General features: G+C 31.9%; 7 protein-coding genes across 14 annotated transcripts; 2 read left to right on the top strand and 5 right to left on the bottom strand.

The window, feature by feature from the left end:
* Positions 1–4,499: 4,499 nt before the first annotated feature.
* Positions 4,500–7,000, bottom strand: LOC113853585 (superoxide dismutase [Cu-Zn], chloroplastic-like). Of its 3 annotated transcripts, XR_003502663.1 has the most exons (9): positions 6,682–7,000; positions 6,387–6,448; positions 6,164–6,203; positions 5,981–6,076; positions 5,856–5,887; positions 5,638–5,713; positions 5,497–5,555; positions 5,329–5,382; positions 4,503–4,701 (listed from the first exon to the last, which is right to left on the bottom strand). XR_003502663.1 is itself a non-coding variant. In XM_027484031.1 (8 exons), exons 1-8 carry the CDS (start codon positions 6,974–6,976, stop codon positions 4,676–4,678), a joined length of 681 nt encoding a protein of 226 aa, XP_027339832.1. In that variant the 5' UTR covers positions 6,977–7,000; the 3' UTR covers positions 4,500–4,675. The 3 variants fall into 3 exon arrangements, 1 of the variants encoding a protein (XP_027339832.1); XM_027484031.1 differs by lacking the exon at positions 5,497–5,555 and having other exon boundaries at positions 4,500–4,701; XR_003502664.1 differs by having other exon boundaries at positions 4,502–4,701; positions 5,329–5,713; positions 5,856–5,891.
* A 1,195-nt stretch (positions 7,001–8,195) lies between these two features.
* On the top strand, positions 8,196–15,611 carry LOC113854752. Of its 5 annotated transcripts, XM_027485950.1 has the most exons (8): positions 8,196–8,702; positions 8,965–9,160; positions 9,245–11,838; positions 11,938–11,991; positions 12,809–13,139; positions 13,979–14,074; positions 14,286–14,517; positions 15,125–15,591. In XM_027485950.1, the coding sequence occupies exons 1-5, from the start codon at positions 8,253–8,255 to the stop codon at positions 13,064–13,066; spliced, it is 3,552 nt and encodes a 1,183-aa protein (XP_027341751.1). In that variant the 5' UTR covers positions 8,196–8,252; the 3' UTR covers positions 13,067–13,139; positions 13,979–14,074; positions 14,286–14,517; positions 15,125–15,591. The 5 variants fall into 5 exon arrangements, with proteins under 5 accessions (XP_027341751.1, XP_027341749.1, XP_027341747.1 ...); XM_027485948.1 differs by having other exon boundaries at positions 8,965–11,838; positions 15,136–15,611; XM_027485946.1 differs by having other exon boundaries at positions 8,965–11,838.
* Positions 15,612–16,086: 475 nt separating this feature from the next.
* On the bottom strand, positions 16,087–18,037 carry LOC113856357 (transcription factor FER-LIKE IRON DEFICIENCY-INDUCED TRANSCRIPTION FACTOR). The gene is made up of 4 exons (XM_027488142.1): positions 17,582–18,037; positions 16,548–16,745; positions 16,289–16,462; positions 16,087–16,191 (listed from the first exon to the last, which is right to left on the bottom strand). Exons 1-4 carry the CDS (start codon positions 18,035–18,037, stop codon positions 16,087–16,089), a joined length of 933 nt encoding a protein of 310 aa, XP_027343943.1.
* A 5,185-nt stretch (positions 18,038–23,222) lies between these two features.
* Positions 23,223–27,432, bottom strand: LOC113855091 (protein UPSTREAM OF FLC-like). 2 transcript variants are annotated; one of them, XM_027486562.1, is made up of 7 exons: positions 26,976–27,432; positions 26,825–26,894; positions 26,378–26,493; positions 25,421–26,279; positions 23,754–23,972; positions 23,562–23,651; positions 23,223–23,440 (listed from the first exon to the last, which is right to left on the bottom strand). In XM_027486562.1, the coding sequence occupies exons 1-6, from the start codon at positions 27,163–27,165 to the stop codon at positions 23,582–23,584; spliced, it is 1,524 nt and encodes a 507-aa protein (XP_027342363.1). In that variant the 5' UTR covers positions 27,166–27,432; the 3' UTR covers positions 23,223–23,440; positions 23,562–23,581. The 2 variants fall into 2 exon arrangements, with proteins under 2 accessions (XP_027342363.1, XP_027342362.1); XM_027486561.1 differs by having other exon boundaries at positions 23,223–23,651.
* Positions 27,433–34,550: 7,118 nt separating this feature from the next.
* On the bottom strand, positions 34,551–37,074 carry LOC113855275 (formin-like protein 6). The gene is made up of 2 exons (XM_027486844.1): positions 36,749–37,074; positions 34,551–36,594 (listed from the first exon to the last, which is right to left on the bottom strand). The coding sequence occupies exons 1-2, from the start codon at positions 36,800–36,802 to the stop codon at positions 35,848–35,850; spliced, it is 801 nt and encodes a 266-aa protein (XP_027342645.1). The 5' UTR covers positions 36,803–37,074; the 3' UTR covers positions 34,551–35,847.
* A 14,135-nt stretch (positions 37,075–51,209) lies between these two features.
* On the top strand, positions 51,210–52,867 carry LOC113855944 (probable glucuronoxylan glucuronosyltransferase IRX7). Its single transcript, XM_027487572.1, has 4 exons — positions 51,210–51,495; positions 51,567–51,928; positions 52,006–52,256; positions 52,387–52,867. Exons 1-4 carry the CDS (start codon positions 51,210–51,212, stop codon positions 52,865–52,867), a joined length of 1,380 nt encoding a protein of 459 aa, XP_027343373.1.
* Positions 52,868–57,962: 5,095 nt separating this feature from the next.
* On the bottom strand, positions 57,963–59,627 carry LOC113856346 (xyloglucan endotransglucosylase/hydrolase protein 31-like). Its single transcript, XM_027488131.1, has 4 exons — positions 59,399–59,627; positions 59,132–59,232; positions 58,806–59,023; positions 57,963–58,323 (listed from the first exon to the last, which is right to left on the bottom strand). Exons 1-4 carry the CDS (start codon positions 59,625–59,627, stop codon positions 57,963–57,965), a joined length of 909 nt encoding a protein of 302 aa, XP_027343932.1.
* Between the last annotated feature and the right edge of the window lie 11,716 nt (positions 59,628–71,343).

Genomic DNA, 71,343 nt, shown 5'->3' on the forward strand with positions numbered 1-71,343 from the left:
TGCGAGCGAAGACAGTGACAGGCCCCAAAACACGCCACTTATTTATGTATTTATTTGTTAGAAAAATTCGCAGTTCACTAGCATAGTTTTCAACTTTTCGTAGTTTTCCTTTTCCTCTGGGATAACAAAAAAGATGCTTTTATTGCTACTTGCAGAATGGTGTCTACGTAAGTCTGAGCCCTTGTGGAAGATGCTCCAATCATTATTATTATTATGAAAAAAGGAATAATTAAAGGTAGCAAAAAAGGGAAATTTAAATAGTCACTTGTTAGGCACTAGTAGTAGATGTGGAAGTGCAATTAGTATGGTATTGCTTGTCTGAAAAGTCATGAAGAATGCCGCAAAGAAAACTAGTAAACCTAATACTCACTCCACTTCATGACGGTGAAGACAAGGTGGTTTGTTGCAACTAAGCATGAAACCCAAACAAAGACTTTCCTGCATTCATCTTCATCGATCCCTTTCTTTTTTTATTCAATATTTCGGTTGTTACTGAAACAACCGCCTTTGACAATCAATTTTCAATTTAAGTGATTCTGTATTCACATATCTGTAAAAGAAATGACAATCTCTATACTCTAACAATTAAGAAAGGGCTTTCTGAGATTCCATATCCACTTTTAAATGACTAAATATAAGTAATGGAAGATCTTTTTTTTTATTTTATGAAATTATAAATTTTTTATTTATATTTTTTAAATGCATTTTTTGTTGGGTTGCTTTTCTGAAAAATAATTGCTTTCGCAATTTTCTTTCTAAATTGTCTGTGTAAAATTAAATATTTTCAAAATTATATCATTTCCCCCTTTTATATATTTTAATTATATTTATTAATAATTGAGGGTGATTGAAAAAGTAATAAAGTTAATCAACATGGCTGAAAAAATGAAAAAAAAACTCAATTATTAATAAAAAACACTAAAATTACATGTACTTTTTTTTAATAAATAATGAATTTATTTTAATATCTTTCTGGATTTTTTCATTACTGATACACATTCCTCAATTTATTTTTAAGGCAAATTTTCGCATTAAAAAGTACTACGGTTTGAAGAGAACAATATATGTTGTAGGATAGTATGGCAAGTGGCGACAAGAAGAATTAATTAATCAGTATTTATCAACTTTGGTTTATCATTAGTTGTCATGTTGGCGAACTACGAAATTTCCAAACAACGGAATGATTACTTGATTTTCTTCCGTTTCTATGTTGAATTTTTAATGAAAATCTTCGATTATAAAAATAAAAAAACAAAATGATCAACTTTGTCTTATTCATATCAAGTATTACATATTTAATTATTTTTATCTAACATCTTAGAGTTCAAGTATTGTATATAAAAAAACAAGTTGAGGACATGATACCCTCTCTCTCTCTCTCTCTCTCTCTCTCTCTCTCTATATATATATATATATATATATATATATTTCTAATTAAAAAAATATTTTTATAAAATATAGCAAGAATATTTACGGCATAATATTACTGGGCCACCAAAAGAGTAGTTGGTAACTTGATAGAACCCTGGTGTTTGTTTTAAAATAAATTTTCTGCTATCATAATTGACTTCACTTAATTGAGAAATGCAAACATATATATAAAAGTTGCATATAACAAAATGCAGATATAAATAACTCTGTCTTTTAAAAATCTTTATAACATTATTCCATTAAGTCATGAGCCATCACAATTAAAGTTTCTTAAAATTAGCATCGTTTTCTTTTCTCTAACTCAAGACAAAACTGAGTGAGTGACAAAAGATTGTAGCTATCTAGAAGATTTGATGAGAGTTTATGCCTTCTTCACGCACAGCAGAAAAAAGAGACTGTCTCATGCAAGGCGAAGCTTGAAAGAAAAGAAAAAGGGTTTGAATCTCTAGTAATATATAATTGAATGGTGGAGGTTATAAGATGAATAAACTCGATCATGGTAGCTATGTATCAGTGATGTTACGTTAGAGAGGAAGTTAACTAGTAAACTTGGTTGAATGGAAGTAGCAAAATTGGAGAGTGGAGATAAGAGGGTCACGGGTCAGAAAATGAAACCTTTCTTTGAACGAAAATGACTCGGTGCCGACTCTACCTTATGTTAGGTTTACTGCTTCCATAGAAGACAACTATTTCACTCCCTTAGCTACTATATGCTTTAATTTCTCACGCCTACCTCGTGAGCAAACTTTTCCATCCATGTTTCACCACATATTCTAACTGCAAGCACAAACTTGTGTATAGCCACACTTATAAAAATAAATAAATACAACTTTTTAAATTAAAACTAACACTTAAAACATTACCCCTTATATAATATTAGTATCTTTTAGTATTAGACAATGTAAAACTTATTTATCTTGACTTACATTTGATATATTTTAATAAATTTTTCTTTAAAATTAACAAATTTATTAGATCTTTTCTTGTAAGTTAAGAATTAATTCAAACAAAGTTTTTTTTTAATATATATATAGATCTCAACTAAACAAGAAGCTATTTCAAACTAAGCTATGACATCCTTAATTTGTTGCACTCTAGCTGGTCATGTAGTCATACTACAAGCTTCATTTGAATTTTGAGGTTAGGTGGATTCACATGATCAATATCTTCTTTTTAAACATAATATAGTGAATATAGAGTTGTGAATGCAAAATTGCACCAGTACAAAAGTTTATGTTACTGCAAGGTGTATTCAGTGGTAGATACCTAATTGCAAGTTGCTTCCATTCTAAGTCCAACTGCTAACTGCAAAAAAGCTGTTACTTACAAAAGTTGTGGTGACTCATAATTAATAATGGAGAAAGGAGTTGAATGAACCTTTCAGAGCTAACAGAAGCGTTCTTAAGCCACAAAATCGACAATTCTTCAGAATAAGTACAACAATAACATAGAAAGAATACATTCCACGTATATATAATATCTACTGAGGGGCAAGAGAGTTAGGTGGGTGCCAAAAGCAGTGCTTACCTTGTGATATATGCGTCCTTCTTTTGTAAGATTAAGTATAAGAATATTTTTGGGAGTTATTTTTATTTTATAATTTATATATTTTTATATTTAAATTTAAAATTTGGCATATTATATCAAATTAAAATTATTTTTAAAATATTTAGAATTTTAAGATCATCGGTTAATCTAGGTTTAAGTGTGATTTTTAAATTTTAGTATTAGTATCTATAAAGATGATAGTGTCCTGATTTAAATATTTCATTTTCAAATATATTTTTTCAATTTTAAGTCTCATCTCTTTTATTTATTCCCACTTGTAATAACAAAATATTGACTGTTAATAATCACATTACTTGTAAATTATATTCAAATTTAAAAATACTTGTATAATGCACACAAACTTGCTCGTTTGAATATTTCTTTCTCTTTTTCTTATTTTATTGTTTACGTTTCTCTTCGGGTATATATCTCTTTTGACTTGACATGTTCATGCAGGCACAATCCCTAGTCAGAGGGGAAACTCATACGTATATATCAAATCAAAATTAACTCCGGATACGCAATTAAGCATTACAGAGACCAATATTTAATACTCTTTAATTAAGTTGGGATACTTTCTTTTTTATAAAAAAGGGGTTATTTCATAAAGGCCGAAATTTTTTTCATGATTTAGCTGTTATAAAGTTACAATTGATTATTAGTTAATCAAATTGCTTTCTAAGTCCAGAGTTGATGATTCGATTGTGCCCATTATCCAAGTTCGCTGGAAGTTGAAGACTCAAAACCAAACAAAACACTCATGGCTCTGCATCAATCAACCCGTATGTAATGCTATAGTTATATGACCAACAGTAATATTCGTAATAGTGGTAACAGGAACACCCAGCAAGAGTAAGAAATGGATTCTCAATTTCTCTAGACGGCTTGTGCATGCCACCATCATGATTAGAAGTTTATATATATATATATGTGTGTGTTGTGTGTGTGTGTGTGTGAGTAGAGCCCTATAAGAGCCTAGTTACAAGGTCTCTTTGTTTTCATGGGCTTAACTCCGAGGTTTTTGTGGTAGAGGCCTGTTTGTTCTATGAAAACCAGCCCACTGGACGATAACTGAGGTGAGTATCAACAATAGGTTTATTCACAAGAATTTTGGGTTTGCACGGTTTGAACTCACTTTTGCACCCTTAGCTAAGCTGTTTTTGCCCAAAAAAACAAAGCTAAGCTGTCAAACTAGCAAAATTCAACAAAACCATGGTCTTTATACATGTAATACAATGGTCCCAATTGGATAAGCTTCTAAATAAAATTCTTATAATAGAAAAAAATTAATATATAAACTTCTTTTATAAATTAAAAATGATAATATTCTTCAATTTTTATAAAAGTTAAATGAGAAAACTTTTAGAAAAAGATATACATAAGTTGATTTTAATTTATAAAAGGAGTTTGATTTATTTACTATTTAACTTTTTACTTTTCTGTAAATCTCTAGTTTATCCAAACTAGATCAATATTATTCTCAGTAAACATTAGTCTATAAAAGCAATAGGTTTATTTACAAGAACTTCCATGTGATTATAATTTTATTGAGATGAATCTCTGGTACCGCATATCTCATCACAATTTCATTTTGCATTCATCCTCACAAGGACATCATGCTTCAGAGTTTACATGGATAAATTTATGAAAGCAAACAACAGATAAAACACAACCACTACAAAAACATTAGTTGCATTTACACTGGAGTCAAACCAACCACGCCTGCAAACAATAAAGCATAACAGAGATGTTATTAGTCATTACCAAGGAGAAACGAAGTATAGGATGCAAGGATGTCGAATTTTCCAACAATTGCAGATTTATAAGCAACAACTTTTCTTAATTAGGCAATAAAATGTTTTTGTCCATGCCTTGAAGAAGATAATCAATGATATGTACCGGTAACGATTTTCACACTAAATCTTCGGTCTGAAGACTCGTTACAAATTTAATGAGTTTTTATAGTTTAATTTATAAAGAAGTCATTTTTTTTTAATATCCAAGTAGTAAGAAAAAGGGAATCCGAGATTTATTCATTTTGTTTTAACTGGACAATCCCATGGCTATGTCATTAGTGCAAGTTTCTTCATAGATTTTACTAAGACCTCCAGCCACTATCTATCTACATCCATTATGAGCACGCACCAACACTTGCAATGTATATATCATGTCAATAAAGGATGTGTGTCTGATAAACTTAGGTGTAATCATCAGTTATATATACAGAATTAATAAACAAACTTATAGAAAATAACACGAAAGCAAAATTTGAATCAAATAACATATAATCATATCAAAATGGATGAATTTGAAAAGAATAGAATTATTCTAATCCATATTTTGTCATACCACATGCCAATCTTCCACCAGCATTTCCAGTGCTCAAACTAAGTTCCTGGCCACCTACAAAGACAAATGAGACAAGTAAAAATGCTCCAGCAATGAACACAAATGAAACTTAACATACAAGGGTGACATACAAAACAATAACTTGAAGAGGGAAAGTCAATCTCATACTTATGTCATGATATTCTTCACCACACATTCATCTAATGTTTTACTTAGCGAACACAAAACTGCTGAAGCTTGTCACAATTATTTCCTCTACAATAGAGTTGTAAGGCAAATATAAATTAATGTTCAAAAGGTATTGCTAACCCTTTCCAAGGTCATCCTCAAGCTCATGAACCACTAAGGCTCTTCCAACTACTGAATTTGGGCCAAAGAGTGGTATCTGCACATTTTGGGCCACAACACTACAGTTAGATACAACACAATTATACAAATACAATAAATTAGAAATTAAAATCCACAGACATAAGGAGAAAGGGTTAAAAACATGGTATAAGACAATCATATGAAAACACAGGGAGCACCTGATTGTCCACAATTGTTGCTTCTGCAACCCCTGTCTTAACAAAATGATAAAATGAGTGCATAAATGGATCGAAATAGCATTCCAAAGCAAAGGGAAGTGAAAAAGAAGAAAAACACGCTTTACCATCGGCATTAGCAACTATGTTTCCCAGGTCACCCGCATGGCGTATTTTATCTTTAGGAGCACCATGTTTCAGCTGATCAGGATTGAAATGTGCCCCTAAATATGGCATTCAATTCAAGAAGCAAAACTTCACAGTAAGGAAAGAAAACCAAGGTAAAAAGAGAAACTATGGTTAGGCCTCACCAGTCGAAATACACCCTTTTGTTAAATCACCGAACTCATGCTGTTAAGACAAAATAGTACATGTTAGAAAATGATTTAAAAAAAAGGGAAACAATTCTTGTATAACTTAAATTTACTTGTACTTTTAACTTTGGGTGTATTTTTGGAATATATGTATATTAAAAAGATAAAAAGTGAGATACAAAAAAAATTATATATTTAATATTTAGTTGTCCAAACTGACCAGGTGAAAACCATGAGGCCCTGGAGTAAGACCAGAGACACGAACATTAACAGTTGTTGGACCTACACACCACAGATAGGTAGTTAATAAGTTGAGAAAGGCAACAAAGGAAGCATTATTAGGAAGTTTCAATCTTCTGTATTGTTTTCAATAGGGAATGGTTCAAAGTTCGAAACTTTGACCAAATTTTCACTATGGTGTATGGTGAGTTGGAAGAATGTGAAGGAATTGTTTCCCTCACTGGTGGGTGTAGTGAGAAAAAGCAGAGAGAAGGAGAAAATGGAAGAGAAAGAACCGTTGTCTTGTTGGGTTAGTGTGACAATGCCTTCCGCGGTGGAATTGCCCTTGAGGACAGCAACAGCTTTCTGGGTATTGGCAGGAAGGGTTATGGATTGAGGAGGTGGGAAGGAAGAAAAGAGAGGTTCTTGGAATGAGAGAATAGTGTGGGCAGCCATGGCTGCGAATGCTGCTTCCATTGAGCTAGCCAATGCACCAAGATGAGATTCACTTGTCAATTGTGATCTTACAGATAACAATGCAACACTCTGACCTTGGTGTCTAGTGGATAAGCCATGTACTGTACTTGTCATTGTGTGCCACTCTTTTGTGTAGGGTTACATGGTACTCATATTTTGTCATGTTTGATTTTTTTAAAATTAAATTATAAAATTTATATATATCACATACTATAATCAGTCGAGATTATATGATTTTGAATCGTACAAATTTTTTAAGAAATATTTTTAGATTAATTTTACCTTTTAGCTTGAATTAGTTTTCAGATCAAAAAATTATTTAATTTGATCATAAAAAAAATTATGATTCAGCTTTGATTAGTATATTTAAATTTTATTTTATAATTTAAAGAGATAATACTTTAGTTTTGTAGTTAAGAATTTTTTAAAAAAAATGTATGTTTAATGTGCCTTTGATTTGAATTCTATAAGTTTAAAATCATATTTTAAAATATGCAAATTTATTTTCTAAATAAATAAATAAATCAGCTTATTTATGTTATTGCGCTAGTATTTTATTCCCTTTTTTTTAAGCTTTTCCATGTAACGGATATTTCTAACTTGCAGAAAAACTATAAAATATTTAAAACTTATGTAATTTCCGTATTTAAAACTTTTGTATTTTTTTTCACTATAACATCTATATCCACATTTCTCATGATGCTTGTTATGGTCTATATTTTAGAAAAATTCACCAAAAATTTTATCCAACGGATTATTTCCACAATTAAAAGATAATACCAGTTAATTATTATCTTATCATAATATAATAAGAGATAAGATCTCTACACACTATATATAGAGGCGAAAACCATCAAAATAAACTCCTACTCTCCCTTTTCAGCAAATAATAATAATAGTAATTCTTACTTTCACTTTGAGCAGAGTGTTTCTCGTATTTATACCAAATTCATTTTGGATTTTGTGGAAATTCAAGTTCATAAAGGTAATAACAATGTTATCATATAAAATTTTGTTAGTTTTTTAATATTATAATTAAAAAATGTGTATTTAGTAGTTTAAAAAAGTGTATTAACATGACTTGAATAGAGTATTAATAAACAAAAAATATATGAAAAGTAGCATGAGGTTAAGTGCAATCCAAGTGTGACATTAGTGATTAAGTGATTGTATTTTCACTTGTGAGTTGGAATTTAAAGTTGAACTGTTTAGACCTAACTGGAACTTGAAAGAAAGTCCACCTAACAAATAGGGAAGAAAGTGCAGTGGAAGTGCAAACTGCGAAGTCCCAAAAGTGAAAAGAAAAACCAAAAAAGAAAAAAAAAAGAAAAAGAAAAAAGAAATGGGATGAAGCTTGAAATCGAAATCTTGCAGAGCAAAGAAGGCATTGATGGAGGCACGAAACCCTTCTCCTTCACCGTCACAGTCGCCGGTTAGAGTCCTCATTCGCCCTTCGTCGTCTCCTTCTTCCTCATCCTCCGACCATCCCTCAGCCTCTGCGCCGCTCCCTCGCTCCTCTGACGGCGTCGTTGTTGTTGGTTTCATCTCTCGGCGACGCGACGATTCCACTCAGCTTCTCAACCGAGTCATCGACTCCAACGCCTTCGCCTCCGGCAATCTCGACACGCCGTTGTTCGTTGACGATGAGGAAGCCAGGGAGTGGTTCAAGCGGAGGAGAATTAGCTACTTCCACGACCTCGATAGGGGGATTTTGTTTCTTCAGTTCTCGTCCACTCGCTGTCCCGCGATTCACGCCGACGTGGAACCCGCGCCGGGATTTGATTCCGTCGTCGAAGAGCACGAGTTCGGTGACCTACAGGGAATGCTTTTCATGTTCTCTGTAAGTCATTTTCTTCACTGTTATAACCATTTTATCTTATGCAAAATAATCTCACATTATCAATAGCTTAATCTCAGCCTCTGAATTGCAGTCAGAGAAGTTGTGATATATTTTCAATCGTTTTGTTTTTCGTTATGCGTAGTTTGTAGAATTAGCATAAGATTTAGATTATGAAAAAATGGATTAGGAATTCCAATTTTACTGTTGTAGTTGGTGTAAATTGTGCATAGTTGGTGGTGGAATTGACAACTTAGAAATGCAGGTTTGCCATGTTATCATATATATTCAGGAGGGGTCACAGTTTGGAACTAGGATTTTAAGGAATTTTCGTGTACTACAAGCGGCCAAGCATGCTATGGTTCCTTTTGTTAGATCCCAAGCTACACCACCTTTACTGTCTAGATCGCATCCTTCACCGTCCTCCCGACCTGCTTCGTTGGCGAACAATTCTTCTCCAGGTAGAGGTGGTGGTAACTTGAGTCGCAATGCCTCGGCCATATCTCTCATGTCAGGTTTAGGTTCTTATACTTCTTTGTTTCCAGGACAGTGCATACCTGTCACACTGTTTGTATTCGTCGATGACTTCTCCAATTTATCAAATTCCAGCACAAGCGGGGAGGACTCTTCGGAAGTCTCTTCACTTAATCAGTCTTCTAGTTTGAGTGGTGTATCCAAGGGAAATCTACCCGCTAAAGGTTCAGGTTCTGTAGTTGTACTGGCACGCCCTGCAAGTCGATCTGAAGGGGGGTTTAGGAAGAAACTGCAATCATCTCTTGAAGCACAAATTCGCTTCCTGGTTAAGAAATGTCGAACATTATCAGGTTCTGAAATAACTCATTCTGGTGTGAGAACTGGGGGTACCTCAACTTCTGCACCTTTGTTTTCTCTTGATGCATCAAGGACAGTTGTCTTGTTAGATCAGCTATCAAACAAAAAAGGTGAGTCACTTGAGTTTGCCACTGGACTTGTTGAAGATGTCTTAAATGGGAAGGCAACCTCAGATTCCCTTCTTGAAAGCCATGGCCAAAGTACAAGCAAAGAAGATTTAATATCTGTTAAGGATTTCATTTACAGGCAATCAGATATATTGAGAGGGAGAGGGGGAGTAGTTAACACCAACAGTGGTTCGGCTGCTGGTGTTGGTATGGTTGCTGTTGCTGCAGCTGCAGCTGCTGCCTCAGCTGCATCTGGGAAAACACTAGCTACTCCTGATCTTCCAAATTTTGAAGTTTGGTTATCTTCTAGTCATCATATCTTGAGTAGAGTTCTCTGTGCAAAAGGGGGTTGTTTGGATGAATATGAAATTATTAAAAGAAAACCTCGTCCAAAGAACACTGTTTCACCAGCAGTGGAAGGATCTTTGAAGAGTACTAATCCTTTAGATGTTGCTGTATCTTGGTTACAAAGTGGCAGAGGGTTGAACACTAAATTTTCAACTAAGTGGTGTCAAAGAGCCATTCCAGCTGCAAAGGAGATTTATTTGAAAGATTTGCCTGCCTGGTATCCTACTTCACAGCATGAAGCCCATTTAGCTATGGCCTTGCATGCATTTCGCTCAATGGTAAAAGGATCTGCAGTGGAACTTTTTTCTAAAAAGCTTGAAGAAGAATGCACTTCCATTTGGAAATCGGGAAGGCAACTGTGCGATGCTGTTAGTTTGACGGGAAAACCATGCATGCACCAAAGGCATGATGTTGAAACCAGTAATTCAGACTTAGGAACTTTGACCAAGCCACATTCTAGTGGCTACTTTTTCCTTCAAGCATGTGCTTGTGGTCGTTCCCGACAGCTACATGCCGATCCTTTTGATTTTGAATCAGCTGATGCTAGTTGCTACTCTGACTGTGATAAGTTACTTCCTGCAGTCAAACTACCGGAAATGGAAGTTGCAGGACTTGTTCAATCGCCCACTTGGAATTTGCTTCGTGTTGGAGGTGCAAGATATTATGAATCTTCTAAAGGCTTACTTCAAAGTGGATTTTCTGCCACTGAGAAGTTTCTTTTGAAATGGACAATATACCTAGAGAAACAGAAGAGATCAAATGGTTCGGCAGAGAGTATAGTGAAGCAAGATTCTGTAATTAAGGAACCCAAGGTTGAATATATTGCTGATGCTAAGAAAAATGGTGTTAGACAACCCCACCCTGCTGTGCAGAATGGAGTGGAAGACCAAGGAACATCTTTAGATATCATGAATGCTGATGATAAAAAGATAAGTTTTGGAAGAGGTTTTCCCACTTTCAAAATGAGAAAGCCTTTTTCTGAGGTTGTTGCTGGATCAGCAGCTAGTGACTCTGGATTCCCTCCTCTTCAACAAAGGAAATTGCCTACACCAGGTTCAGAAAAGAGTATGAAGCAAAGCAGGTCAATTAATCAGAACCTGGAACGGGTTAATGCATCCATTGACCATGGAATTTCTCAAAAATATCAAGATATATCATTTACTCAGGGACCTCTTGATGGTAATAGCAATAATATCTGCAGGGATAGTGACCCTTTTTTGAGGATAGGTAGCAATGTAGTCCCGGTATACTTGAATGGTGGTGAAAGGAACAAGTCACATTCTTCTTTAAAGCATGTAATAGTATATGTTGGATTTGAGCATGAATGCCCTCGTGGCCACCGTTTCCTGTTGAAGGCAGAACATCTTACTGACCTTGGATCTTCATACTCATTATCTGAAGAATCTCATATATCTTCTTCTGTGGAGCCTGCTGGCAGAAATCATGCACATCATACTAGAGTAAGCAAGAATGCTTCCTGGACCAAAGTTCATCAAAGCTCAAATAAAATTCTTTCTGCAACCTCATACGAGGAAAGAGATGTGAAAAAATCTAATGAAATGATTCCTAATGGTGATTTGAATTCAGACAGACTAATATATACTTCCATTCCACTAAAGGAACATAATTTGACATCAATGAATGCATTTGCTAGCCCCCTGAATCTTATAAAAGATTTTGGAGGGGATCTTCAAGCTGTTAGCATGAGTGGGGATGATCTTGCATTCTCCATGTTAAATCGAAACTTGCCTATCTACATGATCTGTCCTCACTGCCGGCATTCTAGGAATAAGAAGGATACACCAAAGGTTAAGTTTGCCAGTGGTATCTCGCAGCTTAAACGGATAATTTTGGTATGAGACTATGATTTTCTGCTCATATACATATTTCAATTACCATCATTGAATTTTTCTTTTCTGTTAATACAGACTAATCTATAGATACTACTGTAGGTGACACCTGCATTTCCTGTGGTACTTGCAACATGCCCTGTTGTACAATTTGAGGTATGTCTTTCTTCTTTGGTGTGGATTTCATGAAAATTTGAATTTAAATTATCATTAGTCCACAAATTTAAAATGCTAAGTCTTTATACAGATTAGAGTTAAACTTCTCAAGAAATAGATGTTTTATGATGGGAGGGAACAACCTTCTGTTGTGTACTATTGGCCAAGTTGTGTTGCATACTATTTGTCAAACACCATGTCACTATCCTTTCATCTTAATAATGGCTGAGATTACTTTAACCAAAATTTTGTACAATCTACAAGAACTGGAAAGCCTATAAGATTTACCTGTGATTTTCTAGCTGCTATCTGTGAATGAGTTTCATTATTGGAGTTAAATTTATATGGCTGTGGTGCACTGATGCTCAATAAATAGTGTGCTTGGTTTCAAAGAAAGATCATGTTTGTGGCACAGATATTTTCTTTGTGCAGTGTTCAAGATTGTTTGGTTAACTTCTGGGTTTTGAAAACCAATTTTATGGACAATATAATAAATTTTGAGAAAACTTGAATATAATTTGATTTCAGTTACAAGACCCACAAAACATTTCTAAAATTTATACTTCAGCAATGATTCTACTTTATTGTCTAAACAAAATCAGTTGTTCTATACTTGCTTTTAAGTATCATTCTCAAACACAGATTTTTTGACCCAACTCTTTCAAAATCTAAAACAAGCAAACTATCAATATAATTATTGCATGCTTATTTGCTCTATTATTGGCATTGTTGTTTGTGCTTGTAAATTTATATTAGGATTTTTGTACTCTGTGATTATGCTCAATTGTATAATTTTCTAGCTATTTTGACCTTGTAGACATCATGCCTGCCTCCCTCAGTTCCAGACCGTGAACAAAAATTGCAGTTTAGCATTGGATGTCAAGTGATCTTGCCACCAGAGAGCTTCCTTACCCTTAAATTACCATTTGTGTATGGTGTGCAGCTTGAAGATGGAAACAAACATCCTCTTAAGCCCTTTGAACAACAGCCTGAAATGACTGCTTGGATTACCAAGGGCACAGTACTTCAGATCTTGTCCAAAGGGATCAATGACGAGGGATGTCAAACACAGTAAAAGCTTACTAAATCACTGAGTGGCCTTGCTAGAATGAAAAGGAAAGGATGTGAATAGCTTCTCCAAAACTCAGGTGTGTTCATTACCCTCTTTTTTCCTTTTAGCTGACATTGAGTTTGAAAATTCAATTGACAAAAATATGCACCTTGCAACAATTATTGATTATTGAAGATCCTTTATGTTAAAGGAAAACAAAGTTATATTATGTGCAGAATGATTGCAACGCCTAGTTCCTGCTTATCTCACTCCAGATTATATGTTGTCTTCGTCCTTTGTAGAGAAGCGACAGTAGTACATGATCAAAACTTTTATAACCAAAGACAGCGATCAAGCATGAAAGAAATGCTGATTTATTTAATTTTTTGTATGAAAAATTATTGATTCTATATCTCTACAATGTATGAAGATGCGCAAATCTAACTAAAAAGGATTCTAAATGACAACTTTTTAATATGTCCCTTCAAGGTGCCCTTGGCCCTTTCATAAAAAGAATTGAAATCATAAGAAGCAATTGGAGAGACAATATTGTGGCAATTGTGAAAGAATGTCTAGATAATCAGGTTCCCACATATGTTGTATCTACCATGAAGGACTAGCAGAAACCTTGTCACAAGTGCATTGTTTCTTTTGGCTTTATTCATTCGTGACAGAACTTAAACTAGTTGAGATTAAACTTTAAGTTGTTACCCACCCTTGAAACAATGCGTAAAATTTTCTGCACACTTTTTTTAAGCTTAATTATGTGCTTTTAAAGCTCTTGTACAAATTTTGAAGGTTTAGAATTGAATTATAAATGTCTCAGATCAAACATTGAGCCATTAATACTGTTTAAATTCACGTGCTTAGTTGTTGTCTGTCTCACATGGAATAATTGTGTTTGTGACTTTGTTGGGATTGGAGATGTGCATGCAGGGCAAGTAATTTTGGGGATGATGAGGATGGTCCTGAATTGAATTACTAAGCTGTAATGGAAATGCATGGAGTTCATCATCATTCAGGCATGAACTGGTAACATGGATTTACCTGTTTAGTGAGTGTTTGTTCTACTTATTTCAGATAAATAATTGCGCTTATTTTTGTCCACTTCTGCAAACACTTTTGAAAAACAAAAAGGGCAATTATTTTTAGAAGATATTTTTTCCCAAACAAGAACTTATTTGTATTGAAGTCCGATGATGTAAATTGTCTGTAGTACTCAAACTGCCAGCCTTTGAATTAGGTGCAATTGTGGACCTCTTGGCTACTTATGGCCCCAAGGTTGGCTTTCTAGCTTGTTCATAACCTCTTTTATAAACTCGTGTGGATAACTGCAAATTCATGGTTCAAGTATTGCTGTCTGGACTGATATGGATGAGACTGCCCTTTACGATGGAAGTGTTCTAGAGTTGGGAGGAGTTTGATATGTGCATCAATAACCAGAGAATTAGAATGGTCCTAGACTCCTAGTAATGGTATGTGACAATGTTTGATAGTGCAGTGCTCATGTTTCATATTTACTTTCTCAATGGCCCACTCTTAAAGGACTTCTTTTGTTATGATAAGGTTTACTCTTTTGCCTTCCTGACAGTAATTTTTTGTGTGTTGCTTGAATCTTCACATGATCTTAGTAATTTGATTAGTTAATACGTTCTTTCAACATTGTGCAGTTTGTTGTAATAGAAATGAAATATAGAATAAGCAAATAACAAGCGCCTTTTGTTAGATTATGCAAGGTTAGCGTAGGGGGGATGTTGATTGATGCCTTATTATTTACTTCTGGGACGACTAATTCGATTAGTAAATCTTGAATTTAAATTGAAGCCACATTAATTGATTTGCCACTGGAATAAGATGTTAAGGGGTAACTCTTGATCATGATATTCTATAAAAGAATATCATTATTCGGTTTCACATAATTCTTGGACCTCCTTATAAATTATTGTCAATAATTAGGTTGCTTCAGCCTGAGTACAGGCCTTGTTAATATATTTTTTCGTATGCTGATTGTTTTTGTTCGTGTGACTGCGACAAAACTTCCTATTAATATTCAACTGCCACAGACTTACTATGAAAGTGAAGTTTGCTTGCAGGTGAAGCCCCCTCAAAGTTATAGTCGATGAAAGGGTGGATGGCAGCATCTACGTAGAAGATCGTGTAACCAAGACACCAATTATTATCTTTCATGTAGTGAGCATATATAAGCAATGGTATTGATCCTGTGCATTTCAATATTCTACCAAAACCACGAAGGACAAAAGGGACAAGCAGGGGCTAGCAAGGAAAAACTATGCGCAATGCTGTCTCTTGATTTCCAGGACTGGGGGGCCATAAAATGTTCTGAGTGATGTCAAATTTGTCTGTGTTCAGGGTTCTTGGTATTGTTAACTTGCTGATCATCAAAGTGCTTGATTGGAGCTGTGGATGGTCGTTGAGAAAGACTTAAAACACTGTAATTTTTACATAATGTTGAAACTTTGTTGTTTGACGCCCTACATCCTCAACTGATTAACATTAAGAGGGGAAAAAGCATACTGTGCCTTTTTATGAGTAAACCTTTATTTTAATTCCAATCCCTGAGATTATAAATATATTACTTCATTTTATAAAACTTAATTTTAATCCTTAATTTTATATAAAAAAATTATTTCATATTTTTTTTACTTTATATTTTTAAAATTATCGTTTTACATTAAAAACAATTAAAGTGAGTGATATTTTGAAAAGTACTAATGGAACGTCCTTTTGTGTCATTTTATACTGATTTTCTACTAAAGTGAATGATAATAAATTAAAATTGATAATTCTCATGTCTCTGGGATTTCGGGTTTTGATTAATCTTTGTAGTGTTATTATTTGTTCGGAAAATTGGAGAATTATACAGAACCGAAAGTAGCAAAGGTGGATTGGTTATAATTTGCGATACTGTTATTATATTGATGATAGGCTCAAACTAAGGGAAGATGCGGGCGTGCATATTATTTGTTTCATGCTTCATAATGGTCGCTCAAATGAAACTTTTTCGTCATACTTGGTACAGTGAGTCAAGCAGGAAAAGATGCTACAATTTCAAATCCTTGGTTCATTAGAGCACCTGTCACCCATAGCTTCAAATTTGGCAAGTTAATTTCTGGTTCATATCCTTTTACCTGTTTTCAACACATCAATCAATGACTATATTCGTGAGCAAAATCATAACTCATTTAAACCAAATAGAAAGATTGAATTGCAAGGGAGACGTCTTACATTCAATGTAAATGTAAGTATAAAACTGTCAGAAACTGTAGCAAGGTTTGAATTCTGAACATTAAAACCTGCAAGAGACTCGAGAGCCCTGTACAACGAGGCAGCCACCCCTTCTCCTTTATTGCACACTATTTTTGCATAATACCCTCTTTCCTCAACTTGAAACATGTTCACCTACAAAGCAGCATGCACACATGTTACGGTAATGTGCATAAAGAGGCTCACTTGACATGATTTTTCTTTTTATAATCAAACAAACCTGCATGATCTTCTTGCAGGTTGGATGACTATTATGGGTGCCCTTAACATTTTTGAGGTTATTTATAGATCCTTGGTATTTTTCGGACACTAATAAGGATGCTTCAAGTCCTGCAACCTCAGCCTTTAGCTTCTTGGCTTGTGCTTGAAGCTGATGCACGTATGCCACTGCATCTCCAATTATAGAGGCCTTATCCATCTGTGGATATAATTTAGTTATATTTCACTCTCAAATGTAAACCATGTAACTTTTAATTGAACTTTCTAGTGTGTCCTCATTAAGTTTGTTTTATGTGAAACTTAAAAGAGCTAACCGTCTTAGTATTTTAATACAGATAATCTATTTCATTTGAATTGTTTAAAATCATCAATTTTTTATTATAAACTTATTAAAAAAGACATGAAATTATTAGTAATGTTTAGTTTTGTTATTACCTTCTTCAATTACTTGGAATAAAACAGGAAAACAAAAATTTACTGAAAAATAATATCTTTCATTATAATTTCCAAATTTTAGTTTATTATAAATACTTATTTCTGTTTTTTAAGATTTTAATCATTACCGAACATATTTAAATAATAACACCAATAACATTTTTCTATCAATATAATCGTAAAAAATAATCTAGTTCAAACATACCTTAACCTTCAACAAGAAAAATTGGAAAACTAAGAATATCAGATTAAACAATTAACTCTGCAACGTGACCATAATGCTGAGAGATTTCTGAAACTAATGTGAGATCTTTGCAATTTCTAGCAACTAGTTGTTTAAAAGAAAAAGTTGGACTGAACATTTTAGCACCCGCACTCTTTGTACATTGGATTAATAAGACATTTAGTTAGTTATCGTAACCTTACAGATAAGTATACGATGCCTGATGTGGGACAGTATTAAACTATAAATACACCTACTTCTTGTCATTAAAAAATCAGTCAGTTTTTTTCCAATTCTATTCTATCTTCTATTGTTCTATTATGGATTTCAATACAGTTTTACTAGCTTAAATTAATTAATCGAAATGGGTCACGTACCTTAGTTATGTTGGGAACCAAGGAACGCAATTCATAAAGCTTCTCCTTCATTCGGCCTCTCCTTCTCCTCTCAGAAATGAGAGTCTTGGACCTATCAGTTTTTAGTCTCGGTTTGGCATCAGTAGTTGTTGTTGTTGCAGAAGAATGCTCTCCATCGTGTTCTTCTTCTCCTTCTCCCTTAACCACTTCATCAAAGCAAGAGAAGGAGCTAAGTGTAGAGCTTGGATCATACACATTCACAGCATTATTATCATTCTGTTCAAAAGGGTTTGCATGACATGAAAGGAGCTGATTATCCATGAAGGGATCATTGATAAGGTCAGAAACGAAGTCACAGACGGCTTCTTCATTCTCCCCTCGAATCAAATTGATGAACTGATCAAAGTTAGGATCTTCAATGTAGTCGTGCAGCTCAAAATCATTGATGTAAGCCAGTGTGTCTTGGTGAACATCCATTGCATCAGTAGACTTTAGTTTTGAACTTGTATAGTTAGAGTCTAACTGTAATATATATAAGGTTGACGTGATTATTTATATGTTGGTTTTGGTGTGAATGGAATAAGATGAGTTAGCTTTCATGGCACCGAAGTCTATTATTTTATTTTTTGATGTTAGTTACCTAGATGTTAGTCACAAAATCTAAGTTAGTTGTTAAAATAGAGAAAAAATATAATCAGTTATTTTTTACATAAAGTAACTATCAAGTTAAAAGTAAAATTTTTATAATATTATAATACAATTTGCTATTTTATATAATAGTGAATTTGAGCCTTAAAACAAAAATATGAAAAAAAAATGAAAGAAATAAAAATATTAAAGTGAATGAGTAAATAGATAAAAAAATATATATAATATAAAAAATGACTAAAAATCGTTTAAATTGATTTAGTCATGTGCCGATAAAATCTTTGAAGAATCAATAAGGAGAGTGATTTTATAACTCTTAGTTTAAAGAAAAAAGGGTATTCAAAAAATTATAGACAAAGTTACTAAAGAAAATATTTTAATTAATTAAATTTTTAAAATTTTAATTTTTGTCCGAACTTAATAACATTGTGTGATCGTGTAAGTAACATTATTTAGTGAGATAAAGTTTAGTTGTTGTTTATTAGTTAATTAGAGTAAAAATATGATATTTAATCTCTAATCTAGTGTATATTTAATTATAAGATAGCCATGATCGTTATGTTTAGTTAGCATGTGTCGAAGGTTTAGTAAAAGATGTGATCAATTTACTTATGAATAAATTCATACTAGATTTTTTCAAGCTAATTTCAAGGGTATATAATGGCCATTAAAAAATATGTATTTAAATTAATTTGGATATACACGAGTTGCATTCAACAGTTAAAATTAGTTTTTCATCAAAATCATTTTTCACTCAATTTTATATAAAATAGGCACAATATTTAGTTTGCCTTTTGCAAATTGAACTGATGAATTGAAGAAATTGCCATTTTGCACTCCAAATTATATATATATAGTTAGAAAACAATGGATGGTTGGGTAAATGTTATATATAAACGATGTTAAATAACCTTTCTCCAAAAGCAATCATTTTCATATCAAGCTGGTTAGCATTAATATCACTATATTATGCCGCTGTAGAAGTGGTTGAATCTGAGCAATTGATTCAGTCCAGGTCTTATCTATATAAGGAATAAAATTCTATTTAGTTTCTGTATAACCGAGCGTGTGCATGAGCATATTCCTCGACTTTGATATTAACTGTAGTTGAAGCCAGTTTTGTTGCCTAGCTCATTGGTATAAGAGTCACTTTCTGATGATCATGGCCACTGCAACTTCTCAATCGAGATTAAAAAAGATGACCTAAGTGGTCTATTTCTATACTACTATTATTGTGTGAACGGAATCAAATCAAAACATAATGACGTCCCTCGCATGTTTTAAATTCTATTAAACAATTGTGAAGTACTGTGAAGGGAAGTTTGTGATTTCATAATCATTAGATCCCTCAAACTTTGCATAATAATAGCACGTAATAATAGCTGACATTAAGATGCAAGCTGGACCCTAATTAACGTTTTACGCCCGTAGACAGAGAAAGAAATTCATGGTTTTGTCAATGATTAATAAATATACAAGAAATATTAGTAACTTATTTATTAAAATTTACTGGAAGTTATAAAAATTATTTGAATTTCATTTTCAATTAAATATTTTTTTATTCTTATTCTTATTTTTTTCTAAATAAATGAAAATATATTAAAAATTGTGTTCTTATCGCTTCTTTAGCTTAATTAGCCAGTGATCTTGCTTTGGTTTTTTTAATTATTGACTTACTGCTGTTGAAATATATACATGTAAGTATTCCAAAACTGTCAAAAAGTGTGTAAATAATCGAACCCGGGAGATCAAATGCAGGTATTCTATTGCCCTTATTGACCATAATCAAATGATTGAAGCTCTGATCCTCTGACCTTTTATTTATTTGTTTGTTTATTTTTAGAATCTAAACTGACAACAGCAACCACGGTTTTGAATTTTGATTCCATTTTCTTTGGCTTTAATCCTCTTTGGGTTTGGAAGGAAGGAAGAACCATGCAGAGTTGAATGCAATTTTTTAATAAACTCCATTGTTTTTGGACAATACTTAATAATATGGAAGGCATGTGAAGGGGCGTGTGAGGCAACAGCTTTAGCTCATGTTTACACGTGCCATGGTCCATTATCTATATCTTATTTCCCATAAATCATAGCCACTAGTTCCATCGATGTCATTCTACCACGTGTATACCATAAGCTTCACAATCCCAACCATTATATAATAATATAGAAGACTATAATTTATTTCTAGCTATAGTTCTAGAAGCAAAGCAGCAAGGGCATATTATTCTACATAAATAAATAATTATCATAAGGTCATAAATAACTTGTTTTATTTTATCATCGTTTCTTAATTTCAGGCGATGTAGGGTGCAGCATGATCCATTCTATTCATTTGCAAAACTAAACTGAGTCAACCCTTGCATTATTTTCAGTCCCAAATACTATTACTATAGGTCACTCGGTGAAGAAATAAGGAAGTGCAGTGTATATAAGGTGAAACGCTTCGTATTTACATATACCTGTCAAGTTAAATCTAATTCCTCTAATAAATGAACACAAATTGATATGTTGGGGTGTTTATATTGGATCAGTGAACGAGTTTGCGTAATTGCTTTTCACCTTAACCATTAAACAGCAGTTTTATTGGTAATCATTATTTAAATATGAATAATAGCTTTCTTGATTATCACAGTCATACAAACATCATATTATTTTAACTTAATCAATGACGTCGAGGCCAAATTCTGATACGTAGTTAAATATTTTGAGAAAATGCTTTTTCACTTGTAGCGATTCAATGCTAATTTTTTACCTGAGTCATAGTCAACATGTTGTATTTAAATAGAATTCTATCTTTCAGATTTCGTTGAACCAATACCACCACTGGGACGAATGTGGCATATGCAGATGAAGTTCTTCAATCAGCATTTGACAATTAAAATATTTGATATTCGAACTTCATAGCAAAATTTCATCAATTATCTCTATATAATTTGCTTTTAAACTGCTAATTATAATAATCTTAAATAACTTTGTTGGTGAATGGCAAGTTTATCCCTTATTGATAGTCAGGACTAATCGCTTCTAGATGTGAAAATCGTCTCTGTCTTGACAAAAATCTTTTTTCTATATGCATGGACAAGAGTCAAGAATCCAACTCTCTCAATATGCTTGATAAATTTTTACTAATTATGTTAAACTTTGTCAGTAGAATTTTGATTGTTTATGTCTTGTTATTAATAACAATCTAAGATTATAGAATCCAACTTATTACAGTCTTATTATCCAGTTAGAGCTTGTATGACATGACATCCTGCCACTGTATAAAGTTTTTTTAAGAAAATCCACTACTACCTCAAAAGGAGAAACAAAAAGGGTTAAAAAAAAATGAAAAAAAAGGAGATTGCAGAACAAAGACAATTCCTTCAAACTTTATTGAATGTGAAGCCCATTATTTGTTAACTAAGTTCTCTCGATCCTGAAGATAAGAGCATGAAGGCAGTAACCTATACACCTTTCAGACAAAAAGCATTATGACAAGGTTGCAGGGTGATCCATAGTAGCTAGGAAGGGCCACTTTGGGATGAGACAGTCTCTGTTGCTTGAAGCCTTAGCCCATATATTTTGTTGGGTTAGTGCCTTTATTCAAAAGAAGGACCTTTATCTTGTCAGTTGTCACATAGAAATCCCAAGTTTGAATGTAACTGTCATCAGTCTACAACCAACTATAATTTAAAAAATTAAATCCCACCTTTTTAAGCTTAAGGCTTTTACTTCTTTTGCAGGCTTCATAGAGTTTATAAGATTTAAAATAAACCTAGACATAACACATACACTTGCACTCATATTTTTCACTTTTTCTTTTGTCAAAGATTATTTTACATTCATACAACGCATAATTCTCTAGGGCTAATCAATCCATTTGGATTGACCTGTTGCGAGTAATGAGTTTTAGCATATCAGACAAAACACTCCAAATCCAATTTAGATTTGAAAAAATGGTGTTTAAGTCTTGCAAAGTTTGGTTTTTTAGACTTTTGTGAGATTTTGCAGGATTAACCTACAAATTTAAAGTCCATACCTTATATTTTGTGGAGTAAGTTTAAACTGACCCAATTAAACACACAAATTGTTTGGATCAAAGATTTTTGATAAAAACAACGGTTTAAAGCCCAAGATAGTACATATAAAAAGAGCACATGCCCAATCGAAGCTTCTGCAAGAAATATATTAAAGATTAGGCCACAACATCTAAAGGCAACTCCTTAAAGACGTAAAGCAAGGTTAAGAAGCAACTAAACCAAGCCCACCTAAACGAGCACTAACACTAATTATACCAACGATGATATTGGGAAGGGTCCTTAGGTAGAGAATTACAGGACCCCACCAAGTTATGTTCTTTCTTTGGAGAGGGGTGGCGGTGTTATATAATGAGGTCGAAGGGCGCGGACACAAAAATTGTCTTCAAGTCCTTAGCATCACAAAAAATAATGTGCTTATTAACTTAATTTTGGAACATGTTTTTCTTCCCAAAATTCCTTAGGATATATTTGAAAGGGTGTTTATAAATTATTTGTAATAATAATTACATGATTAACAAATTAAATTTATATTAATATATTGATTTATATATTTTATTTAAAAAATAAACTTATTTAAAATTAAAAAATTACCCTCCCCTCCAAACAACCCCTCAGAAAAGACAATTATTTCCAACCCAAAAATGCTGTACCACATAAGTGGAAAACTTCTTTCCTCACCAAAGGGAACCTCCATATATTATAATTAATAGCTTCATGGTCAAGAAGGCTGATATTTGCAAGCCTGTTACAGGCCAATTTCATTCTCTATACTTGTGACTTATCCTCAACTCCTACTCCCCTTTGATAATATTCTTCAACCAAGTTACCAGCTGCTTTCCCAGAGATTCAAATTAACTCAAGTTGTGCTCATTTGATGTAATACAAGGCCATGCGTGAAGTTCAATCTCACGTGTAAATGTTTGGCAACAACACCAGCACCACTGCCAAAATGGGTTTGAAAAAGAGACAGCATTTTATTTTTTGGTAGCAACTTTTAGCGCTGGCAATGCAAAAAAAAGTAGCATGCACTAACTTCAAGCAAACAAAAACTGGGTGGATATAGCATATGTAGCTACAAAAAAATTGAGCAATCACTTCATTTCAGATAGCAGTCCCTATAAGGTTATACCCAGCACGTGTTTTACAGGAAGAATAAGGGACCATTGGGACCACACCTTCACTATTAGCCCCCCATGCAATGTGTAATCTGTCGAAACATTTTCACTTCGTAGATTTACAAAAAATATCATGTGGACGTACACAGATATATGCCATCATGTTGCATTCAAACAAAAGCTGAAAACTAGCAGTTTTTCCTAGTTCCTAACCTCTTAGACATAAATACTTTTTAAGAGTGGCTACATGCTGTGTCACAAGATGGTGTAGATTGGATTATAACCCGAGCCCCTGAAGCAAGCCTGTAGAGTTAAAATCAAACTTGTCAATCAATGACTGAAAATTGTAAGAACATTAACAAGTTTTATGAACATGTTTAGAATTGAGATAAAGTCAACACTTAACTTTCTTCAATTTTGATCATCCTCTCCTCTTCTCTAAATGAGTCCATTCTCTTAGATTGCTTTTTCCCTGATGAAGGTTCAGTGATTCTTTTGCTGCTGTTATTAGATGGTGCAGGAGAGTTTCCTGATCCATCAGAAGCAGATCTGATGGATTCACTAAGTGGCTGCTTGGTCAATGATGATTCCTCCGTGTCTTGTGATTTCAAATCTTTACATGTCCTGTGCACATTTGTGTACAGGTTTTGTTACAGATGAAACATTGGCCAAGATGTGATGACTACTGTGTTCCTATCTCGTGCCAATCAAAATCAACTACAAAACTCTAATATGAATCCAAAAAGGTAGCCACTACCCACAATAATTTGTCCCGAGCCATCTCAGTAGCATGTGATATAAGATAAGCCTTCCAGTAAGGACCTCATTTTGTAAGAAAGCAAGATCATGTATATTAAAATAAAAGGCTTAGAAAGAGTTAATGTGTAATATTTATTTAGCAACAATATATGACAAAAGTTTCTAATTATTCCCATGGGGCTTCTATCAACCCTCTGTACTGGAGACTAAATCATTAATTGTGATATTATACTGAACAATGTTTTAAAAGGGGCACATAAAACATGAAATGTCATTCTTCATTGATGCACAGATCCTTTTTGTCTGATTCAAGGGTGTCACATGAAAGGACACACAAACAAACTCACTAGAGTATTCAAATCTCCATTTGTCCAGCCTTTTGCTTTCTTACTTTTATTTTGTTCTTTTTTTTCCCATGTGGAGGATGCCTAATATTGGAAGTTCTAATTATATCTTCTTTTTTTCCCTTAGAATGATAACTTCATTAAAAAGCAACAAAGCCCCCTTCTTTTGTGCCTTTGAAGCCTCCATTACCTTGAAATATCTTGCTATACTATCATAAATAAAGATCTAAACAAGACAGTATAAGCACTTTATTTCATTCAATATTGTTTTAACTTTTAAAAACAGTTTGTGAAAAGAAATATAAAAACGCATTCATCAGAAATATTTTAGAATCTTTCAACTAGAACAAATTCAGAACTGATGTGATTTGAATGGAAAGTACAAAAAAATAATTGAAGTGATCATGTTTAAATTTTGAAAAGGAATGAAAGCATAAGCAAAAAATGGAAGCAGAGCAACAAAGTCTGGTCATTGCATACTAGTATTGAATTGGTAATAACAAGCAAGACAATGGATTATTTGTGTTTCTAATAATGACATTATTTGTTTAATGAAAGAGAGTTAGAATTTGGCTCATTCAGGACAAAATTTCAGGTCCAGTAGAAACTCTAAGTAGCATAACACCATATTCAAGCATCTTCCACCTTCGTACTATTGCACAACCTATGTGGTCCCTTAGCCTAATATAGCATTATTCACTTCTTAAAGAATGACTATATGCCAAAAAATGAGTCCTACTGCTTCATCAGACCTCAAGCACTTCTTATGTAACTTCCACAGCTTTGAACAAGTGTTCTCTGAAGTTATGACAAGGGCAGTTCATGTGCGACCGACCAAACAGACGTATGTAACAAACCAGCCAGCTAGCAGATAGATTTTCTGGTGCCATAATTTTGGTAAAGGAAGAAGTAACTTTACCTAATGCTAATTTGTTATGTTGCAAGAAAAGAATTGAAAGCAAAACCTACCTCTCAGCATTGTAAGAAGAGGAGCGTTTCAGAACATTATGTCCATCTTTGTCTTTCATTATTTTAGACTCAACTAAACTTCCACTGTAACATTCTTTGTCTTCCAATTTGAGCCCCATCACCTTTGGTTTCTCTGCTAGGCAATCAAATTCCCCCAACATAACAGAAGTAGAGAACAATGGGGAGGGGAACTTTGAATGGGAAAACCCAGCCTTGTAGGAAGGAATAAGGCCAACACTATGATTTTTCACGGATATAGACCCACATGAGATCAGTTGCATAAGCAGATTTGAAGCCTTCAGTCTTGTGTTGGTTTGCATTCCAATACCCTCGTCATCCAGGAACCTAAAGCTGTTCATTTTACTCACATCAGCTCTTATCAGGGACTCTAGAGTTTCGGTTTTCCCTCCTGAAGATGATGGACTAGATGTTGAGGGAGGAGGAGAAACAGTATCCTCACAGATTTCTGGACTATCTTTCACTTGTGGCAATTGAATTTGACATATTTCACGGCATTCAGATTCTATCGACCCATCATCAGTTGATACACCCCTGGTACAAGTTTTCTGGGTTTCTTCTGTCTGAGTTGAAGCATCTGCAAATCCATCACTCTTGTTGATTTTGTACTCAGTCAATGGTAAACTTAAACCACCACCCTTTCCATTTCCAGTTCTAGAGTCTGGAGAAACATCAGAGGAACCAGTTTGTTGTCCTGGAGAAAGCTCATCTTCTTGGGAGTTTCTGATCTCTTTCTCATTCATGCTAGAAGAGGTGGAAGCTTCATCATGGCTTCTACAAGTTGGCTCTGGCAACTGCTTCAGGTTCTGTATTCTCACGTTGCTAACCGGGCTGAAACGTTCTGTAAGGCAAAATTCACAATCATTATAAGATTTCAACAGGACATAAGAAAACACAACATCATTAAGATAAACAAAACATAAACATAGTATTCTTGACCTGAATTCGATTCGTAAAATAGCTCTGAACCTTTGAGGACATACTCATTTCCATGTGCAGGTAGAATTAGGTCATCTTCAGAGAGATCATGCCACACAAACCCATTCTTGTAGCTTCTGAAATAAATAATTATTACATAATAAACAAATATACACAATGAAAATTGAATACAAAATTCAAACAATTCGACTACAGAGTGAAGCAACACAAAGCTTTGCTTAACAGGCTTGATTGCTTCATCCAACTAAAATTATAATCATTAAGACACGTTGACTTTCCTAAAATCCAAAAGAGAAAAAGAAGGATCAGCAAGGACACACTCTATCAAGTCTCAGTATTATTCTTCTTTTATTCTCTCTATTGTACTTCTCACCATACACAAATTGAACACCAAGAGGAAATAGTAATTAATAAATAATAAATAATAAAAGGAAAAAACTCCCTCACCTCTTACAAGACCATGAATACAAGGAAGCAATGCCTCTACCTCTCAAAGCATTGAGTTTATCAATCACATCTACACACAAATCAAAATTCACATCCCATTAACAAAAAACAATGGAAAAATCCCAAAAATGTAGACTTTTTTCATTTGTACCTCTCAAGTATAACCCATCAGGGGATGAAAGTGGAACCTCCATGAAATGAGGGTGTTCTAGCTGCCTGTTCCGGCAAAGATAGTAAATGACCGGCACCTTCCGGTTCTGATGGTACTTTGTGGACTTCTCAGTCCACACTTTGGCCCTCTCAGGACTCACTTGCCGGTACTTCTTCAACCGCGCTTCCATACCCACATTCACAGCTCCTCAAAAGGAAAGAACTTTATAAAAAATTAAAGTACCAAATAACATAAGAAAGCTAGCACAAGAATCTATGTAGCCATGTTGGTTTGTTAAGTTGCAAATTATGGGGAGGGTGAGCCTAGAACAACGTGATGGGATGAAAAACTCCAAAGGAAAGAGTTATGTTATGTTGTACAGTGGTGAGGATGATGAAGAGGGAAGTGAACGCCCGGATATAAAGCATTGGGAAAGAGACAGAGAGTGTTGTAGTGTGGAGAGAGAGAGAGACAAGACAGGAAGTGAAGTGTTTGCACCTTACTTCCTGGTAATCTTTTGGCTGATTTGATGGACAGAGATGCTTGTAATCTTCACTCGCTTTTGCTTTTGCCTTTTCACCCCTTTTCTCATACCATTTTTTAATTCAGTGTTTCTTTTCTCGGTCTTCTCATTAAGCGCGGTAAAGTTCAAAAGAGTGATGACTTGCATTCACAATCAATTAGAACCCATTTAGTTAAAATCCGTCCTTGGCATATTAAACTCTGTAATTTGTACACGCTCGGATCAATATGAATTAATATGTTTGTTTTGGTTAACTCCATTGATCATTGTTATTTACTTTGGTATATAAAATTTCAGAATATGCCTCTGAAAAGAAAAAAAAAAAAAAAAAAGGGGGGTGAAAATGATTCTCATGCCCTGCCTCATGATCTTTTAATGGTTTTTCAGATCTTCATTATGATAATTATTTTATTTAAGAGCACATTCTTTCTCTTTCATTTTCCAATTAATGAATACAAAATAACATGTTCACATTTCAAGTATCCTTGTAAAAATATGAATTTAAGTTTATGATCACTTTCAATAAAAAAAAAAACGATTGTCTTATTTTTCGCATAAGCACATGAATTAGACATGAAAAACATTTGAATATTGTAAAATCTAAACAAAATACAAATATTTATCATTTGAGTTTTATAATATATAAATTTTTAAAAAATTGATTTTCTATTTACTCAAATATGCATAGACTTGTTTTTGGTATTTAACTTTACAGGTATAGACATATTGGGTCTCACGAGTTAAGAAATCACAACAGTAGCTGACCAACATGAAACTTTGACAATGGCCCACGTGCTAGAGATCTGATGAAACGAATTTATTCCATTTCTTTCTTGTTAAGAAATTCGTATTATTATTAATGTTTTGTTTAGCTCAAAAGATGTATCTGCACTTGTGGAAATTCGCGCTCCCTTTGACGGTTAAGGTAACATGAAAATAATTGAGAATATTGCGTGACAAAGTGCAAAACTACAAACAGATAAATAGACGAGGAAACAAAAGAAAAGGAGCAAAGAAAAGGAACAGTTTTCATGACATAACGACATTTTTCAATGACGTAAATATCTTTCCTTTTCAAGTTAAGGAAATGAAATTGTTGGAATATTTTTCTTTCATATATTATTATTCTCTCAATTGCTTTATCTTCTTTACGAGTGTACGCTGTTAAGGAGACGAAACTTGAACTAATGAACTTTTATGCATCTTGTGGGCCATTTTATATTGGTATTACACTATATCAAGCTTTCACTTTTGTTTTGGAAATTGTTATTTCGCTGTTTCTCCATGGGGCAATTCATTTCACTTCCCTCGTCCACTGTGTTTCGCTTCTTAGCAGCACAATTACTTAATTATTACTGATTCTTTTAATAAAAAACATATTTTTATAATTTTAATATGTTTTAATGCGAAAATATATAAAAAAAACATTGATAATAATTTTAATCTTAAATAACTTATAAATGATCTAAGAAAACTTATTTAGTCTGTCATGAATTTTAACAGATCAAACTGAAAAGACTAAGATGTAATTCAAACTCATAAAATTAGTGTTAAAGATGCGATAAAGTCAAATTTTTTTATTATGTTTTTATGGGCTTAATTCTTATTGTGCTTAGTTAGATCAGGTTAAAAGGCTTATATTTAATTTGGACTCAAAATTTAAATTTAATCTCTGCATTTTATCGATTCGGGCTAAACCAATCTATTTGCTAGCTCTTAGTTTTACATATTTTTTAATCAAACAAAATTATATATTTTTAAGGATACCTGTGATGTAAATTAAAAAATATAAGTATCTTCCACTTCAGGGATAGGTCCACACTATTGTTAATACGCATCAAACAAATAAAATTTTAAAAGGAGGTAAATAGAAAGGGGAAGGAGTAAACAATAAGGATCCATACCTCAAACATGTACGATTTTTCGTAAGCTGTGGGATAAGAAAATGTTTGGCATTACAATGAATTTAAAAGCGTACGAGCAGAATGCGAGAGAATGTACAAATCACGCAGAGCCAGCAGTAATCATGAAAATATGTCAATTGTGTAAATGGTGCATGAAACTGGTTCCTTAATTTACTTGACTAAGAATAAGGTTAATTGGACATCAACAGATTAGAACAATGTCGTTCTCCACCGAAGGTTCCTTTTTGTTTAACACTGGCATGAATATGATACAGATTCAGCAGGTAATCATCTGTTACAAACAAGCGAGATGAAAAGGGAGAATTCGTTGTGCTGTGTTTAGATATTTAAAGCGGTGCATATCTAGAATTTATAACATTTTCATCACATTTTTGGAGTCTTCAAGAATCTTCTGGAATATATACACAAAAATTTCGATAAAGATAATAAGGTTAAGCAAACATAGTCATAAAATGTTCTAAACGACTCCCATAAAACTATTTTGTCCTTCACCAATTTAATGCTAACTAGTAAAAGATATTATTTTCAGTTATTCATTCAATAAAATTTTACAAGTTATGCAATTCCTTCATTACTTTTTATCTCTGTCACATCACTGAAGAAAGTACTATATAAGTTGATATATAACTTTATAATATAAATAGAATCTCACATCAATCGTAACTACAATAGTATTTTTCATATAATCAACAAAAATAATCTCATATAAACACATACTTAAGCCCATGAAAAATTAAATAGAATTGTTTTAGGCATGTAAAAGGTTGTTGAGATCTCAAGGCTTCAGATTTTATTTAAACAAAGCATGAGAAAGCCAGGTATAATCTTTGCTTTTCCTAGTCTCAGCTGAAGATACCTCATTGTAGGAAGGAATATTTATTGTGAGTGCGAAATTGTACGTACAACATGGAATTTGGGTATGCAGAGAAGCATTAGTAACACCACATGGATCATCAAACGGTACACTTTTCATCCACAAATGGACATTTATCACAAGGTGCTGCTTGTAGGTTTCAGCATTGATGGTGATCAAATGCAGCCATATACTTTTCTCATTAACTATACTCTTTAGTCATTTTTCACTTTTTTGCAGTAATATTATATTAACTTTGTTTTTACTTATCTATTAATATAAAAGTTAAAGATGATATTAATTATTGTTATTTTTATTATTCTGCTAATGTTCTTTTGTCCATATTTCATCTGAGCAGTATAAAAGTTCAAAAAAAATCTATTAATAAAAGATAAAATGTCTTGCTAACCAGCACATTTAGAACATTAATTAAGATGCTGAAAATAATAAATTTTTATTAAAAATTATACAAGACTATATTAAATACCATTAAAATGTGTATTTATTATATTTTCTAACAAAAAATGTTAATTTTTAATTCTTTAACCAGCGGCTTAGCATTTGCCACAGAAATAGAGGTATTACTAATGACAATGCAGATAACTACCAGTGCTACACTTTAACGTTGGTATCATTCAATTTTGACAAAATCAAACTCCGCTTGCATTCCCTTCAAGCATAGCATTAATTAAATTTGATATGTCTATGTGCCCAATTCATGAGGGGAAAAGGCTTGAAATGAAGTCTAGTTATAACAAAAATCTGCTTAACTGAGGCCCACAAATCAATTCAGGCAATTATTCCTTTTGAATAGCCTACTTCTAAGGAGTGATTCAATTGGAGATTATTCAAATAGGGCATAGACAAGTGCATCATTTATAAGCTTGGGAAACTTGATCGCGTACTTGTTGCATTCAGCGACCAACTTTGCTTAGGTGAGGGCCATTAAATTATGGGGTATATTTTTTCTAGGGTTACACATAACACTTACACTTGCAACTTGCAAGTCTCGTATCCATCATACCAGTTGCCCACGTTCAAGGCAACTAAACCAACAAGGACCATTGTGTAGTGTGTAAGAGACACAGATAGGAACCCAATGGTTCATAATAATAAAAGGTAGGGTTCTTCCCTTCTCCAAGGGTAAACCAGCTACGACTTTTTTGGTCATAAAATAAGAAAAAAACTATTTGTACATTTTTTTTATAATTTAAAGAAATGTGATGGAGAGAAACAAAGATAAAATCAATAAATTATAAAGTGTTGCAAAAAGTATATAGATATAATATAGCTCATGAAAGAGTATAGAGATTAATATATTTAATGTGCAACTGCATGCATTGACATTTACGATAGATTAATGAAGATGTATAACACTTATCTAAAGTTGCTTGGGCGGTTGCCTTTGAAATCAAGCAAAATTTTTCAAATTTTAAATTCAGCCTATGGAAAGTTTGTGCGTAATATAGGAGCTAAGTCCTTTTGATAGACACTGTCGTGGAGATATCTTTTAATTTTAATAAAGTTTAGTTATTGTTAGTTGAAAATGATAGGGGCTTAAAACAAAAGCTATGTAGTATTTGAAATTTTCATGATTTAAGTAAAAAAAATGTATGATTTAGAGCAGAAAAAACATAAAGGAAGGAAAATGTGATTTGCCACAAATTTTTAAGAAAAAAAAAAATCCCATGTTTTATCCCCTTTCCTATAGGTGATCGTCTTGTGGACTTTGCATTGGTTGAGACCTGCTTCAGTGACAAGTTTTCATTTCAAAAATAAATCTTATGAGACAATTGTTTATTTTAATTTTTTAAGTATAACTCTTAAAAAGTAGGGATATTGAACTAATGATAGGAACTTATATAATTTACACAAATAAGTTTAAACCATTTCCATTACTGTTTAAAAAATAAAGAGAAAAAATTAAATCATTTTTTTTTCTAAGAGCGTTGTTCAAAGATATCAGTTTTAAGGATCAAATTAATTGATGGTTATCAACTAAGTTCACTCAAGTGATATATTTGATTTGTCTTACGTAAAACATATTTACACATATTTGCTTAAAGAACTAATTTCATCATACTCTTTAAATGTTTTGATAATTATTAGACAAAGATTAATTTTTGTTGTAATGTTAGAAATCAAAATAATAAAAGGAGTGTTTATTTCCACTCTAATATCTCTGTTATCATTATTAGTCTCATTTAATTAAAATTCATAAAATTTTCTTTACATTGTTAGTTTGATAAACAAAAAATAAATATTTAAAATAAAAGTATTCAGATAGTAGTTACAGGATCAATAGCTAAAATTTATTTTAGCTTAACATGTGATTTATTAAAGTGACATATAGAGTATATATTTTTACTCTTATTTAATTATTTTATAAAACTTCTCTAATTTATCACGACCTTTATACTGTTGCCATTTATCTATTCTTTGAAAAGCTCAACGTAAATTTAACACTCTTATCTCTTTAATTATATCTTCTTTTTATTGTTTTAAAAATATTTGATACACTTCTAAAGATAATAAGTATCACATTAAAAAGTTAAATATAATTTAGATATAAATAAAGATATTAATTATATTTCGTAATCCATATATTATTTTAAAATAGACAAATGAGAAGAAGAAGAAAAGTGATAACAAGACTCCAGTTCTTACGTATTTGTTTAGAGCTTTGTTCTTATTCCAGATGTCAAAGACTGAATGTAACAATTATAAATTTGATGGTGCCATGGGCATGGACCTGAATCAAAAGACAAATTGAATATTATGTCGACCATGGTCAGAGTCTTTTCTCTCTTCTGGAAGCCACGGAAACTGAAGAGAGAAAGGAACTGAGTTCAATGATTGACTCAAAGGTGGAACCCTGCCTAATGTTTTGAACAATGCCCTTACTTATCTGATCTTTCTTTATGCCTCCGCGTTTCCAGGAATAACCCATTCTACACTTTTCCAAATGTGAAAATTCTGAATTCATCTATAGATTAAGATGAAACAATATCTGGCAGTTGATCAAGATTTGAAACCGGTTTTAATTCTACTAATTTAATTTAAATTTGCGTTGTTCCTTGAAGGTGAGCTGTTAACTTGGGCTTGTATAAAAAGTTTGAGTGGACCTGGGCCTCTGTATGGACCTGGGCATTATGGACCGAAACTTTCTTTACGATTTCAACCATGTCCACACACGAAGTTTTAAAAGTTAGTGGTGTCCTAAGTGAGTTGAATTTGTCTGGCTGCTTAGCCTCGTATTGATTGACAAAAGTTCGAACTTGTGTTGTCTTCTGATGCTTCAGTGGCGCCATTTGCGGCCTATTCACTGTCCAAAATGTGGCTTAGCGCGTTTTCTAGGACTTCTTGTTCCCATCACTTCCAAGGCTGCATTGACGTGTGTTTTAAGTGTTACTAAAATGTAAGTTAAAACTTTGTCAGCATGCAAAAATCGCACTTGAGTTCCCCTTCCCCAATGTCAAAATGCCATATGATATGAGCTTTAAGGCTCTTGAATATGAACAATAAATCACTCATGAGTAATACATATTCAAGAGTTTTATGTATTTGTGTATTCATGTCACTTTTTCTATCCTTTTACATGCCCTTGACTGTATCACCATGGCATTGCACAGTTGTATGTGGCTATAAGATTTTTATTTTTGAGTAGTGTTAGATGCACAAATAGTTTCTTACTGACACGGGAATAAAATTATGAGCCATTGATTAGATAAAATAAAAAGAAAGGAAATGACAACCGTTTAGTTCTTTATCTGCAATAAAGTCTGTCAAATACTTTTTTGTACCAACAGGGACAAAAAATAATGATAAATGGTTAGCCTGATTTATGTTTTTTTTTTATGTTTCTATGTCACTGATATACTACATTAGTTACCTAACTAACCTCAGTCTAGTAGGATAGGATTACTATGAGGGAGTAAATATTATATTGGACATCTAATTGATCCAAATCAATAAAGACTATTGTTAACTCTTTGTTTATTTTGATGTATTTAGAGTGAAATTAAGGAGTAATTTAAAAAGATTTTTTTTTCATTTAGATGTTCTAAAAAAAATTGATAAAAAATATTCGAGACGAATGGGATCCAGATATTATTCTTTCTTTTTCCACCATTATTCTACTCAACCAAATAAACAATTTTTTTTAATTTTTATTTCTTCCAATTCATACAGAAGATGTTTTTTTCTCTCTCCAATTCTACTCTGTTTCATTTCACATCTTTCTTTTTTTCTTTTTTTTTTTGTTTCATGTTGATCCATGGAAAGTCTAAGGTGATTCTTATTCCAATATCTCAACTCAATTGTATTTTTAAGGATTCAAAATTGAGGCCTTAGTTAGTTAGTTAGAATAACCTTATGATTGATTTGCATTATTTTTAAAAAATAAATCTTAAAAGTCTATGGGTGCTTGATTAATTTTCGTTTTTTCAAATTAAAATTTGTTTCCAAACAAAAATCAACAGTATAAATAAAAAGTCATACATGATTTGATGTGCAAGCTAGATGCCAATGATAAATTTTGGATTTTGAAGGAATCAATTACGCGAGTTTAACATACAGGCCTAAAGTAGTTGTCAAACAAGCGAAGGGTGCCAACAAGACAGCTCGGCAATAAACGGAGTTTTTCAGAAGAGGAAATGGCATAGAAATAGAGTGAGTGACAAGGGACTTACTGCAACAATAAGAAATATTTTGAGACTAGATGATTTAACTTTTTCTTTTTGGCATAAACCATAATATATAGCATGAGTCAAGGTTATCTGCCCTTCCACTGGAAGAAATATTTGCGCGCTCATATTGGAATTATAAAAACAACGTAAATTAAAACAGTTTGAGTGGGAGCAGATACCAAAAATGGACTTAGGTAAATTGGTAATATATAAAAGTAAGTAGAAATAATATTTGGAAAAAAGCACAAGATTAGACCCGAATAATCATAACATCCCTAACAAAGGCTTAACATAATCATACATCACACCAGTGAAAGATCCTGTGTTCCTAATTTTTGGGTCCACCCAACCCCGCAAGCAGAGCTCAAAGACCACCCCTTCGGTTGTTGGTCACACTCATCTCCCAATCTAACCACTCCACACCCATTCTCTTAATTGTTGATGTGATCTTATAGAGATCAATCTCACTCCATCAAAAACGCACACACACACACACACAGTACTCAAAAACCACATGCTTGCTAGACTACACTACCTTAGTCACATAATAAATTCAGAGAAATCAAGGCCCCTTTTACTTGAGGATGCAAAAGTAGAATGTGAAGAGAAATCGCCAAGGACAAATTCTTCACCCAAACATTGCCGGAAAGCCTAAATCAAGCACTTTTTTTCTTCTTCTTCATGGTCTTCTCTCAATGAGTTAAATCCGGATAACTTGTGTTGTGTCCTAGAACAAACCACTGTACAGATGATGCTGCTAGATCAGTTGCATACCAGCTTGCTACATATATATATATATCCTCTAACATTTAATCCTATGAAGTTGCAAATATATATAAATTAATAACTAGGAGGGTAAATGAAAATCTGACTTAAGTACAAGTCAGTGAAGTACAACCCTTTGGTACTTAGCCTCTGTGGGAGAATCAGAGCCATCACAAAAGACCCTTTTTCTACTGACCCTTCCACAGTTGGTTGTGGTGCTGCTACCGTTAGTGTTAAAAAAGGAATCTTGGTGGAGGAGTTGTGGTGGAGGTGGTGGTGGTGGTGGTGGTGAAGGTATAGTAACAGGTGGAATCTCAAAGGACTCAAGTGGGGGTGGTGGGTGTCTCCATTGAGGAAGTGGTCCTGCTAGGAGAAGTGTTTGGAGAAGAGGACCAGCTTTCATCACTGCTTGTAAAAGCTTACCTTTTTCTGGTAATGGTTTGTCAGGTGTTAGTTCAATCATGGACTGTGTAACTGATGCTAATGGTGGTGGTTGTGGTGGTGGTGCCAATTGGGGTTGAGGTAAGTGCTCAATGACAGGAGAAGAAACAATGCTTTCTTCACAATCTGATGATGAGAGGCCATTGTTGGAGTCGATTCCTCTCCTTGGTTCATCTTCAATGCTAGAAATTCCAGACATATTTGCTGTTTGTTGTTGCTGCTGCTGCTGAAAAACTAGCTTCTCCAAGAGAAGTCTCTTGTATTTCTCTTGTGTTTCATCTCTTTCTCTCATGGTTTTGTTAAGCAGGTCCTTCAGGTTAAGTAGTTGATCATCCCTCTTTCTGAGTTCTTCTTGCACTGCAGCCCTTGTTTGTTCAAGCTCCAGAGTTGTGTATATGAGGGATTGCCTCAGCTCCTCCATTGACTGTATCAAACAACAATAAGGAAGAATCAGTGCTCAAATTCAAACAATTATGAACCCTTTTTTTTAATATGCCTAAAACATGCAACTAAGTGCCCTCAAATTATCAATGTATGTATTCAATGGAAATTGTTAAAGGGTATAAGAAAGTAGCAACCTTTCCCTGGAAGTAGTAAGCCCATGTTAGAAGGGGGCTACGCTGATTGTCCATTTCTCAACTCTCAGAATCACAATTGATACTTTTTTGAAAGAAAGAAAGAGGAAAGGGAAATGGAGGGAAGGGAAGAGAGGGAGTATAGAGAAAGAGAGAGAAAGAGAGAGAGAGAGGGAAGAAAAAAAGAGAGAAAAGAGTTAGGGGGGTTTTGGGTGGAGGACCAAGCTCTTTTATAAGAACTAGTCCAAGTCACTGTTTGTTCTTGCAAAGAAATGCACATAAAATCCAAAAGCCTAACAGAGGGCAAATCCTAGTACCCTATGTTCTTTAATCTATATATGAACATTACTGTGTAACTTAAGACTAGGGGTCAGTACAGTGTATTTTGATTTTCAATTTGGTGACATGTTTATGGTGGCACAATGGGAAAGAAATACTAGTAATGCCGGGAAGCATAAATAAGCAGTAAAAGCGGGAACCAAAAACCAGTATCTGTGACACGTCCTCCTCACGTCTATTACTTTGCTTTTCTAGCCACTTACATGCTATTGTGCCGTAAAAATATGTGAAAGTGACCGTAAAAACCAGTGATCCCCCTTTCAACAATACAATGAAACAATAATAAGAAGAATGAAGAGGTGAATGTGACATTTAACATAAAAAAGATCCATTATACACTAATGATAATACGATATCTGTTTTCTTTTGGAAAATGAAATTTTGTATAAATTTAGAAATTTGAAGGGGTACAAGTCTCACCAAATATTGTAGAGTTGTAATCAATTCAGGGGAAGTCTATTGGTAGGATCTATCCATATCTTTACGATAACTATATTTATATCGTATCTCCAATTTATTACTCATTACCAGTTTAGAATGAAGCCTCGCTGCCCAAACATTAAATGCTCAACATCAACATTTCAAAAAGAAAAAAACTTCCAAGTTAAAGTATTTTCTCGCAATATTTTTAAGTGTGAGTGGATGCAAACTTATCGAAGGAAAAATACTTACCATTTATTTTACAAGGAAGCTATTAATGCTTAATTTAGTGTGATAAGTATTTTTTTTATTTTTTTTTGTATTAGTGCATATTATGGATTTTTTATTATTTTTAAAAAATATAATTTTATTCATATTAAATTTAAAAATTAAAAGCAAGAAGTATTTTCAGTATAAAAAAATTATATTTAATCCATTTAACCATTTATCCTATTTGTATTTTGATTTGTAATTTATTTCTTGAAACATATGTGAATAAAACATTAATCTTTTTATAAAGCTATATATTTTTAATTCTTGTAAATATAATTAAATTTAATTTTAATCGTTTAAACTTTGTTAGTTGATTTTAGCTTCCAAATATTTAAAGGATTGAAATCGGTCCATGTTATTATTCAATATAGTAAAAGTGACGTGTGTATGTTTAAATATATGTCATGTCATTAATAAGTAATAATATATATTATTTAAAAATTAAATATAAATTTATATTATTTAAAAATAATAAAATTTGAAGATAAAATTAATTATGTTTTGAATAACTAAAAATATATTTAATTATTTAAAAAATATATTTATTTTCTTCTTATTATAATAAACTATATATTTTTCAGTTATTACATAAATTTGGTTGAAGATATTATGAAGTGTGGTTCAACTGATAATTAACTTAAGTTTTGTTTGACAAAAAAATTACCGCAAACATAAAATTCAAATCTTAACTCATCTTTTAAATGATATGTTTAGAACGGGAAAAAAATGGAGGGAAGTACATTTCTTATTATTTATATTAATAAATTTATAAAACAAAATGGAAAAGTGGAAACTATATTTAATAAATTATGTAGTATTAGTACAATATTTAATATTTGGTTTAACTTTTTTATTTTTTTATAATATTTGTAAACTTGATATTTTTTAAATTGAAAGTTATAATTCACTTATTGTTTTAAAAATTAAAAAAATATTTATATTTTTTAAAATAAATTATTAAATTTATTATTTATTTATATAAATTAACAGTAATAATTATTTTAAAGAGACATAATATATCCTCTTAATTTATAAAATACTGTAAAAATTATCTAACTTCTTATTATATTAGAACTTCTAAATTTCAATTGTGATTTTTACTTTCATTTTATATAGCAAATTAGACAAAAATTTGTTCCAGTACACCATCAAGAATAATTTTAATAAATTAGTTGTTGTGTGTTACGTATATATATATATTATCAATCTATCTAATATGAGATTCAATATTCAAATTTTATTGTATATAAATTTTTCCGATAGCAATAGTTAAAAATTACAGAAAGATATTAATTTTGAGTTTTTTTATTTTAAAAACACCTTGTAATTTTTTTTTTTACTATAAATAAAAGAAAGAAGCATGAAATCATTTTGTTGTGCACTAAGCACTTTGGCAGTATTTATTTTTCTCGTCATTGGGTGACCAAACGTGTTTTTCCTCACACGTGGGCTGCGTCGCACAGTAAATCTTTCAGTTATTTTGTTTATACTGCAAAATTCCAATTGGTTGAATTGACCAGACATTTAATTTTTTTAAAAATTATTTTAGTTTTTATAATTTTTAATTTTTAATTACACAACATCTTTTTATTTATATCACGTTACTTATCACTTTAAAACAAATACAATTAATGTATGATTCTAACTAACTATTAATAGAGATTATCTTTTTTAAATGTACAAGAACTAAAATTAAAGAAAAATATTTTCAATCACTGAAACTAAGCTCACTTTTGGGCTTACTTCTAATTTATATTCTACGTAGTTTATAACAAAGGTTTAAATGAAAGATTAACATATATAAAGTAAAAAAAAGTGCACATAATAGAACTTAGATCATGTTTATTACACAATAAAATGATTTTATAATAAACATGAAATTAAAATCTTACCATTCTTCAGACAAAAATTAACGAATTCGAATACTAATTTTACTTATAGTAAAAAGAAAACTAATTTTATAATTATAATATTACACATCTTTTTCTTGGTCGACAATTTCACCTGTTGAGTGGGGAATACTTGCCAAAAATATTGACAAAATTAAGAGGTTATGCCGAAACGATACCTGCAGCTGCCAGGTGGATGACTAGTCATTGGAGCTAAATTGAAGTTTATCAAAGATTTCAAATTAAATTATTAATCATATTAAACTATGATATAACTTCTCAATTTGAATATAGGATTCTTCTAACTTTCACTTGGGACTTGGAGAGAATTTTTGTCTGCTAGTTTAAATTAAATAATTATTTTCACGTTGAAAATAACCAACTAACCGGTTGTCTCTACATTCCCTTATATTTCTTCACCCTTGAAATCACTTTTTTTATTTTCTATTCAATAAAGTTTACCATCTTAAATTAGATTAAATCCACCTAATCAAAAAGGTATTCCAAATTTGATTCTTCATTTTATCAAAATTTCACGCGTCTATTTAACACACCTACCCTTTTAGTTTTAGGAAAATCTAATAAGGTTATGAGATTTTATCCTCCCCTTGAATTAATGTTGAGAAAACCAAGTAATTCATTAATATACAAATACGATAATCAATTTGTTATGTTTACATGAAAAGAAGCTTAAGAACTAGAAAAATACATACAAGATCGAGTTGACCAGGATAATAATGGGATGAGTTTCCCTTCGGTACTTCTCATCCTTCAAATATGAGATTTTCATTTGTTAAGCGTCTAAGATGGATGATTAAGGTAAGACCTTAAAGATAGAGTCCGAATTCCAAATTATTTGGAAACATTTTATTTTCACGTAAAAATATTAATAATATATATGATCAATATATATATATATATATTGTATTTTTTATTAAATTTTAAATGATAATAAAGTATATACTTAAAAGAATATGTTACTAATATTTTTTATATGATTAATTTTTATCGTTAAATAGAGTTGTTTGTTTCAATATGTTTAGCATAAAAACTGTCTTATAATTATTTCATGAAGAATGTTAACAATATAGTCTTTAACACATTTTTATTGTTGACTAAAATTTATTATAAATAAAAAAATGAAAAAAATATTAACTTAAGAGTAAAAAATAATGAAATTCATATAATTTTTTGTAATTTTTAATAAATTTTAATTAATAATAAAAATATATATTCTTTTAAATCAAGTTAACATTTTTTTTTGGCAATCTATTACTTTTTATTTTGGATTTTGTCATAGAAGTAAATAAAAAGTACAAAGAGAAATCATAGAATATACAGTGTGTGCAGAACTTCTCTTGGACCTTTCCATACTACTCTTTCCTGATCTTGAAAGGTAATCATACATAATCCAGATCGCTAAGCGTGCTTGTAATCAATAAGTAACCCTTTAATTTCTTGACTTGCATTTTGGTATGTAATATGAGAGTCCTTGATTTTTTTAAAAAATAATTAAGAAAAAGAAAAGCAGCATGGTTTTCTCAGCACGTCTTTTTTGACAAACCAAGTAAATGAAAGAAAATATGTAATATCAAACAATCTCTTTGCACTCATCTTTGACTTGATAAGTATCCCTACATGTGCTTAGTAGACTACCTCAGAATAATAGATATTACTAATTTCTATCTTTTTCTGTCTCACTCGGCATGGCAATATCAATATAGGGGTCAATGGATATTAGTTTTATTGGTCAGAAAAAGGAGCTGGTAACCAAACTTTCCCACCAATATTTGTCCAAAGAAAGGTAATGGACCCCTTTGAAACAATAAAGTCCTACTGGAAGGAAAGCAAAGGGCTTCCGTTTGACTTAATCAAGACCCTAACCCTCAAGTTTGTAGGAACATTAATGCCATTTTGATTAAGTTTGCAGGGTATCCTACATCTTATTATAATATAATAAATCCTATGTAGCACAAGACACGTGGACGGTTTCAGCCTTGAAGCTAGACAACCAAATGTTTAATATTAGTATTTTTGGTGACTTTAATGTTTAATAATTTACAATGACCGATGGCCGTTAAACAAATGATGATGAGGGTAAATTAGTTAATTCGTTTATGTGTTATCATATAGATCACCTACTAATTACATATTTATCATAATTTTTTCACTTTCAAGAAAAAGAAGAGTAAATCCAAATGGATAATACAAAGCCCAAACCCAAAGGGAATAAAATGGGGCGCCGCGTCTTTATGTCCCATCTTGATTTTGATTTATGTCTATGCAATTTTATTTTACCTTTCTCAAAATTACTTGCATGCTCAAGTGAGCCAATCAATGTTTAGGAAGCGGCATATTTAAGCATCAGCACAAAGGACACCTTAATTTGTGAATAAGCTTGCTGGGTGGGGAAGATGCCAGACAGAAAGGGCTTTGAAACCCTGCTAATGTTTTCCTAAACTTTGGTTAAGATATTCATTAGTGAATAGTGAGATCGATTTCCCCTCTTAATTTTCTCAATTGAATATAATATTCATAAAATGGTACAATCAGATGACTTTGATGTGTTGTCCACTTGTAGGATAAAAGAATTTGAGGACCTTTTGGCCTTTGTGCTGTCCACTACTGGCCGTATAATTTATGCCATTGATTAATTAAGGTGTGACATATGTTATCATACATCTTAACAAGCGTGCATGGAAGCCATTTTCTCACTTGTATACAGTATAATTTCTTATTTCATAACCTTCAATTAGTATATGCTATAAGAATTTATTGTCAGTTAGTAGTTAGCATCTCGTTGCTCGAAAAGTTGAGGAGGATGTATAAGAGCTAGAAGTGGCGTTGCACTATTATTGTGACCGTTTTCAAAGACATATAATTGTATGTCTTAGGCATGTTATGAAGCCATAATTTAAAATAGTGATAGACATGGCATGATACTAGCAATTATGATTATTAATCAATCAAATAACGAAAAGGCAACCTATAATCTATATGATCTTCGGAGTATGCAGAATAAATATTTATCAAAGACATCATACACCGTTACCTTATAAACTTTAATTACTAAAATAATTGCCCACTCTACAATAAGCTGTGAATATTTTAATACACCAATTACATAATTTCTGAAACATTGGCTCAACAAGACTAACTTGGTGGGAATGGGATCAATTCAACATGGCCCCACACTATCGTTAATTCATGGTGCCTTCTTCAGTGAGCATATACTATACACTGCAACAAAGGCTATGATCTGGTTGGCAATTTGGAGTACATAATTCTAATGTGACTGTTGAGAATCAATGAGTTTGAACCCTTTACAAGCCTACAAAGTATTCCAATATGCTATCAAATAAGGGAATCAAAAAAGAAAAATACGAATCAGAGTCCCCCCCATATAGGTTGCAATATGAGATATTCTTAGCAGTACTTTGTCCACCCAATATGGTAACGTCGATGTTATTCAAGCATGGATAAAAAATTCATTGCAAAGACACAAACACGTGAGAGCTATGTGATTTATTCATTGTTTTGGCATCAATGTCTTAGGAGTGACATTTACTCTATCTTCTTGTCAGTTATTTTGCTTTTAATAAGGAAAAAAAAATTATAGTTGAGCTTTAGATACTTTGGGATCTCTTATACTTTATTTTTGTATACATTTATCCTTTATGCTTCTTTATTGCTTATAGATAACACAGCATGTACGTTTTCAGAATTAAGATTTCTCAACTTTTTCCTTTTAAAACAATGACGATATGGTGATTCTTACAGGTTAAATATTAAAACAAGTTAGAGCATGTATTAGGGTGTGTGTATTTTGCTTTACAAATATTCAATTTACAAAATAATAATAATAATAATAATTCACCTTTATAGTCTCCATTCTTGACAGTGTAATAATATCTACCACTCCACTCCATTTAGTTTGGTGTATCTATGAACTGATACTTATTATCTTTAGTTGTATTTTTTTGGAAGCTTGAAATTAAGATTCCATTTAAAAGAAATTGAACATAATAATTAAAGTTTTAAGATTCAATTTTAAATCCCAATTTGATAGCTAATTTCACAAATCAAACATACATTATATGTAATATCTTACTTGTATATCATATCATGTATTTTTCTTAGTTTGAAATGTCTACCTGTATCAAATTATTATTTTTCCTTATTCAAATTACTCAATCAAAAAATATTTTTACTTTCCTTGGTATCTTTAATCAATGCTTATAAATTATTCAGTTAAATATAACGAAATGTTTGTGAATCACATGCAAAATAATTTCCCACCAAATAAACTAAAATTTAAGATTTATAAAATTAAAAAGTTTAAGTGCATACATTTTTATGTTTTTATTATTGTAAAATATGTTTCATTATAAGAGAAATATATTTGACGTAAATAACCAGTTTGACTACCATTAGTTGTCAACGATCTAATAATTTTGTACAAAGATATTTTCTCATGCTAAAGTTATAATGTTTAATAAAATCTTTAAAATTATAAGAACGTAATAAAAATCTATTTCGCTAGAAGATGACAGTGATTGACACATCAATCAAATTAATTATTTCAAGAGTTTTAAGTAAAATAAAATTTATAGACGAACTAAATTTATTTAATTTTAAAAACAAAAAAATTAATTAACTCAAAAGACATAATTAAATATTTAATACAATAACAGTAACAACATTATTATTATTATTAAAAAGTTTTTATAAATTTTTATTTTCTTATAATCATATACGTGACTAAATTACGTGCATACAAATATTATTATACTAAAAGCTTTAGATAAATTTTGATTTGATGACTTTTTATTAATTTGTTTATTTTGGTCTTAAGATAGGAGCAGATTTTGGTCCATGCTTAAGTTAAGGATACAGAGGGAATCGCTTTAATAACTTGTGTTGATAACAAAAGAAAGAAAAAAACCATACTTAACAAAGATGTTTAGTGGCGGAAGAATCATTTGCGCTAAACATCAAAACGATCCCAAAAGTTAATTACGATGTCTTGCAAGAGAAAACAATCACTACAGAAAATAATTATCGAATTTCTTTTGGGGCAGTTAAAGAGTGTCTCTAGTCTTGTATCAAAAGGGTCACATTCTACACTTTTTGACTCGTCCACTTTTTAATTCTCACATATACACTTAGCCCATTAATTAATTGTTCGTCAAGTCTCAAATCTCAATGAAAATATTGCAAATCGATACTCTCATAACATTCAACTCACCTTTGCCTTCACTTTAGCAAACCTTCGTGTTCAACATATACGTATATATTATTTTCGTATCTTCTCAGTTAGTATAAAGACAAAGGTTTAACAATGTTTATATTTAACACAAGTTATTTTCAAGCACATAAAGTAAAGCTTAAAAAACATGTAAAGTATCATAGCGTATGAGCAATTGCAGCCGTGAACGAATAGCATTAGCAAATTGAATCATTGTAAGCTTAAATTAAATCAAATTGATTCAATGTAGGGTTTGTAACAAACAAACAAGAGATAATTTGCATAAGCTTGAAGTTATGACAAAGATGGAATATACCTTTGATTAAGTTGGAAGAGATTATTAATCCATAAAAGGGGGAGTGCTTAAGTCCACCATAAGTGGGGTCTTAACGGGTAACACATGTCGGGAGGAACCCTAGAGAATCATGGATGCCAACTTTGTTTAAACCGTGTGGGCTCCATTAACTCACTGAATTTATAAGCACAAAAAATAATCAAATTAATTAGAAAATTGGGTCACTTAGAGCCAACCTTTTTTATTAAAGTCTTTAGGTGGGTCGTCAATTCCATCTCCAATCATATCATGTTTTATAGATCTTTGGAATCCCAAGCGGTGGTTAACATAAACCTTGGGGACCCAATTAAATTCATTACATTATTATAAATATTAAATTTGAATTACGAGTTTAATCGTAGAATTTGCTGATTTTAAAGTTTACTTAAATTATTGAAAAATAACTTTCCTCAATTCCAATCTCACAGATATACCTTTCCCTTGCAAGCAAACTCCAAGTCTACAATAACTTAACAAGACCCTCTTACAAAAAATCCAACCGATACGATTTATAATCTATACATGTGTGTGTGGTGAATGGGTGTTATGCACTATACTATATTGATTTTAAACATTTCATCTACTATTGGTAAAGTGAAAACAAGGAAGCTTTTTAAAATTTAAATCTTTTTTGAAAATTTAAACAAAGCCAATTAACACATCATTTATATGTCACAAAATACAGTGATATAATGACCTATTCACTAACATATAACTTATAAATGTAAAATTATAACAAATTTTATAGCAAGTTTGAGAAACCTAAATCAAGTTATGTTCCCGTTTGTTGATATGGAATTTGTCAAATTCAAGTATATAATGAGGTCACGTAATTATCTTGGTTTATGACCTAGATCTGGTTTCATATTAATAAATCAAACTATTTTCATAAAATATCAATACATAACGTATGATTGAATAATTAAGTCAAATAACATCAACCAATATATTATACATCAACTAAATTTACTATATTATGTAAGAATTTTAAAATATTTAATAGTTAAAGAATTCATGTCATACCAATTTTCCTTCTTAAATGTGTTATGATACTTTCACGATAATTCACTTACATTAAAATTCTATATAAAAAAGAAAAGAATGTCCATTACATTACTAACACCCCGTCCCCCATTCAATATATATCATCACTCCATGAAAATACGAATTGATTTGAGTATTAAAATTAAGGTCATATAAACTCGAAGAGTGATCTAGTTGGCTCAATTAGATCAATTTTAAAATCCAAATATACAAATTCATATATATATTTTGAAAGAGAAAGAAAAAAGAAAAAGAAAAAAACGGTGGGTGGACGCGGTTTTGGGTCTCGAAGTGAAATAAATGACGGCATATTTGTCGTATTGCATGTGAGGAATTTTGATTGGTAGTGTCACATTTGCTTAGATACTGCCACGTGGCCTATTCTTCTTCTTCTGATGATGATGATGATGATTTTCAAACTTAATTAACAACAACAATCCCAAAATCCAAAAGGGATGTTTTTTGTGCTTTGGGATCTGTAGGGACGACATCCCTTCTGCCTCACGAGACTCAATCCTATTTATTTCTTAGGAAAGGAAAAGAAATAAAAATAAAATAATCATTTTTAAGTAAATTTGTTATCTCGAATTCAGTTCGAATAAAATCTTATTCTTATGAATAATTGTCCATCACAAAGGATTAAGGCTAAGCACAAGAATTTATGTGAGATATGAATAATAGAATGCGCATCGTTGTCTAAACAAACACTAAAAGAAAAGGTTTATGACTGTTTTAATAGGCATCAAAATGGAATAAAGTACCTAAGAAAGAGGTCCCACGCGGTTTCTTACAAGGCATTTTAGCTATCGGAAGAACATGAATGGTGCCATGCTACTCACTGCACCGAAGAATTATGGTATTGACTATGAGTCTCATGTCACATGGTTCCACTATTTGTATTTGGTCAGTCATCACTTGTCAAGATAAAGTTCACATGGCTTTAAGACCATTATTAAAAGCTCAAAATAATATCTTGTCAATTTATTTAATTTCCAATAAAAATGGGTCCAACAACTTCTCCAATTTTTCAAACAAATTTTTTCTGTCTCTGATTTTAAGCATAACTTCACAGTGACACCTTCGATGAAACCTTGACGGGCTTAGCTTATGAGAAGTGTTTCGGATTTGGACCTTTGATTTTCTTCTTGCTCCTCTCCAGGGATGCAGATTGAACAAAATGGAGTAATCTCAGTCCCAATGGCCCATAATAATTTGATGAAAGGAAAATAATGAATGAAATAATTTGGTAAGTAAAAAGGTAATAAATAAATTCTGACATGACAGATTTATCTCACTGGTCATATGGATCACATGATTATTGAATTCAGTAAAAACAAATAAATAATAAAAATGGACAGTTCGAAAGGGGAAAAAAATCTACTTATGTCAGTCAATTAATTCGGCTTGCTCTAGTCTTCGTACATTGACTTAGGAATTGATATCGTTATAACATTTGAGTCTTAAAATGATTTTCGCAGGGTATTCTAAATGAAGCCCTTGAACTTCTTTTCTTAAAGTAGAGCTGTCTCCTATTGTTGGGAACATTAATTACAATAAATAAAAATGAATGAATTAATGAGCTTAAATAACTAAAATATTACCTAAATAAAATGACAAAAATTACGCTTTATCAAAATGCCAAAAGAGTCGAGGATTCTTTGAAATATCCCCCGCATGCATATCATTTCTATTCGTTGTTGATTGCCCAAAACTGAACAATGTAGAGTAATGCTTGAGCCCAAACAATTCAGAAATGCTGGATGTAGCCCTGAAAATGTTGGGCTTAATTTTACCCAAAACTAGTTTGGACCCGTAAAAGTTGAGACTTGGAGACTTGTGTTTTTGGAACTTTGATCAAAGTTGGCCACGATTCTGGACCAGAAAAAGACCCATAAGCTAGACCCAAAACCAAATTATTGCCGATGAGCAGTGGCTCAAAGCCTCAAGTAGCAAGTGTTGTCATACGATATACTTATATGCTCGACGACATCCTTATGGTACAGACATTATGGTTCTTTTAGTTATCACGTTCATAGTGTTCGTTAAATTTGGCCTATGTTGTCATCTTGAAATGTACACAAGCAGTTGGGGAGGGATGAAATATACCCATTTAGGTCCCATTCCTTCCTAACCCATACAAAGGTAGAAATGAATTGAAAGAAGATAAAATACTGATATTGATTCAAATCCACTTAGATATATATTTATTTTAATGTTAAAATATAATTTATTCAAACATTTACTGGTCTTTAAATTCAATCCATATTCGAATTCAGCTTTTGTTGTTCTGGCGTCTCACATGCACACATCAGAACATGTTCCCCATCCAAAGGCTAATTTTTGATTGACCTTCTTTTTCCTCTAATAATTTGAAAGATTCTATCTTTTAGTAGAGTAGAGGGGCACCACTCCCCATGTCTCGTGTGTAACTCCTTTCCAAAATTTGCTTGGGTTTTGGTTTGCATGTGCTCACACAGCTCAGACCACAGTGTGGTAGGGTCAATGTGTAAACAAATGCTGCCACATTTTCCAGCTCAATCTCCTCTTCCATCGCTCTTTTCTTTCTAGTTTATCGTTCCTTCTCATTGTGTGATGACTTTTAACTTTGTCAAAAAGATCTTTGTTCATTTTGAGGAATATTGGCCTTGCACAACACACATTGTGATGCAACTTATTTAGTTGCCATGTTAAGCCAGCTAACTGCAATAGCCATGATAATGTAATAACGTGATTAATGATGTTTGTCTTCATTAAGGTATGCGACGATGTGAGTTTCCAAGGTATCCAAAAGACATATCAATTTCAAAGGGAAAATGGGAATTTTCTATTTTCTAAGAAGAAGAGAAAAAAAAAACAATGATAATTAGGTTCCCACTAGCTAACCACCGTATATTGATGTTGTAATTTTTAATGCAATCAACTGCATTTTTCAATAGTTTTTTGTTAATTATTTAACTAATAACTTGAGCATATTAGTTAATGTTTTATTCTTAATTAACTTGAGAAAGTCACGAGTTGTAACATTTTTTTATTCCATCAAAAGAACTATAACAAAAGTGGAAAGCCTGCGACATAACAAGGACGATGTTTTAGGAAGGAAAATAAAGACGGTAACGTAGACTAGACGCATTTTGGCGTAATGTTTGATTTGATTGCTCAAACAAGTAACTAAGCATATATTGCATGCTTAAATCACTAAACTCTTACCTTAATACTTTTGCAATGATGTCAAATTTTAGGTGACACGTATTAGTCAATTAATTAATCTTGGAGGCAAGTTGCTCATTTCATTTGGAAGTCGTTGGTCACCTGTGATACTAGAAATAAGGTTTGTTTAGATAAATAGATGAATTGTTTTTCAAAATTTTCAAACTTCCTAATAATCATATAATGTAGCTTTTTTAACTCGGCAAAACTAAAAAAAAACCCTTATTGAAGAACATATCAATAATTGTGTATTCAATTAAAGAAACTCTATTTCTGTCTCTATATATAATGAGAATGTTTTTTCTGTTAATGCAAAAAATGATGAGAACAAATATTAATTATATAATTAAATACGAATAATCAAAATTAAAATTTATATAACAGTCACATAATTATTTAAAAATGCTGTATAATTTAATGTTTCAAGTTTAATTTTTATTCAATTTAATAATTAATGTTTACTTCTTTCACTTCTCGATATAAAAAATCTCATTTAATATACTCTCTTGTATTTGTGGAATGTCAGTACTAATAGCATGGGAGAAATGTGATATATATATATATATATATATATATATATATATATATATATATGCTTCTCCCGTGTACATATTTTTTTTTCTAATCAACCCTGGTTATCGACCACTAATTGCTCTTATGAACAGAGCATCTTGGTGTGGATTCTGAATAGATTGGAGCATGGTGTTAAATTCAGAATGTCAACTTTTGCAGATTGCAATGTTGATATTCATCCCTTAACTATATTTCTTCCTAAATCATTTTTGTTTTCTGCTCGAGCTTTGCAAATGCTAGGCCCACCACCTCTTTGGTTCTCAAATTTTATTGTTTACTTTGAGCTTTTGTGCTTTCATTGTCAAACTTCCGTGTCTTTCTAAATTCTTCTATTATTCCATTCCTTCCAAATTCCGATCTCATTTCGAATCGAACTTTCCAACAGTTTGTTTATGCGTGTCCAGGTTCATGCCATTAATTGTTGCTAATCTTAGATGTGATGCGAACTAGTAATTATTTAAGCACCTTATCCAACATTTATTTATTAAAAAAATGAAAATGACCTTCATGCCCTGTTTTTTTTTTCTGCCACTGGATAATGCATTGCATCAAATGCGATCTACGGTTTTCAACCAATTCCCTTGGCTTCATTAGCTGTACTAACATCCTGTGAGAGCGTGATATCACGTTATGCCGATTATAAACCATGATGACAAATCTTATCCTATTATATAATGACCAATATCATCAACAAAATAATAATAATAATAATAACGATGGAAACAGAGTACCCAGATCAAAAGCACATTGGACCAATCATTTCAGACGACAAAACTGAGGAAACCAAAAGAAGCATAGTTACCCCGATACCCCCTCCGAGCTACATTCTGATCACCATGTGCTTTCTGAAACCCAACAAAACAACCTCTCTCTATCAATAATTAAGGAAGAATCGGGTTTTGGAATTCAAACCCTGTAAGAAAATAAACTAATGCCACAACGATTTTCGTTTGAACGGATTTAATTAAACCCAACCTCCCATTTGTTAGTTTATTTTTTGGTGCAAAAACCATGTGCTAACAAACTTGTACCCTCTTCTCTTTTCTTTCTTCATTTCCATTCACAAACCAGAACCCGAAATACCTCTCTCAACTACTCCTTCAACATCTTGGAAAATTGCTTTCGATTTTAAATGAAATGTCAGAGCAAAAGAGATTCCCAAAGAACAAGGTGTTCTACGTTAGGATGAAGCTCCTACACAAACATGGGAACAGGCCTCCACAAGACAAGAACAACAACTGCTTCTACACTTACTACAAATGGCTTCTCTGGCTCTCTCTCTCCCTCTATTTCTTCACCTCTTACCTCATAAGTAACAACCCCAACAACACACCAACCTCTTCTGACATGTCAAACTCCAAATCCAACGTTGTCTCTCGCACCCTTTTCGAATCCACCAACACCACATCCCTTTCACAAACTGGTCAGCATTTTCACTTCAAAAAAAAAAATATTTTTTAATTATATTCATAATTCTGTCTCGTTTCATTGCAGAGGTGCTGAAGAATTTGAAGGTGTTCATCTACGATCTTCCACCCAAGTACAACACCGATTGGCTTACGAACGAAAGGTGTAGCAACCATTTATTCGCGTCTGAAGTGGCCATTCACAGGGCACTGTTAACAAGCAAGGTGCGAACGTTTGACCCATTTGAAGCTGATTTCTTCTTCGTCCCCGTTTACGTTTCCTGCAACTTCAGCACCGTCAATGGCTTCCCCTCGATCGCCCACGCGCGCTCACTCATCGCCTCCGCAGTGCAACTCATCTCCACCGAATACCCTTTCTGGAACCGAAGCAGAGGATCTGATCACGTCTTCGTCGCTTCACACGACTTCGGCGCTTGTTTCCACACCCTTGTGAGTAACCCAAAAAACTTCAAAACGCACCGTTTCGAATGTTGCGTTCGTTTGAATGATTTTTTGTGTTTGTGAAGGAGGATGCAGCGATGGCTAACGGGATACCGGAAATTTTGAAGAATTCGATCGTGTTGCAGACATTCGGCGTTGTTCACAAGCATCCGTGTCAAGACGTTGAGAATGTGGTGATTCCGCCTTATTTTTCGCCGGAAAGTGTACGGAGAACGCTGGAGAAAGCCCCCGTGAACGGACGGCGAGATATCTGGGCTTTCTTTCGCGGTAAAATGGAAGTGCATCCTAAAAACGTCAGTGGAAGGTTTTACAGCAAGTAATGAAAATGACCCCACTAATCATTAATTAATAATCTAATTATTTAATTAATCACTAATCATCGTGTTATGCGCTTTGGGAACTGAAATGAGTTGACCGGTTTTTTTTATTTTTTTTATTTTGTCAAGGCGCGTGAGGACGGTGATTTGGCGGAAGTTTAGCGGTGACCGGAGGTTTTACCTGCAAAGGCATAGGTTTGCCGGTTACCAGTTGGAGATTGCTCGTTCAGTTTTCTGTTTGTGTCCGTTGGGGTGGGCCCCGTGGAGTCCGAGACTGGTGGAGTCGGTTGCGTTAGGGTGTGTGCCGGTTGTGATTGCCGATGGGATCAGGTTGCCATTTCCCTCTGCCGTGAGGTGGTCGGAGATATCGTTGACGGTGGCGGAGAGAGACGTGGGGAAGCTGGCGAAGATTCTGGAGCGCGTGGCGGCTACTAACCTAAGCGCTATTCAGAGGAACCTGTGGGACCCGAGGACCAGGCAGGCACTGCTTTTCAACAATCATGTCAAGGAAGGTGATGCCACGTGGCAGGTTCTGCTTAGTTTAACTCAGAAGCTGGGTAGGTCCTACCGAAGGTCTCATGTTCGGGGCCAATTAAAAAGTGACACGTGACGAGTTGAGATGGGTGATGAACTGGCGTGCCGACGTGGCGTCTATTTCTCTCTCTCTCTAACAGCATTTGCCTGTCCAACAATGATTTGTTGACAGCTGTCATTTCTTTTGGAATTTTGATAAAGTCATGGTGGGACCCTCTGGAACATAGAGTAGATATTTCTTAAGATTTTATTCGAGTATTTTTCATGCCAACGTGGAGGGTTCTTGATGAGGTGGCAATCGTTGATTCGACGAGGGTACGATTGCCAGATGAGGCACTTCAAATTTTGAATCTTTGTAAAATCATTTTTGCTGTAAATAAATTATTTCTATATATATACACTATAAATTAATAGTAATTTTTTTATCGAGTAGTAGCCAGTGAATTTTTTTATTAGCATAGTTGAAGTGTGTCAGAACTTTGCAGTGATATTTTTAATGTGAAAATTGGGATGGAGTGATGGTGTCAGTGATCACGGATATTGCATGGCTTGGGTGTCAAAATCAATTGCTCAGAGAGGGATGGAGAATCCAACAATGCCATTGTTTTATGCGAGGAACAGCTGCTGATGTGTTGTCGTAGGTAATTTTCGGTGTCCTTTTTGTTTGTTTGTGTACCACACTGACCTATACACCAATTGGGAAGAGCTTAATTGGTTTTGCAATGCTGAAGAAAGCTGTTTCGTAATTCGTTCTTAATGATTCTGATGGATCCCGTTGAATTGAATTCCAACCAACCAAACAGTACTTTTGGTATCATGGTTCAGTTTCCCGGTAATTCAAAGCTATCTCTATACCTTACAAACAACCTTTTATCGTCAAGTGGTCCTTCAAAGCTGTTGAGTTTACTTGGTACCTAAAATCTAAAAGGGCAATTACCAGTGTAGCTCTGTCTATTGGCTTTAGATTTCATTTTACTAATAATTTAAACGTTATTTTGAGTTACTGTTGTTTTTTAAAAAGTTACTGATCAAAGAAACCAAATTCCATGTGAAGGAGAAAATTATTGCAGGTAGGAATTGCAAACAGACAAAAAGATATCCAAGAAAATCAAATGGAGGGAAAAAAACTGCAGAACAATTTTGAAAGAGGAAATATCTTTGGTGCAATATAAAAAATGGTATGTAAACAATTATGTGAATTTGCGAGAACAAAACAGTAGAGTTCATCTTACGCCTGAGATGGGTGGATATAATAATAGGCCTTGAACGCTATGAGTCACATAACTTTGTGCTCTCGTAAAGAGAGGAATAGACATTATGACATTGAACCATTTTTAAAAAATTAACAGAAACCACTTATTTATATCTTTGTCTGGAAATCTTATACTACAAGATACATTCTCATCAAATTAAGTGAATGAACATTAGGCTTTAATTAATGAACCTGTATGATTCATTGGTTTAGGCCAGCGACTCAGCACAATTTACTATGGGGAAACTTTGTCCCTAACGTTATTTTGGCGCATGTCGCAAAAAGCATATTCGTGATGAAGTTGTGAAGAGCTTAATTCGAAGAGTGGTGAATGGACCTAAGTGAGCACAATAGTTACATATATTTCTCAATTAGACAAGTGTTCAATTTTCTTGGTTTTTATTCTTACATGAAAAGAGAAATAAAATATGTGCAATCACATTCTGCTATCTCTTTAGGCTTAACAATAAAGTTTTCAATGGGCTCGGCCCTTTTCTCGGGTTTTGTTTTATTTTGCTTTATATTTCTGGGCCTAAAAAAGGTGTAGTGCTTCATGACGAATTACACTTTCTGAGCTGATAGACAATGTTTTCTACCCAACAAAACAAGTAAAATCAGACAAAAACAAATGAAAAACATGATAACTGTGGTTACCCAAGAATGAACGCCATAATATATCATCGTGTAAACTTGATAATAGAAATCGAAAAAAGTAATTAATTTATATTAATTTGCAAAATTGATTCGTTTTATTTTATATCCTAAACTCATAATAATTATAATTGGTTTTGTTTTAGGAATTTTTTTATACTTTTAAAGTTCCATAATTTTTACTTCAGCATATAGACCTCCCCTGTACTTCTATCTCATATATATTAATATACATTATTCAACCTTTTTTCTATCATATTCAATGTTATACATGGCTTGTTACCTTTTTACAATATAATTTATGCATACCCAAAAGATTATGTTTAAAGAAATAATAAGAGGGAAGCATGAGAATAACTACTTTAGTAATTAGCAATTTGACTTGCCGACTTGCCGACCTGCTAGGAAAATTTATGATTACAAAAAATAGAAGTGACAACCAAAAACAGGAAGGAAAAAAAATGATTTATAGAATATGGGCTTAAAAGTTGAAGAAGAAAGGTGAGAGTCATATACATTTAATCGGAACTATTTTTCATGTTATCGTTTTCATTATCAGTCGCACTCATATATATCATGACATCCATTTACTGTTTTAGCGTAGCGACCATCGTCCATTCGTCCTGTTGATGTGTTTCCTCTTTTTATTATTATTTTTACATAAAAGAAACACAGTATTCCTTTCTAGAGTTATGTCAAATTCATTAAAATTTATTTGTTTGATCAATTTTATCCAAAATGCCAAAGTGCATATTTCCTTCTTTTAATATATACTGAAAGAAAAGCGAAAGACAATTTACCTCCCAAAAAATATCGGTAGGGGGTTTGGTTCCACAATGGATAGGTAAAAATTGAAGACGTTGCTAGCTGGGATAGTTGGGTTTCTGGCCAAATTAAGATAAAGATAATTTTCATGGGAACATATTGAACCTTGTCCTAAATTAGAAAAAAGCAAATGGGAGCGAGATAGATTGGCATATTTAGGTCCAAGAGCTTTCCAAAGTAGCTCGGAAGGGGTAGTAACGGTGCCATCAACTATTCATAATCGACAGCCGCATACTGAAATCAAAGCGTGAGATTTAGCTTGTCTATTCCAATACTATGGTATATTAAAAATGATCGTTTTATTCCCACTAAATGAGTATGAAATGGTTGGGTAGATAAGTTAATTATAAGTTTGCTCCAGAGTTGAAGAACACAATCAATCTTGCTTAATTTAAAATGGATCTTGACTGGTCGATCAGAGCTATGTAAGAAGTTTCTTTCTTATGAGACTCAAAAAGATTTCTTAAAACTGGATGTATTTTGTTACAAAAAAATATAGTAATGCTATTTATTACAAAGTATTTATATAAATGTTGTCACAAATGTTTCAGGATGGATCATAATTTGAGGGGGGAAATTAGAAAGTAAATGATTGAATATAACATTATTAAACACGATTAGATCACCGGGTTAATTTAATTGCGATGCTAAATTACTAATTGTTGAACATAGTATGATTAAAATAAAAATAAAAATTTCCTTGTATAGCCGTTGAAAATAATAATACCTGTATTATGATAATATAAATGAGATATTGTGGTTGTTAGTGCTAAAAATAACAATATTTAGGTTTCATAATCAAATCTTTTCCATGAAAGTTTTCTCAACATTTTGCAAAACAACTACATGATCACATCAATGGAATTAACTCGATCGATTCACACTATAAACGGAATGTGAACAAATAAATGACGTGAAACTAATTAATTGCAATTAGATTGTATAAATGATAGAATGTAGGGCAATTTGGTAGTAAATATATGTAACTTCTAACAAATCAATGCTTGAAAGTTTGAAGTGAGGGTTGTTTGCACAGTTTAATGCATTGCACTGGTCCCTAGTTACTCAAATCCTAAATTCATTCATGTGACATTTGACAATACCACAACTAGACAAGGAATAGTAGAACAAAGTAAAGTTTCTGATCACTCACAAGATCAAAAAGAAAGTCAAAGTAAGAGACTGTGTAAAATACTAGGATGCGATCTAAGGAGAAGAAAGTTGGTTCACGTGATTTGATAGCCTTCATCTAGGGCTTTGATGTAAACCATGCATGATTTAAAATAATATGGAACGCATTACATGGTCGAGAAGAAGGCATCTTTTGGGCCATGAAGTAGCGTATTGAATTAGCATCATTTCCTGGTGCCTACCATCTAGATGCCTTTCCGGCTCTATTGATACGTCATGTCTTGTCTTTCCTCTTGTTTCAGTTTTTAGAGCACGGCTTTTATCAACTCCAATCACAATTTTATTACTCCTAACCAATAATTGTGTATTTTTGAATAGTTAAAAAACATCTTTGTTAATTTTTATCAGCCAAGAGGAGAGGATCGTCATGATCTTATCTTTCAGAATTGGGTACATAAATAACTAAAATTAAAATATAGTTAGATTTTTTTCTCACTGTAGGAAAACTCTATCCGCCTTTTAAAGTTATGTCATAGCATGTGTATTATCTTACTAATTGGGTAGTAAGTCAGTAATTTGTCTTCATGCATGATTAAGTTGTGTCTTTCTTTCTTGCTATCGATACTCGTTTATTACTATGTTTAGATAATAAAAGGGAAGCATGAGTTAGCGATAAATTAAAGGATATAAAGTAAGATGGTTATACGCTTAAAATGTCCTAGACATGACCTTCTACTTGTCCAAGTGTTCCATATTAAGATGTACCCTATTCTCTTGTCATTGTAGTGGGTATGCAAGTTCATCAACAGTCCTTGGCACGGGCTTTCTACCGACAATAGCAAAATAGCACTTAGTTATTTTCATGAAATCACAGATTGAATACTATTTTGGTTGTTGAATTCAGCAACAAAAGTCCATCCGAAGGTTCCTTCCAACGGCTTACTTTCAAGGGAACAAAGCTCCTTTTTCTCATTTTTGGTACCTAAACACGTATTAGGAAATCACCCAAATAGATTTATTTCAACAGGAAAAAGGACTAAAGTAATACTACACCACAATTACATAAACAACAAAAGCATCCCAATCCTTTGTGGGGCACAACACAATAACAGAAACAACGAAAACATCCCAATCTTTTTTGTGGGGGGGGGGGGGGTTTGGACGCTCACTTGTGTTGCAATTACACTTAGCATTTGCTAGTGGGACCATCTCAAAAACCACCCCATGAACAAACTGTTTTGGTAATGTATAATGGAAGCATAAAAAGTAACTTTTAAACACACCAACTTGAATCAAATTAACCAATTAAACCTCAACATTCTGGAGTAAGTGTATGGTCTCTCCTTGGATCATGACAATAGTCATAGACCAAGTAGTTGTTTTGAACCCATTGCATTGCATCAAATTGCTGAGGGCTAAGGCTTCCATAGCCTGGTGGTGAGGCAGATGGAGGTTGGCATGAGGCAAAATCTTCAGTGGTACAACCTTGCAATTTTAAGTTTTTGTATCTACCAACGAAGGGTTGGTAGCTATAGTCAGCTTTGTATTTTCCACCCTCTGTAGCCCATGAAGATGCATCCCATATTGAACCGTACACATACATTGGTCTTGTGGGGAACGTGGCATCACTCTTCCTAGGATACATCCTTATTGGAACATCATCCACAAAAAATCTGCATATATTGTTTGAGTTGTAAGATAAACTACTAAAACTAGTAATAAGAGGCATAGAGAATCTAGATCTCGCAAGCAAGATTTTATCATGATAAGCCTACTCCCGTGAAAAATACGTTGTCATCCCATAATAAGCTATGAATGATTGAGTACGAAAAAGAAGCTACATGCACAGTTTTTCTCTCTCCATTGACAAACGTGATGAAAAGTTAATCGTTTTATTATAAAGGGGGACCACACTCTATTATAGTGTAGAAATAGTCTTTTTCAAACGAAATATTTTAACTAAATGATAGCAATTGCCTAATTGGGCTAGATGGTGGTTTTTCTTGTTACAAATAAAATATTTCACAAAAATTTGAAGTTAGATTTTTTTGTGGGAGAACAAATTCTATGTGTGTCTTCGCAATTTAGGCATGGATTACGATATTTAAGCATATTAAAGTCATAAATGGATCATGGTAGTGCAAGATAATATTACATGATCTCACTGGGGGTCCATAGAACGGCATAGTTGTGAAAATCTTGCGTTGGGTCGAACCAAAGGTGAAACCTCATCTCTCTTCCTACAATGTTCCCATCTCCACTTCCTCTTATGAATACATTTGTCTGCAAGACATATGGCTTATCTGGTATGGTACCAAGGAACTCAATGTCTATTTCATCATGGTTTCCTGGGTGGTCTTGGTTGTTTGAAAGCTACAACAATTCCCAAATGAAAGAACAAAGAAAAGGGATGAAAAACCGCACACAAAAAACATACACATTCACTCAATTTTCAACATTAAGTTATAAAGCAATCCTCACGTAGAAAGATGTAATGACTCCGGCAGTATAACCAGATTGAAGCTTAACCGCAGCACCAAAGTATCCAGATTGATAGGAATGAAGTGACTTGAATCCACTTCCTGTGTTTCAAAAAAGTGCTAATAAGAGCATGCACTAAGATAGTAACCAGTAATAATGAAAGAACAGGACTTTAGTTTTAAATAAACAAATAAATAAATAAGCGTATGTATAAATTGGATTTATTCAACTTAAAAGTGGAGTTTATGTGAGACATTTTACATATACCTGAGTAAGAGTCAAGCCAGATTGTTAATGTGTCCTGGTCTAGTTTCTGATGAAAAGGTCCCCAAAGGTTTCTAAATCCTTGATCAAAGCTAACCGGGCTAATTTTGGAACTAGGGTAGTAGCCAGGTGAAGGTGGACCCTGAGCACTACTACAATGAATCATGAGTGATAATAAAAGAAGAGAGAAGAGAGGAACCATACGGAATAAAGAGGAAAGTAATGATGGCATTGTAGTGACCAGAGTGACTCTGCTAAAATGCAGGGTGAGGCTGAAGATTGGAGGCACAATTGGTACTCATGTAAGTGTATGAGTACACAGTTAATATATATAGAGGGATTTGGAGGCCCCACATTACCATTGGGGTGATAACTTAAGTTGATTAGGAGTTAGACACGAGGGACTAAAGTTTATCAGGTTTGTGATGATAAAAACAAGAGGGGCAAATAGGAGTGCACTTTTTTCTTTTCATTTCTTATTGAGACGCAACTTTCTTTTCAAGTGAATAAATGTTTGTTATACTGTGCCAATAGGGTAGGAAAACATGAAGGATGAGAGACATCTTAATGGTTACTTTCATGACATTGTGTTGGTTACCTCTGAAAATAACTTCAGATATGTTTGGTTCCTTTACCACAGCTTTAAATACTATCATATAGCACTTGGACAAGGTATAGCATGAAGAGAAACCTGTGCTGAACTTAATTTTTGTTGTAGTTTTCTAAGGGTAATGTGATTGGAAAGGAAGGAAAGCTTCACAATGATTCATGAATGAGAATTTTCATGTGGTACTTTACACACTTCCATTATTTTCTTGCAACTATACAATTGAGGTTGACATGCTAATAAAGTAATTTAATCAGATACAAATATGAAATTTAGTTGTGAAGGCAGACAATAAATTTGGTAATTTTTGTGCAATATATCAGTACATGAACTTTTAGTGTTTATTTGCAGTAAGTTTAATAATTGGAGGACTGGTTTTTAGTCAACACTGGTTTTTAGTCAACACTTACTTAGCAACTTAGAGAGGAATTTATAACTACCACAACCTATTATATTTAGCATGTTTTGACTATTTTGATATTCGGAATATCAACTTGTAAGCGTCTGTAATTTCATTTCATGCTTACACTTTAGTTCTGTGACATACCACTGTGTCTGCAGCATCAATAACCTTGGAAATAAAATTGTGGTTGTTTTCTCTATTCTAACTACCCTTGGTCCTTTGTTGATCGTAAAAAGCAACAATATCAAATCTCAACAACCTTGATACATAGATGATAGAAGTTATGGTGATTTTGTGAAGTTCAAAGGAAACTTGTCTCATAGTAGTTAGCAAAATGCGGAGGTTAAGTTATGTGACTGCATGATTGATCAACTACCGATGTATCAACAAAGGGCGTTGACAAAAAGCCATATATATTTAGTGCCATTTTTTAGTCTGTAGTTTTTCTGATTTTGGCATACTCTCGCACCACTGTCCAAAGTAAGTATAGTTTTTATTTATTTGATACGGAACGTTACTGATGAATGAAGTGAGGATTACTCATACATTATTAGAGCATACACTATAAATTACAGTAAATTTTTATTAAAAATAACAAAATATTAGTACATTAATAACATTAAATATTAAAATTTTTATAAAAATTTATTATTTTTGAAATTCGTCTTTGTCACATGTTAAAAAAATTATTTATTTACTTATTTGCTAATTTGAGCTGGAAAGATTGCTCAGATTTTCGGGTATAGCAGCAACAGAGGGCGACAAGATTAGACCTGAAGCCTTTTTATAGCGCCAAGAAACAATTAATGGCTAAGAAAGTCTCCCTCAGTGGATAATGGATAGGATTAGGACGCTACTTTAAGAGATTAGAGAGTACACTTAGCCAATTTGTTGGCTTGCATATTAAGCTAATGAGCAAATGAACACATAGCAGTGTGTGATTTTTAGTGTGAAACTATTACATAAGGTATCCCACAGCAGTAGCTAGAGACTGATTCTTTTAAGAAGTTTCAATATCGGTAATCTTTGAAGTGTGAACACAAGGTATCTCATGATTTAGGCTAAGGTATCTCATTAATTGTTCATTCAAAACTAATCTTTTAGTGTGAACCTAAGGTATCTCATGATTTAGTCAGTAATAAGAATTAACAAAAGAAATATTATCTTTTTCAACAAAATCGGTTTTGTGCATGATCAAGAATTAAATTCTTGTAAGCATATTTATGAGAATCAGCTATATAATAATTATACCAGACTTCGTTGCTATAACTGTGTGTGTATATATGGACTTATTTAGTTTAAAAAAAAATAAAAAGAAAACAATTTAGCCACGCAAGTTGTTGTCCACGTTCTTTCTCATCTACAAGGGAAATGCATCTACCATATGTTTCGCAGCTCTGTTCCCATGATTTATGATACAAGATAGTTGCCAATCCTTTTCTCTTCATGGAAAGCTAATCTAGTTACGTAAATGTTTATTGTGTTAACATGGCTATGTTATATCTAATTTAAGAAGAGTGGTTCTTCCAAATCATCACACCTTTAATTTCCTCTGCTCAGCCATTAAAAAGTTTGTATTCTCGTAAAATATGTTTGGAAGGGAGAAAAAAAGGAGGAAAAGACATTTTTAATTTTAAATTAAAATATTTATATATCATTTATGATAATAAATATATTAAATTTATGCCATTATATCAATTTATTTAAAATACAAAATTTGTATTCCTTTTTTCTCTAAAATTTTCATTTCTAAACCATCCTTAGACTTTGTTTAGAAGAAGAGGGAGGAAAAATGTTTGAAAGGTAAGGAAGGAGAGAAAGAAAAAAGAAAAAGAGTGATTAACAAAAAATTCTTCAAATTTAAAAAATTAAAAAACATGAATTTGGAAGAGTTTATAAATTTTTTCCTTTTATTTAAAAACTTTCAAGAAAAAATGATAATTGTATAATTTTTTTTCATTCCTTTTCCTTTCTCTGAATTAAAAACCATGTTTAAAAAATTATAATAACTAGATAATTTTTTTAAAGGTAAAGAAAAAATTAAAGCTAATTTTGTAAGTCACATACAAGCATCTATGAATAACATAAAAGAATATTTGAAGTTAATAATTTAAATTACCCGTATAAATGAACCCCTTTATAGACTATGACACAAATACCAGACATACGTGTTTGGTGGTGGGTGTGCCCTACATATAGCACTATGGATTTAAGTGAGGGTATCCTTATGGTCAGAAAACAAGAAGCTCTAGCAAAGTTGGCACCATGTTCTTCTGTACTATCAAAATTCAAAACCAAATAGTGAAACAACTGAGACTTGTAAATCTATGAGATGGAGCATTTCATGTAAATAATTTTAGAGACCATGTGGTATGCTTTTCAAATATCCCAACCCGCAAACAACGTAAAATTGACACCCACATGAGTTTTCTATATATGTTGATGTCTATTACCATGAAAGGTTAACACTTTCTGCTTGTTTCTGTGCTTAATCTTCTTTAGCTGAAACAAAATGGAAACACTAAGATGAAATGCTCAAATTTGCCCCAAATAATTAATTGCTTCATACATTATTAGAAAAAAAGTTAATCATTCTGTTAGTTTCAACTTTCAGTTGCTTGTTGATGGATTAGGAATACTTTATGTCACTCATCAACATTATTTATATTCGTACAATGTCAAAGTTAAATTCGCTGAGTAGTTCGCAAAGATTCGGTGAAAACTATCAAGTTTTACATGTATTATATGAATTATTTAAGATTTAAGTAATATTAAAAAATATATTTTTTATTATAATAATAAATATTATGTTTTATTAAAAATTATTAAAGATATTCAACTTTTAATTTTGTTGAAGAAGTTTTGAATACAGTATTTGATTCGAGATTCATCTCTATATTGATATGGTATGGTTTGTCAAAATTTTAAAATCATGATTAATTAATAATAAAAAGAATTAAAATAAAATTTAATAAAAATTAATTAAATTTAAATAATAATTTTCAAAAGGACTGAAAACCAAATACCAATGTAAAAAATTGCAGAACTTAATAAAGAATTATTTGAAAATGATAAGTCATATTTATTACATAAAAGTTGATGAATAGTAAATTTATGAAGAAGAGACAGCAAAACTTGAAATTCAAAATATTGTCATGAATGTTGAAGACATATTTAAAAATATAATAAAATCACATTAAATTACATATTAACATGAAAATTATGACTTGTAGTATTGAAATGACCTCACGTTTAAATGAATTTGACACAGAAATAAACATATTGCCAATGTAATATGTCCAAAGAAAATGTGTCAAATAAATCAACAAGTTTTAAGTGTCGTTCGACCTAGAAATATTATTTTATTTAAATCATAGAAACAAAACAAAGTTTGAAAGCCTCCCCAGAATAAAATAAACTCTAGCTAAGTCTTGGCTCTTGAAGCCATTTTCAGAAACAGATTAGAACAACAAAAGAACATTCTATATACTGAGATGATTAGGTTGCCCTGAGCCAAGCATACCTTCAAGTTGCACCACTCCTAACCCTTTCATTGATAAACAATATGCTTTATCCGATCGAGTGATGCCGCCACAAGCAAGCCCACAATCTTTTTGGCCCTCAAAATTAGGATTTGGATTTAATTTCCTTATTCACAAGATGATATCAAAGAGGCGACAAGATAAGGATTATATCTTGTAATTATCCTCTTTGTTTTATTTGCATGAATAATATATTATCAATATAATAGCAAGAAACAAAGAGTGGGAAACAAGCATACGTAACTCTATAGGCTGCCTTTTGCTATTGCAAGGGAATGCCTTCACTCAAATACAAATAAGCCACTCACTTATCTGAATGAAAAGGAAGTGATGAGATTAAGGCTGTGTTATTTCTAGATCTTTTAAACGAAGTTTAATAAAAATCTATTTTTTTTTAGTTGATAATTTATCGTTAATAGAGAGAAAATAAAAAAAAATTAATAATTAACTGCTAATAAAGAAAAAAAGAAAAAAAAGAAAAAATGGAAAGAATTGTAAAAAAGATACCTACAAATGTGAACAAAAATCAATTTGTTAGAGCTAAGAAGATAAAGAAAAGAGAATACAAAGAGAATCTACAAACGTGAAAACAACAACTTTGTTAATACATAAAAGATAAAAAGAACTCACAGAGGTAAAAGAGACTAACTTTATTAGAAAGATAAAGAGATTCAAGAGTTGAGCGTGTTTCATTTATAAAAGTTAAAGACTTTAGAGAGTGGTTCTTTCTTAACCACTCTTCAAGAATGACTTTAAAGACCAACTTAGACTTTAGATAGTAGTTCTTTGTTAACCACTCTTTAAGAATGACTTTAGAGACCAACTTGTTTCTATATCTTCAAGGCGTAGCGGTTGTTTCTATATCTTTTGAAACGAAGTTTAATAAAAATTTATTTTTTTAATTGATAAAAATGCTGATGCAACATAATCTTTTATCTTAATGAATTTGTAAATTCATTTTAAGTAAGTAATCAAATAAACTATTAGTATTTGAGAAGCTAAACCTCCATTAGTATGCTATATTTAGATTTTATTTATTTTAAATTTGACAAAATTAATTTTAAGACTTTAAATATTATGACTAGTTAATCTTAATATTCTACAATAACATCAATAGATGAGAGAACACTCTTACATTGTTAATGTGTAAATATATATCTATCATGGATTAAATAAAAATATAAATTGGGAATTTTAGCCAAGTTTCTTAGAAATAAAAATAAAAATATATTAATTTATTAAGATTAATATACTAAAAATTATTAGATAAAATTTTAGTATCAAAATAAAACCCTAATTTTAAATTAATGACAACAAATTAACGATCCCTTCTTTGATCTAAAGTAAACACTGTGTTTCTTTATTTTTCACAAAACTCTTGTAAGCATTTTTCTTAACAAGTTATTTTGCCCAAAAGCATTATCAGGACCTGCCTAGATTTTTAGATGATAATTTTTCAAAAAAAAAGAAGAACACATTAATTTATAGTTTATTAATTTCTTTCTAAGAATAGGGCTTTGTGGCATGCTTCGATTTATGTTATTTTAAACATATTTTTAAATCTAATTGAACTTGTTAACTATTATAAGATAGTATTGTTTTTTATTATTGAAAGCTCTGTTGTTTTTTTTGCGTCAATTGAATTCGCAATTCTATATATACAATGTCTGCCTCTAATAATGCAAAAATTGTTTTGTTGAAACAGAGGGGTTTGCTAATGATGTAATGAGCAAGATAAGACGAATAATAATAATTGCTGTAATTAATTAAGAAGTTGAAGGGCCAATCGGTGATTATGCATTTCAAATTCTAAACCATGGGATCAGGTATGAATTATTGTACTAACAAAATATTTTATTTGCTTACCTAAAATAGCATCTTTTATCTTTTGTTGAGATCACCATTCAGGAGTGAATATGACAAATTTGTAACTATGATCAGTGCTTAATTACAAGTCCTGAAGGAGGTTAAGCTGCTCCTATTCATGATTGGAGGAACTAGTGTGCTTCTTGGAAGATAAAAAATGATATTTTTTTAAAAAAAAATTATTTGTGTTTGTTTTGTGATTAATATTTTAAAAGTTAGATTGAATTACTTATTTTGTTTTAAAAATGAAAAATTAAAAAAAATAAAGAAATATATCATCTTAAATGATGAGTAATGAAAGAAATAAATAATGAAAAATTTGATAGAATGCATACCACGTTTAAGGATTTGATTATTCAAAATCATGGAGTGCACTTTAGAAGGCAAGATATAATAATGATTATTGATTAAAAATTAATGATGGAGATTATAATGAAACACATACACATATAAAATATATTATGAAATTATTAAAATTTTCTTATTAATATTTTAATCAATATTCTTTAATTTTACATTTTATCCTTAAATGTACATAAAAAAAATTTAAAATTTAAACACACATTTAAACAGTAAAAAAAAAATTATGCTGCCACTAAAATTGATTTCATTAAAAGTAAATTCAGTTTTATCCCATGCACACTCTATTCAACCAGAACTTGGTTTTGTTGACCAAAAAACCAGAAACAGTACTTGTTTTTTAAAATATATTTTCAGTAAGGCCTTACAAATTTAGGAGAAACATACTCCAGTGCTTGCTAGGTTGGTATTTGAAATTTTACACACTATAACACATTTTAATACGACATGTCGTAAAAAATTTATAAAGTATGCAATTAAAATTTACTTTAACACATATTTTAATTATATACAATAATTTAAAATTAATTTTCTCAAATAACGGGTATTATATATCGAAAATCCAGAAAAAAAAAAAAACCTTTTTTTCTCTGGTCAACAAAGCCCAGAAAAACTGAAATAAATAGGTGCATTAGTTTTCTAATGTTTTTTTTTTGTACGAATCTTAAAATAACGGTTTTTTGGGTCCTTTGCATCTTTTACAAATAGGTCCATTTATCAATGGGTCAAATATTCAGCATTGAACAAACAACTATTTTTTTCAACAACAAAAAGGATAAAAAGGAGATAAGATAATTAGTTGAAAAAGGATGCTAGCAATCTCTAACAAACTCTTTCCAAAATACTTTTCATTATTAGTTAAAATATATTAAAAACTAAAAAAAATACAAGAGAGAAACATTAATAAAAAAAGTAAGATTTACATAATTTTTACTCAATAAAAAACTATATATTATAAAAAATATATTAAAGAATATTATTAGTCTTACTCTTACTTGAATTAGTCTATTGACGAGAAAAAATAATATTTCAAAATTCATGGAGAAAATTCCGTTAGTGTTTTGGGCTCAAACTAATTGCTAATCCGAATGGCTCGGACGACACGCACACTACTTAAGAAAAATTATACAATTCATTGACATATACGTGTATATATATAATCTCAACCTTTATTACTCGAAATATATATTAATTCTCTAAATATAATATTGACATAAATTTAACACATGTATTTGTTGACACAAAAATAGAAAGGAAAATTCTATGTATGGTATGTTAGATTTTTTAACATCAATATTAATATTTATATCAATTTGTGAATTAAAATTATTAAATTATTATAGTAATATTGTTATTAATTATGACATGAAATAAATGTGTATAATAATAATAATTATTATATAGATTTTGTGATTAGGCTCTTAGTGCGAATGGTCCGTGATCGTGATGGGTTGGACCATTTTATATACCCAGAGGTTTCTGCTCTCATCTGATTAAACTTATATAACTGTTACCTGAGTAGTACAAGCTCACTTGAAAATAAGAATTGTTTATGACTCGCAGGTTCTTATTATAACTCGCTGGTTCTCATCAAGTATGCGTTTAATGTAATTATTCAAATATATATAGTTAAAACTATATTGAGATGTTATAATGTGTATTATACACAATCATTGGTATATTTAGTTTTATATATAAAATTAACCAAAACTTTAATTTTATATATAAAATTTCTGCAATATCAAAGTCAACTTAATACACATTGTAATTTTCTAACTTTGAGCAACCAAAATGCTATAATTTTATGTATGGATTTAGAAAATAATTTAGGGTTTTTTGTTCCTTTTATATTCATAAATATCATATCCAAAAATTGTTAGTTTTCATTGGGTATGTTAAGAGAATTTCGCAGTTTATTAATTTTTGAAACTATGGACCCTAAAATTATTTTCTTTCAAATTCTCTCAAAAAGGCAAAGGTTTATTTGAAAATTGATTAAGGGCTTTTGTTAATAAATTGAATACGAACATAATATAATAATTAATTCATTATTTTGTTCAATTTAGATTGAGAATTTGTTCTTTCTTTCGTTTTGCGTTCGTCATTGCCCTGTTTTTGTTTTGATTCAATTCCCTCAAACAAAAATCTTTTTCAATAAGTAGCTATAGGATTTTGTTGTACACATCACAAAGAACGTAGTGGACCCTACTGATTCAAAGAAACTGTCTGAGTTGCTTGAATTGTTACTTTGAATCCTCCATGGTTACATGGGTTTTAACCTTTGAAACTCTCTTTTTTATTCAAAATACACCTATATGACTTTGGAATGGCATGAATTAGTGCCCTAGAATGTAAGATTAAACTGAGTCAGATTTTTCCAGTTTGTTGGACCCATTTTGTAGCTTATGGGTTTTTTTCTAGATGTACGAAGCCCACTCGCGGGGCCAGGAGAGTGTGTCGCGTGGAGGATGTTTAAGGGCCTGTTTGCGCCCAAATTTTTTTTAATTCCTTTGAAATTAAATTTTTTATATTTTGGACAATTTTTATAATTTTTTGGGCACTGTAAATATTTTTTAATTGATTAATCCATGCCTAAATTAATTAAATAATTATTATATTGATGGAATATGATCCAATTTTTTTTTATACATGATTATACTAATATTTGATATTTATGACATTTTTATACTATTCACTCTCCTTTTGAATGTTATATATATGTTATATTTTTTAGTTTAATTGTGGTATAATTATAATTTCATGCATAACATACATATTTAAATTAATTCTGAATGGATGATTATTATGTATAAATGTCATCCCAACTATCGTGAGACCATTTATACATGACTTGTGTAAGTTATATAATTATATATTGCATTAATAATAATTATATCATATCGATGTGTTGTTATTAATGTGATTTGAAAATATCATGCAGTTGTGTTTTGCTTATGTCAATTTTGTATTAATACCCTATCAATGTTAGGATTCTTGTGACATGAAACTTTGTGCATCGTATTCGTCTTTCTTATTTATTGTGATCCGGACCCTTAGGCGGGATCATAATAAGTAAGAAATTTTGTGATGGGCATATTATTGTTGCACTTGAATTAATTGCTCATATTAAATCTTGTTATTTCCCACATCAGTATCTATGCGCACTTCAATGAAAAGTTTGAACAGAACTAATTATGAGGACTAAAGTTTTCATACCTAAATTTTTCACTGTCGTTATAGTAAAACATGATAAATAGGCTCATTCTAATAAAATATATCCAATAATTATGAAGTTCATTATAGACAGTGTTCTTAAGATCAGTAGTACTAAGAAGTAAGTTTAATCACAAAATCTTTCGCAGATACATTAGTGACAAATTTTTTGACAAAAATCTGTTGCAAAAATTGTAAAATTTTATAATGTCTCTAAACAAGAAACTTAAAAAATTTGATAAGACGGAAAAAGGCTTACTATCTTTCATTGTTCATAAAAACTATTAACAATTTTTTTGTAGAATGTTGTGTAGACTATAGGGGTTCTAGATTTTATTGTCCTATTTATACCACTAGAGTTGTTGAGTCACATGATACAAGTATCTTATAATATATGATATCACTAATCATTCGAGTATAATTTTCTGTATTATTAAAATGCTTATAGTTCGTGTTAGATTATTTTGGTATTTTTTGATGGCTACATATTATTGATTAATTTGAAATAATATGATGTTTTGATTTATGTTATCCAAGTGGGAGATAAACTATTGAATATTTTATGTGTGAATTAACATAAATTAATTTTTGTTACAACTTGAATTTAATTCCAGATTAATTATATGCCAAAATATTAAACCATGTTGTTTAATCATGCTGTCTAGAATAATAAGATGTTTTGATTTATATTGTCCAAGTGAGAGATAAATTGTTGAATATTTTGTGTGAACTAACATAAATCAGTTTTTGTTATAACTTGAATTTAATTCTAGAAATAAAATCTATTTATTATTTGAAGTAAGTTTCTAGATAATGGTACTTAAAGTTTGACCAAGTGGTCATTTCTTTTGGCTTCAAGAAAAATGCTATAGATATGTGCATTTATTTGAAGATGAATGGGAGCAATTTTATCATTCTTCTCTTATATGTTGATGATATCTTTGAATGAGATAACAAAAAATATGTTGAGTAGCCATTTTGATATGAAAGACCTTGGGATGCTTTTGTTGTTCTAGGCATCCAAATTTGTCGTGATAGGTCTCGTGGTACTCTTGGATTGTCTCAGAAATGGTACATTGATAGGATCCTTAAGAGGTTTAATATGTATTCTTACTCCCATATGTCACGCCTGTTCAAAGAGATAAGAAACTCTCTAATTCTAAGTGTCCTCATGATGATAGAGAGTTGTGTAAAATGGAGAAAGTTCCATATACTTTTGTTGTTGGAAGTTTGATGTATCCTAAAGTCTACACTCGTCCCAATATTGCTTATGCTATTAATGCTTTGGGCAAATACTTAAGCAATCCATATTTGGGTCATTGGAAAGCTGTAAAGAGGTCTTGAGATATTTACAGGGAACCAAAGATTATATGTTGACCTATGCGAAGTCTGATCAACTTCAGGTCATTGGATACTTTGATTTTATAGGTTGCCTTGACGACCGTAAGTCTAGTCTAGACTTTATTTTTATGATGGCGAGAGGAGCTATATCTTATAAAAAGTTTCAACGGTCAAGCCTTTGGTTAGTAGATATGCTAACATGCTCTTTGTAGTAGTGTACTCAATTCGAGTCTAAAACTAAAGTACTTTCTCTCAAACAAACAAATTTTGTATACCAAAGTGTTTCGAACGAGCAAAAATTTTATTATTCTGAGAGAGAAGTATGACAGCAGTATTATTGCAATAAATCACAAATGACCTATATATACTCTCAATTGTGCAGAAGACAGAAATCAAATTCTTTAGCCAAATAACCTAGCAGGTAGCCTCATAACAGGTGACATACTTTGCCTTCATACACTAGTGGAAAAAATATTTTTAAAATCGGTTATTTTTTATTTTTAAAATTGGTTGTTTAATCGATTTTAAAACGACCGATTTTAAATAGTAAACTTTTTAAAATCGGTTAACAATCGATTTTGAAAGTGAACTTTTAAAATCGGATATGACACAACCG

This window comes from Abrus precatorius, unplaced genomic scaffold, assembly GCF_003935025.1.
Source record: "Abrus precatorius isolate BTA unplaced genomic scaffold, Abrus_2018 Scaffold11, whole genome shotgun sequence".
NCBI classification, from domain to species: domain Eukaryota; kingdom Viridiplantae; phylum Streptophyta; class Magnoliopsida; order Fabales; family Fabaceae; genus Abrus; species Abrus precatorius.

Coding starts and splice junctions, on each gene's coding strand:
- LOC113855275 (XM_027486844.1), bottom strand. CDS start 36,802: ATGGACAATCAGCGTAGCCCCCTTCTAACATGGGCTTACTACTTCCAG. Junction 36,595..36,748: donor CTTACTACTTCCAGGGAAAG/GTTGCTACTTTC, acceptor TGTTTGATACAG/TCAATGGAGGAGCTGAGGCA.
- LOC113855091 (XM_027486562.1), bottom strand. CDS start 27,165: ATGGAAGCGCGGTTGAAGAAGTACCGGCAAGTGAGTCCTGAGAGGGCC. Junction 26,895..26,975: donor TGATGGGTTATACTTGAGAG/GTACAAATGAAA, acceptor ATTTGTGTGTAG/ATGTGATTGATAAACTCAAT. Junction 23,652..23,753: donor ATGATCAAAATTGAAGAAAG/TTAAGTGTTGAC, acceptor TTAACTCTACAG/GCTTGCTTCAGGGGCTCGGG.
- LOC113856346 (XM_027488131.1), bottom strand. CDS start 59,627: ATGCCATCATTACTTTCCTCTTTATTCCGTATGGTTCCTCTCTTCTCT. Junction 59,024..59,131: donor GAGTCATTACATCTTTCTAC/GTGAGGATTGCT, acceptor GAATTGTTGTAG/CTTTCAAACAACCAAGACCA. Junction 58,324..58,805: donor TGGACCCCCAGTGAGATCAT/GTAATATTATCT, acceptor CAATATATGCAG/ATTTTTTGTGGATGATGTTC.
- LOC113854752 (XM_027485948.1), top strand. CDS start 8,253: ATGGAGGCACGAAACCCTTCTCCTTCACCGTCACAGTCGCCGGTTAGA. Junction 8,703..8,964: donor GAATGCTTTTCATGTTCTCT/GTAAGTCATTTT, acceptor TTAGAAATGCAG/GTTTGCCATGTTATCATATA. Junction 11,839..11,937: donor AGCTTAAACGGATAATTTTG/GTATGAGACTAT, acceptor ATACTACTGTAG/GTGACACCTGCATTTCCTGT.
- LOC113856357 (XM_027488142.1), bottom strand. CDS start 18,037: ATGGATGTTCACCAAGACACACTGGCTTACATCAATGATTTTGAGCTG. Junction 16,746..17,581: donor TGGTTCCCAACATAACTAAG/GTACGTGACCCA, acceptor TTATATCCACAG/ATGGATAAGGCCTCTATAAT. Junction 16,192..16,288: donor TACTTACATTTACATTGAAT/GTAAGACGTCTC, acceptor TGTTGAAAACAG/GTAAAAGGATATGAACCAGA.
- LOC113855944 (XM_027487572.1), top strand. CDS start 51,210: ATGTCAGAGCAAAAGAGATTCCCAAAGAACAAGGTGTTCTACGTTAGG. Junction 51,929..52,005: donor GCGCTTGTTTCCACACCCTT/GTGAGTAACCCA, acceptor GTGTTTGTGAAG/GAGGATGCAGCGATGGCTAA. Junction 52,257..52,386: donor AGTGGAAGGTTTTACAGCAA/GTAATGAAAATG, acceptor TATTTTGTCAAG/GCGCGTGAGGACGGTGATTT.
- LOC113853585 (XM_027484031.1), bottom strand. CDS start 6,976: ATGACAAGTACAGTACATGGCTTATCCACTAGACACCAAGGTCAGAGT. Junction 5,888..5,980: donor CATAGTTGCTAATGCCGATG/GTAAAGCGTGTT, acceptor TTGTTAAGACAG/GGGTTGCAGAAGCAACAATT. Junction 4,702..5,328: donor TGGTGGAAGATTGGCATGTG/GTATGACAAAAT, acceptor TATTGTTTGCAG/GCGTGGTTGGTTTGACTCCA.